Below are 72,089 nucleotides of genomic sequence, written 5' to 3'. Positions count from 1 at the left end.
CTTTGTCCCTTTCTTTTTCTTTTTTCTCTCTGTCCTCCTTCCAGCTATATAAAAATCTATCACGTACTGATTCCACAACTTCTGTTGTTCTTTGCTCTTTGAATCTATTTTTACTTATTTTCTCAAGGTGAAATTAAAAATATCCCTCATCTCAATGTATTTCTCTTGCTTTAAAATGCACTAGTGAAACACTGATTTATGTACAAGCAGATTTATGCACACAGTTGGTGCATTGTTTGGCAATAAATGTCCACATTATATAATGAAGCTGGTGTATAAAATGTTTCAGTGGTGTAAATTAAAGGCCCCATAGCAAGTACGATGTTATCTATTATAATATCCCACAAACATATTTTTATTACAAGTCCAATGGGAATCTGCTTATCATTGTCATCATCTCTTTTTTTTTAAGTTTTAGTATTTGCCTGATAAAGCAGAACAGATACCATTTATGTTGATATTTTAGAACAATAGTCTACAAAAGCCTTTGCTTGTAGTCTGCCATCAGTTAAACATTTTTGAGAGTGTACCTCTGATATATAATGGGTGGACAATAGGCATGAGTACACAAAACAATTGTGAGTAAACAAAACAGTTTATTCTCGTCTAGTTACTTATTAATTACAATATTTCCTACATGAACAACGGTAAACCTACTTTTGCCCACCCTGCATTTTGATTTATAAATTATAGATCTTTATATATGTAATATTTGATTGCTACTGTAATATAAGTTACATTATGAAAATGAATATAAGTGGATATTTAAGAGTCTACAGTGGAATAAGTAGAAATAGAAATTCTGATATTTTCTCTTGCACTCCAGTAAATTATTCTGCATACCCAGAGGTGCACACTTTGGAGGTGAGTGATTTCCATATCTGATTGATTATTAGAAGAGCATAGATAAATTTTTTAATTTTATATTACCTTCTCCCTCCCCATACTGACTGAACTGGAATTTCTAATTGAGATGGAATGGTACTGGTATATGCACTCTTTAAAAACACATTTCAGTCAGTCTGCTAGCTGCTCTGTGTGGGAATCACTGCTCCAGACATACTATTTTAGAGCCATCCACAGTTGAGATTGTGAACATGATATCCAGCTGGATGCAGCAAACTTTAGGATTCCCTAGAGTTTTTGATATTAATAAGGTGTTTTGGGTTAAATTGTGTTGCCTTCAACTGTTCAAGTCCTAACCCCCAGTATCTGTGAATGTTACTTATTTAGAAATAGGGATTTTGCAGATGTTCAAGTGAAGATGAGGTCACCACAGTGTACCCTAATCCAATATGACTGGTATCCTCATAAAAGGGGGACATTTGGACACAGAAACAGACATGCACCCAAGTAGAATAAGACGTGAAGGCTGGAGTTTTGTGGCCACAAGCCTAGGAACTAGCCAACATGAGTATGGGGGCCTGAAACAGCTCTTTGCCTCCTAGCACCTTTAGGAAGTGCACGCCCTGCAGTCACCTTGCTCTTGGACTTGTAGCTTCCAGAAGTCAGAGACCACACCTTTTTGTTGTCTCACCCAGTTTTTGGTACTTTGTTACAGTAGCCTAGGGCACCTAAATCATAAAGGAAAGAGCTATCTCCAGCCAAAACAACCGAAACAAGCCAACAAAAACAAATCACATTACCTCCTACTTTTTACTCTTTTTTTCTCTTGTTTCTTTTCAATCTGTCTCATGACAGAATGTCTACTTATAGCATAAATAGTACAAATTTAAAGTAATTGATTGTACTTTAAGAGAACAAAGTTTAACTTATATTTCAATATAAAAATAAACATAGTCTCAAAAACTTAAAAAGAAATAAAAATAAACAGAAGGTGAAGGACTATACCAACCCAACCACTGTATAGTCCCATATACCTTCCCCCAGTATGCAGTGTTTAAAAATTTATTGAAGAACTCATTAACCATAACATCTTATAAGGGTGGATATAGATAGATTGAAAATAATGCTTACCTATATTTCCATACTTTTAAAACATCTGCAGACCTTTGGTTAAACATATGTATTTACTTCTCCCTGAGAGTCATAGAAAAGAACATAAATCCACATGGGCCATGTGGATAAGATGGAAGATAATAGAGGTGTCAGTAAGACTGTGGAAGAGAGAAAGCAAAGGACAAATGGTAACTGACTTCACAGAGGGAGGAAAGGGAAGATCTAAATGCCTGGAATAGACATAGAATTAAATGGACATGGACAAAAGTGTAGTGATTGCAAGGGGTGGGGGGCTGGAGGTAGAAAAGGGAGTAAGGAGCATAAATGGTAATGAAAACAGTACAATAAAGTTAATTTTAAAAGTTAAAAAAGTGAAAAATACCCATGGCCCCAGTTCCAGGATTCTAAAGCAATGTTCTAACCAAATGAAAATTTGACTTAACTAAAAGAATTTATAATCAGGGCAACTGAATGTCTTAGAAAATGCTCCAGCCCTGGCTACATGCTCAGTTGGTTGGAATGTCATCCTGATGCACCCAGGTTGCAGGTTTGATCCCCAGTCAGGGCACGTACAATAATCCACCAATGAATGCATAAATAGTGGGACAACAAACTGATCTTCTTCTGTCTCTCCCTTCCTCTCTGTCTCTAAAATTAACCAATAAAAATAATGCCCCCAATTTTTTCTGATTGTAGCTCTGCCTGTTTTTAAATTTCCTATTTTTTATTATAATAAAACTTATTAACATGGAAAAATGATTTTATAATAATCTATTTTATCTTAGATGTTAAAGGGAGAAATGCACAGACTAAAATTTTATTTAATTAGAAATTATTTTATAAATATAAAATAATAAAAAATATTTTATAGCACAAAGCATGCCTCTAAATACTGAAACATACTTGCTATAATAGTATATGCAAAGTACAATATGAGCCTTTTATGTGAGTTAGGTAAAATTAATTCTGTCCTAAAAATAACATCACTCCTATTACCTTTATTTAGAATAATGCTCTTAGGTAGGTAATGAACCATTAAACAAAGAACATTCATATGTGCATCATTAAAATATCTTAATGCTAGTGTTTGGCAATACATAAGTTAAATATAGATAATGCTCAATTGTTTTTGTCAGACTTGGTTGAACATAAAGATATTTCTTAGGAAGAGGAATATTTTGGACATTATGACTTCAATTAGAATTATTAATTCACAGATTTGGGGTAAACTTTTCTGGAGGTGAAACACATCTGGTTTGCCTCAGATAATGTTACAGAGATGAGGTTTCAGTATTACCCACCATATGTGAGGATATAGCTATTACCATTATAATGGTTGCTTAATTAAGTTAAAAACATGTCTGAATTGAGATTTTAAAATAATGAATCTATGTGATACAGTATATCCAAAGCTAAGTTATTCTTTAGAGATAACTAGAACTTAATAAATTCTGAATTTAAAAAATGTTTTAGCATAATATATGTTCATTATTTTTCTAAGAGATTTGGGGTATCTAGGAATGTGTAACATAACATGTAAAACTATTAAATGGCAAATTAAACCAACTAACATTTGAACTTATTTTCAAATAATAAAATTAAAAATAAATCTTATATTTTCCTTGGTAGTCTTTTTTTTAAAGCTTTTATTTATCTATTTTCAGAAAGAGGGGGAGAAAGAAAGTGATGAAGAAAAACATCAATGTATGGTTGCCTCTCACGTGCCCCTTACTGGGAGCCTGGTCCAAAACCCAGGCATTTACTCTGACTGGAAATCGAACTAGGGACCCTTTGGTATGCAGGCCAGCACTCAATCCACTGAGCCACACCAGCCAGGGCTTCCCTGGTAGTCTTAATGGTCTTTTGGAGCAGGGCTATGTATAGCTGCTGAATTTTTTGATTATTGAGTATCCGAGCTACAGGTAGAAAGGAAATAGGAGAAAGTTATGAAGTATAGATGCCTTCTACTATGGGCTAAATGAATTCCTCAGATCACTAAAAACTATCGTAAATGTTACAAATGACATTGGAATCTGCCTAGAAAAAACATCTGTTACAAAAATCAAGAATCCATCATTTGATTGGAAATACTAGGTTCTCTTTCTTTTCTTTTTAAAATTTTATTTTACCAAGAGTGATCAAGTATGTCTGCTTGGATTAATTCTGCATTGCTAAGCTTCTCTGTTACACCTGTGATGCAGTGTACAAGATTTTTTAATGGGTAACTAACTCATTATTTTGTTAGGATTCCATCATTCTTGTAGCTTTCTATTATAAACCCATTGGTATAGATTCTATTTTATTTAAGAAAGCAAACTAATTTCATTCTCTTCTTCTATAAAGAATATACTAAAGAACTGAGTTCTGAATATCCTGAACTAAGTATAGTAAAACTATACTGAAAATATACTGAATATATTTTCATATTCTCAAGATATTTTAATTGGATTATTTGAAAGGCACAGTATAAGAAAAATAATTGGTCATATATTAGATTGAATCAAGTTTATACTTGAGTGTGGTTGGTACATATTTTATAATTTCAACAAATGAAATTTATTGAAGAAAGAATTAAATGGTTCAAGGGAACTTTTTGAACATCCTCAAAGTCAATTGCCCTGAAAGTTTTAACTGAGTGTGTCTGTCATTCATCATTCACACTAAGTAGATGGGTAGAACATTGTTATGTTGGTGTTTAACACTGAGTAGATTTTTCTGAGGGAAGACATCAAAAGCAAGTATTTAATAAGAAAAAAATCTAAGATGACAGATTAATACATAAACACATTCAAATATAGGTAGAGAATAGGTTTCTATATATTGAAGATTCATTTAAAATATTTAATTATGATAATCTAGAACTAGTCATTCTGCTATGGCTCAAATGGCAAACAAAATAAATGTGATCACTGACCCTTTTGGGTCATATTCTAGTCTGGGAAAACAGACAATAAAATAAAGAATCAAAAGAATTAATGAATTGCAAATTAATATCAATTGCTGTTAAGAAAAAATGGTACTAAAATGGATGGTAATAGGGAGGAATTTTTTATTCCTCCTTTCTTCAAATCTGACCCTGACTTTCAACAAGGACAAGTAAGCTATGTCTTTGGCAGTGACATTTCAAAAAAGATCAAGAGGTGAAATAGAACTCTTTGTGCGAAGAGAAGAGGGAAGTATTTTTGGCATAACGAACATTGCATTCAAAGACTCCAAGCCTAAAAAGAGCTTGGAGTGTTTCAGAAACAGAGAGAAAAAGCATATAGCTGAAGTGAAAAGAAAAATGTGACATTCTAGGAGGTTGCCGAAGACAAGATAGTGATTAGAACAGGTAGGTCCTACAGGCCACAGAGGAGACTTTGGGTTTTAATCTAAGTGCAGTGCAAAAGCTTTAAAAGGACATAATATTATGCAAGTTGAGTTTTAATGACATTCATTCTGCTCTTTTGGAAAATAAGTTCAAGGGAAATAGGCATGGAAGTACAAATTTTATTTTCAAGTCATTTGCTGAATCTTGGCTAGAGATGTTGAGAATGGAGATCAAGAGGGTAAAACTGAGATATGTTTTGTTTATTTATTTTTGTTTGTTTGTTTTTCACCCGGGTGATTTCTCTTTCTTTTTTAAATTTATTTTTTATGAATTTATTAGGGCGATATTGGTTAACAACATATAGGTTTCAGGTCTACAATTCTATTATACATCCTCTGTACATTGTATTGTGTATTCACCACCCCGAGTCAACTCTCCTTCCATCACCATTTATCGCCCCCATTTCTACCCTCTTCCACTTTTCCCCACCCTCCTTTCTCTTCTGATAATAACCATACCGTCATCTCTGTCTATGAGTTTTTTGTTCGATTGTTTTTTGTTCAATCTCTTCACCTTTTTTACCCAGCCCCCACTCCCCTTCCCTCTAACAGCTGTCAGTCTGTTCTCTGTATCTATGAGCCTGTTTCTATTGTGGGTTTTTTTGTTTGTTTATTTTGTTCATTAAATTCCACATACAAGTGAAATCATGTAGCACTTGTCTTTCTCTGGCTGGCTTATTATACCCTCCATGTAGAATCAGAATCATAAATAGAAATTGTTGATGTGTTTAGTGTGATGTACAGGGGATGATGTCACAGAATAGGATTTAAGCTTCAGATTTGTCAAATTGAAGTTTGACATGAGTTACTAAATTGGGAGAATATTTGGAGTTGGGTTTTAAGAAGGGAAGAATAAAGAATTCTATTTGAGGTATGTTGCACTTGAGATATGGGACATTTGAATAGAACATTAAGGTAATGATTCAAAATATGTCAGAGAATTCTGTTCTTAACATAGCCTGTCTTGAAGAGAAACTATTATACCAGAGTCTAATCTATTGTGATTTTATCAGAGCCTAACTGACCTAGAAGAAAAGAAATACTCAATTCTAGCTTCCTCTAGCTTTCCACATGGGGAAGAGAAATGTCCAGTGCTGGCCCTCTCTAGCCATTCTGTTTTATGTAAGGAGTTGGGAAAACTGAGAAGTACTTCTGAACTTCACCATCCAGTGCACAAGCTCACTAAAAGACTGGGACCTAATCAAAGGGGTACAGAATGGTATTCCTCTCCCCACAACTTACTAAGTGCCTATTTATTGCAGTTCCTTTTACCCAGTACATCATGTCTATCTTTAAACAATAAATTGCAAAGAATATTAAAAGGCAAAAAACATATTTTGAAGAGACGTAACAAGCATTAGAACCAAATGTAGATATGGAAGGAATATTAGAATTGTTACAGCAAAAAATTAAAACAAGTATGATTTATAGACTAAAGGCTTTAAAGAAAAAAGTAAGCAACAGAGGGATGGAAATTTGAATAAAGATTCAAAAAAAGTGCTAGAAACTAAAATCATTGTAACAGAAAAAAAGGCTGGCTGGATGGGGAAACCTGTAGACTGGATATAGCTGAGGAAAGACTCTCTGAGCTTGAGGACATGACAATAGAAACCACCAAAACTGAAAAGCAAAGAGAGTGCAAGAAGATAAGACCAGGATGTGGAAGAACTATGGGACCACTACAAAGGTGTAACATATGCATAATGGCAATACCAGAAGGAGAAGAACTGGAAGAAGCAACAACGAAAAAATGTATTTGAAAAAGGATTTGGGATCAGGGGATGGCAAATTAATAGTGACCGGAATAATGGGTTATTTTACTCCTATTTCTTGATAAGAAAAATTATCAGTAAAAGTCTATTCTTTCTTTTGACTTCTTATGGCTTGAGGAAAAAGAATGAAAGGAAATCTGTAAAATTTTTGTGTGAGAAAAGGTAGATTATTTATTTGCCACATTTTGCGATGGTAAGGAAATGGAGAGAGAAAAGAAAGGAGATTAGAATGAAAGAAATAGTGAAAGACTCTGCAATGTCCTCTCTCACCTTTTGCCATATTTCCTCAAATCATTCGCAAAATGCGAAATTCCCAGTTCTTTTGTGTTAGGGGATTATTTCTGTTATTACTCTCACAAGATTGAGCCTTGCAACTAGGTTAGCACTGAATAGATAACAATTTGTAGATGCAGATTTTGAGAGAAATGAAACCATAACAAATTTAGGTACAGGGAGCAATCCAAAATCATGATTTGGTTCCTGGAATCTTACAAGTCAACAAATTGTGGGTTAGAATTTTGTTTACCTAACACAATTCCAGTTTATGTAAGTGTTACAGCTGTTATTATATAGTATACCTGTCTTTAAATTTGAGTCAATATTTACAATAAGTGTTTTTATATATTTTTAAAGATTTTATTTTTAGATAGGGGATGAGAGAGAAGACGAGATGGAGAGAAACATCAGTGTGTGGTTGCCTCTCATGCATCCCACACCAAGGACCTGGCCTGCAGCTCAGGCATGTGCCCTGACTAGGAATCAAATTGGCAACCCTTTTGGTTCACAGGCTGGCACTCAATCCACTGCACCACACTAGCCAGGGCTCACATTTGTGTATTTTTAAATAAGGAAATGATAATCCACTTAGAACTAGAAAATCACTTAGGTTCCACAGACCATATTCATAATGGCAAAAATTTTAATCCTAAAATAAAAAAAATCAACAGTTTGTTAGAAGCTGATTATTATGGATATTTTGTAAGTGTGTCTGTATTAGTAGATTCTCAAACCATTTGTTAAACTTTGACTAGAGAAAAATCTTCAGTCTTTTTTTCCCCTAATTACTTTATTTTTTGTTTTGGCTTGGTAGGTTGGAATGAGGTGTGGGCAGAATATTTTTCTGCTGATTTTCATTAGCCCAGACTTGCAATTTTTACTTTGTGCTTTGCAAGTGTGTATATTAATTATATAGCTTGAAATAAAGCATTAATTCTTTTCAAACAACCCATTCATGGGATGACCTATATGTATTTATTGTATAATTGTATCATTGTTTTGGCTTCTTATAAACAATGCTGAAACTCCATTCTTATTCATTTAAGTATTTTCTCCACAAATATTTATTAAGTACCTTTTTATTGGAGACACTATACTTAGTGCCATATTGCCATGGCCATATATGCCTTATTCATCCCTAGATCATAGTACAAATTTAAGGTGAAATAATGAAAACACATGCAAAAAAAAGAGAAAGAGAAAGAAATGGAATAATGAATTTCTCATCCATTTTGCCACGAAGTTTACTGTTTAATGTATCTTCCAAATTATATTTGTGATTGTTAATTCATTTTTATTTACAATGAGGTGATCAATGACTTGCCTTTATCTAACTAAATTATCATTTTTAATATTAATGGCCATATTTATTTTTTCTGATCTACATAAAATGCTTTCATTATAGAAAGATACAAACATTAAGAAAAAACATAAATCAAATGCAGTAGTTCAGATGGTCTGCCTTTGAAGATCTAACATTTACCTAAATGGAATTTTAATAATACATCAGTTAGTTATACACTGAATATTAAATTATTGTGAGAGAGCTTTATTGTTACCATTTTCTTTTTTTCCTGTGATAGTGATGGTGTTGCTGACTCCTGATTCTCCAGGCAAGTTTGTTTACACTGCTGGATGCCTGCTCCTCTGCTGAGAACGGAGGGTTGACTCCTCAGTGAAAATGGTTGGTTGTGTGAAATTTTCAGTGAGTAGTTTGAGAGTGGAAATGACCTATATTTTTTGACTCCTTTCAGGATTTTACTACTAGGGTTTGGCATGATAATTCACGATAGTAAATGCTCAATTCATGTCTAGCTGGCAAATTAATACATCAACTAATTACCCCAGGGCTTTGGGCTGCAGCTCGTGTTGGCAGATTTCTACAGATCTTCATTAACGCAAATGGAAAGATAGGGACAGAGACAATTGGGGCCACCAAGGTCAACTTCCATTCAGTGCTTGGAAACATGAGAAATTATAATTTTAGTTCTGTCAATTGATTTCTCCAGAGTATATCACACACAAATTTTCCTTTACTAACCATTCCTTCTACTATAGTTTGGAGAAATTGCCTCTTCCCCCTCCATTTCCTAAATTTATTTCATGCAGTACTGTATTTTTTACATGGCCTATTATTTTTCTTTAAAAATGTTAAATAAATATAAAACTAAAAGTGAATTTTCTCCCCTGAAGTAATTTGTATGCTTACAAGTCTGATCTATACCGCTGGCATTCTTCAATATTTAATAATTTTGGGCTCAAAATATTGTTCTTTAGTTGAAAATGATTTAGTTTCTCAAATGTTTCTCTCTTTATTTTGAGGGAGAATGTTATAAATCAATGGCTTATATTTAAGTGAACAGTTAATTACTGAGAGTGCTTAAAAGTCAAGTTATAATTCTAAAATCACTTTTTAAAAATATTTTTTATTTTATTGATTATGCCATTACATTTGTTCTATTCCCCCCTCCATTCCCCTCCACCCTGCACACCCCTCCCCGACCATTCCCCCCTTTTAGTTCATGAACATGTGTCTCAAGTTCTTTAGATTCTATATTCCCCCTACTATTCTTACCCTCCCCCCTATCTATTTTCTATCTACTGTCTATGCTACTTATTTTCTGTACCTTCTCCCCCCTTCTCCATCTCCCACTCCCCTGTTACTCACCCTCCACATGATCTTCATTTCTATGGTTCACTTCTGATCTAGCTATCCTCTTAATTTGCTTTTGTTTTAGGTGTGGTTGTTAATAACTGTGAGTTTGCTGTCCTTTCAGTGTTCATATTTTTTATCTTCTTTTTCTTAGGTAAGTCCCTTTAACATTTCACATAATAAGGGCTTGGTGATGCTGAACTCCTTGAATTTGCTCTTATCTGAGAAGCAATTTATCTGTCCTTCCATTCTAAATGAAAACTTTGCTGGATAGAGCAATCTTGGTTGTAGGTCTTTGGATTTCATGACTTGGAATACCTCTTTCCAGCCCCTTCTTGCCTGCAAGGTCTCTTTTGAGAAATCTGCTGACAGTCTGATGGGGACTCCTTTGTAGGTGACTGTCCCCTTATCTCTTGCTGCTTCTAGGATTCTCTGCTTCATTTAAATCTTGGCTAATGTAATGATGATGTGCCTTGGTGTGTTGTTTCTTGGGTCCAACTTCTTTGGGACTCTCTGAGCTTCCTGGATTTCCTGGAAGTCTATTTCCTTTGCTGGAATGGGGAAGTTCTCTCTTATTATTTGTTCAAATAAGCTTTCCACTCGTGACCGTTCCTTTCCCCCTTCTGGTACCCCTATAATTCTGATGTTGGAGTGTTTAAAGATGTCCTGGAGGTTCCTAAGTCTCTCCTCAGTTTTTTGAATTCTTATTTCTTCATATTTTTCCATTTGGCCATTTTTTCCTTCCTTCTGGTCTACTCCCTTGATTTGGGTCCCAGTTTCCTTTCCATTACTATTGGTTTCCTGTGCATTACCATTCATTTCAATTAGTTTAGCCTTCATATGTTTCTCTAATTTGTGACTAAAATCAACCAGTTCTTTGAGCATCCTGATCACCAGTGTTTTGAACTGTGCATCTGAAAGTTTGGCTATTTCTTGGTCACTTAGATTTATTGACTCTGGAGCTCTGAGTTGTTCTTGAGCCATGGTTTTATCTGTTTGTGCCTGTTACATATGAGGAGAGCTGCCTTAGGCATTCACCAGGGTGGGGCCACCCAGGTCACTGGTTTGTGATGCTGTATGTGGGAGCGGGGTCAGAGAGGGAGCAATGGTGGCCCTCTCAGCTTGCCCAGTCTGCCACACTGCTCACCACCCCCCAACCTGTTTATCTGAGTGCAAATGTGCAACCTACCGCAGACAGCCAGCCGTGCCTCTTTCCTGTGTCCGCCCGTAGCTAGCCCACAATTGGGATCTGAGCCCTTGGCTGCCTGTGCACCACCCAGGTTGGGGGATCTTTTTTGCCCTACCCGCTTTGCTGCTGGCTTCGTCCCTCTCACCAGTTTAGCTGAGCTTTTCGTAGTTTTTGGACTCTGTATTGTCGATTTTCTGTGTGGTTTGGTTTGGTTGACTTTATTGTTGTTAAAACTTTGTTGTTTTTAGATTTGGTTGCGCGAGGAAGAAAAGTGTTTCCACCCACGCCTCCATCTTGGCGGAAGTCCCCCAACTCACTTTTCTTAAATCAGCTTCAAAATTTCTGGATGAGAAGTGAAAGCATTTTGTACTTTTTCGGTCATTTTCTCCCTATACTTATTTCAAATAAATGTCTTGAACTTGTTGTATTCTAGACTGTATGTAAGACTATGAGTTCCACAGAATCAAGAACTGTGTTTTATTACTCACATCTTCCCAAACATTTTGCTCAGTGTTGTTACATGACATAATATGAGAAAACATAGAATGCGCACCTAAACAAGACTTTGGATTTGAAGTGGCTGAGAAAAGATGTCCTTGAACAAGTCACACTAGCACTGAATCTTAATAAGATAGCTCAAAGGAAGAGAGTGTGGGAAGATACTTTAAGTACTTTGAACAAATTGTTTGAAAGCATTAAGGTAAAGGAGAGAATGGAGTATTGTGTGAATTGCATAGCATTCAGCATGATTATAGTGTTAAGTAGATGGATGGGGCTTGAAATATTCACTGAGTAAAGATTGAAGACAGCTTGTATGGCATGCTCAGGGAACTTGAGTGTTATCCTGAAAGCAATGTACAATCACTGTTTGTTTTTTTAAACATTTATTTATTTATTCAGAGAGAGAAGAAAGGAGGAAGAATGAGAGAGAGAGAAACATTGATGTGAGAGAGAAAAGTTGATTGGTTGTTTCTCTTAGGTGGCCCCAACTGGAAATCTAACTAGTGACCTTTCATTTCGTGAGACAGTGCTCAACTAACCGAGTCATACCAGTCAGGGCCAATCACTGTTTGGTTTTAAGTAGATTGGTGATAAACTTTCTTTCTTTATCCTTTCTTCCTTCCTTCCTTCCTTCCCTCCTTCCTTCCTTCCCTCCTTCCTTCCTTCCCTCCTTCCTTCCTTCCCTCCTTCCTACCCAGCCTTCCTTCTTCCCTCTCTCCTACCTTCCCTCCCTCTTATTCTCTCCTACCTTCCTTCCCCCCTCCCTCCCTTTCTTCCTTCCCTTCTCTGTTCCTTCTTTTCTTTCTTTCTTTCTTTCTTTCTTTCTTTCTTTCTTTCTTTCTTTCTTTCTTTCTTTCTTTCTTTCTCTCTCTCTCTCTCTCTCTCTCTCTCTCTTTCTTTCTTTCTTTCTTTCTTTCTTTCTTTCTTTTATGGTCAGTGTCACACTAGGATGTTTGTACTTGGGGTTATATTAGATTGAAGGAGATAAGGCTTTATGAAAGATCAATTGCTGTAATTTTCCCAATAATGATTAGACCCTAAACTAAGGTATAGGTCATAATAATGCAGAAAAGAGGCCAATTTTGGGAGATCTTAAAATGTTAGAATTACAAGGTTTTGATGAAAAGACTCTGAAGATAAGGGGAAGAGTAAAATTTAAAATGCTACTTGAACTTTTGTTTCTCAATGTGAATGTGAACATTGTTTATTGATATTAAGAATATTAAAGCTAGATATCTAGAGATAAGTTTGGTTTCATACATGTAAATTTTAGTTACTTGTAGAACATTCAGATATAGAGGCCCAATAGATATTTAATGGAAACTTGTATTTGAGTACAAATAGTTCATTTGGGAGTTACTCCCATGAGATAGAGAAATAGAGAAGTGAGAAAAGAAGGCAAGTAAGTTGATACAGAGGGTGTTATTAGCAAGTTACCTGTATGGCACAGCTGAGGTTTTGTCCCACTGGGGTCCAACTAGTTCATGTACCAGAGTAGTTCCACCTGAAAGGCGAGGCTGCTGGGTGAGTTATCCACTAACTCTGGTTTTTCAGTGGTTGAGGCAGCTTCCTGGGAGCTAGCTCACCACCTTGGTGACCTAACCTGCTTATGGGAGATCTCATATGCTCCTCCCATGTGGGAATGTCCTCAGGCAGAGTGTCACGGATCCTGGCAGTAAGAGGCTATGCCAGAGTGTTACAAATATTGGAAGCACCAACAGATTTTCTTTAATATAGGTGAGATATTATCTGAATAGATGCTCCAAAAATCATCAGCTTTAAAAAATAAAATCAATATTGTATAATGAAGTCATTCACAGGGTCTAGGGTAGAAACCTGTAGAGCACTAAAGTTTGAGGAACAACACAGAGAGAGAGAAATCTGTGAAAGAGAATGTCTGCTGTCTTTGTGTGATTAATATATCCAACAGACATGCCTCGAATATGCTTAAGAAAAAGCCCAAAGCTAATGGAGTCACAATTTACCCACTATTTATATTTCTTTGATATAATTGCTTCATTATATTTGTGGCTACATCTAATTCATCAATGTATCTTTAATATCTTGGATGGCACTTGACACAGAATATGTACCAAATATTTTTTCCTTTCATTGTTTTTTAATTTTTGTACTTTTTTATTGTTGTTCAAGTACAGTTGTCTTCATTTCCCCCCCCACTCTCCCCACCCCAGCCATCCCCATCTCCCACCTCTGATCCCACCGCCCCTTGTGTCCTTTATAGTTGTTCCTGAAAACCCTTCCCCCTTTACCCTTGTTATCCCCTCCCACCTCTCCTTTGGTTACTGTCAGTTTTTTTTTTTCTTTTAAACAGGTTAGTTAAAATCACTGAATTTACATACATACACACATTTTAAAATTAGGTTAGAAAATAGAGTTTAAGAATGTTGACATTATCAAAACATTTTATATGAAAATATTTTAACTGCACACTTTTGTCTTTAAAAACTTGTTTTTTCTCTTTTATTTTTCTTTTATATCACTACATTTAGAGTAGTATCAGGTTCACAACAAACTTGATGTCAAGTGCAGGGAGTTAGTTCCCTGCGCCCTGCCCCCACACCTGCACGGCCTGTCCTACTATGGACGTCCTGCCCTGCAGGGGAGCCGTTGAACCTGTGCTGACATATCGTTCTCATACAATTCCGTCGTTTACGTTAGGGTTCACATTCTGTAGGTTTGAGCACATGTGTAACGGCATGTATCTATATCATTATGGTATCATAGAGAATAGTTACATTGCCCTAAAAATCCTCTGTGCTCTGTTTGGCCCTCCAGCCCCTTGAGTTAATTTTCGCAAGACAGAAACTGATGAACAGAGGCTTATGAAGATGCATTTACCAGTTCCTTTTCCAGAGACTTATTTCACGGTCTTGAGGAGTGGTTCCAAGTTGAGAACACAAAAACAAAGACATAAGAGAAAAACATATGTTCAACCTGTAATGAAGTATTGGTTTCCTCAGTGCATTTTTATGTATTTGATTCAAGTTATTTCTCCAAACCCCAACATGTTTCTTTCCCTTAGATGTACATACTCTGCCATATTTTGCCTGATTTTTATTTCAGCATTCTACTGCAAGTTGTGATTTGTATTTATCTGTGCTATCCTCAGTACAGGTGGTGAGCAGGGAAACCCCTGTAATAATTTCTGTTATTATTATTATCATTTAAAATGACTCAGAAAAGACAATGGATACTGGTTCCAGACATAATCAAATGAAGTATTTCTTTCAAAGAGCTTCCCAGCCTTGTAGCCTGGTAGTTACAGTCGTATGTTTGGGAATCTGTGCTGTCCCAGGGTGAATTCGCTGTGAAATACCAGTAAATGTTTCATCAGCAGAATGTTTATAACAGGATTATCTTTTTGAAAGGGATTATATCTTCATTTTTACTGAGGGTGAAGCCAAATGTGACATTGATAGACTGGAACAAACATTAGTTTTGATTGTTTGTGACCATTTTGGATACAATGGACATTTTTGTGTCCTAATTTTCTCTGTTTCTATTCCAAGTGAGTGTTTTTTCCATAAATACAGTCTTAACACTTTTTCCTCATATACTTTTTCTAAGGAGAGTTAACCTGCAACTACTATGCTTTAAAAAGTCATTGAGTTGATTTTCTTTTACCTAATAAATTTGCTCTATATTCTCACTTCCTTTTAATTTTTTTCCTTTGCTTGAGAATAAAGATGACCACATTAGGCAAATACTGCTCTTGGCTTCTAATTTTTGTAGATTGCATCAGTTTTATTCTTAATTTTCATGGAATCCTTTAAAATGGTATATTATTAAGTCGACACTTGATTACAAAAAACTAACACCTTGGAAAAATCCTTCTGAGAACTTATTAGCATCAGCAAATGCTTCTGCTTCCCTGTCTTTCAGAGATTTGAAGTTCATCTTTCACTTTGCTCTTTGAAACTTAAAGAACTTTAAAAAAAGAAAAACATTATTTTAAAAATAGTGAATCAATTAAGAAAATCTACTTTAACTTCTGTGAGATTTAATTTCCTCATTGTTAAATCAGGATAACAATAGCTAACATGCAAAGTGATTATAAAATGAAAATATGTGTGAAGTACACAACACGGTATCTGGCACACACAGGTTTTATTAACCCTGGGTTACCTTCTCCTTCTCCTTCACCTCCTTCTTCTTCCACACTTAATCTAGATCAATGCTTCTCAAACTTTAAATCAAAATCATTTAAAGGGCTCATTGAAACACAGATTGCTGCCCCCACAGTTAATAATGCACTAGGTCTCTAGTGGACTTGAGACTGTTTAAGAAGTTGCCAGGTCATGCTGAGTTCAGAGACAACATTTTGAGAACCACTGACCTAGAAAAGTAATGAAAATGGTGTGAAGCACAACTCTGTGGCTATCAATATTTTTTTCCTATAGTCATCTCTCAGTAATAAATACCAGCTTCTATTTTAAATATGATTACCTATATACTTTCTTTTAAATGTTCATCTATCTATTTGTGTATAATTCTCTCAGTGTCTCCATTTACTTAGATAATTGTGTGAATGTTGCTCTTTTGAAATTATTTAATATTTTGATAAATATTAGAACTCATGTCATGTGAATTAAAAATTAAAAAAATGCTTTTTCTCAGTTGAGTATGTAAGTGATAGAGTTCATTTACTTGTTTTGTCTTTTAAACTGATGATGCAAAAAGAGTGCTTGAAATTTGAGAAGTCTGTTCTCTATATTTCATTAGAGATGTAAAGAAACTTGTTCACCAAAGCAGGTACAAGTATCCCTTGCTTTTCAAATATTTTCCTAACACCACTTTGCTTTCGTAAAAGACCTGCATTGGTATCTGTTTTCATGAATTGAAAGAAATCCAAAGAGGGTTTTGCTGTTATGAAAAAGGGCAGAAAATGAGAATAACGTTTGGACATTTCCTTTGCAGTGAGCCACCCAGCAGGGGGAGTGGCTCTTCCGGCCCCTTCCCCAGGAACCACACCGTGTCTCAGCCGTAGCTTTGAACTGTCAAGGAGCAAAGGTGGTTTAGTTTCTGCATCTGTTAGTAAGATGTGTCCTAAGGATTACAAAAGCCTAAAAAAGCTCATAGGAGTTATGCTTTGTGTGAAACTGGATGTACTTAAGCATATTCGGTAGGTTATTTGGGGGGCCTGGGGACACTAAACTTTTTCCATGTAAGTTAACAGGAGTCGCTTCTTTATTTTATGCCGTTTCAGCTTATGAAAGGTTTCACAAGACATCTGTACTTTCAGAGAGTGGGGCAATGTGTATTGTTATAGTTGTATGTAATTTAGAGAATATTTATTTAAATTGAATGATACTCCTATTTTCATTTTATCTGCCAGATTTATTTATCTTGTTCAGTTACCTATCATGTCACTGGTAATAAGAACCTGGAAAACACAATTGCCATCATGACTAGCAGAAAGGAAAGATCATATCTAATCAGAAATACCTGGAATCAGAAGTTAACAAAAGACTTCACTTGATATTCAGAGGACAATGCCAAGTGTTGAAAATCTAAATGTAGTGAATGACACATATACACTAGCTGCAAGTAAGAATTCTGGAGGAAAGGATAAATATCTACAATGTTATGTGTTGACATGTTTCTCAAGTATATTCTGAGTCAACTTTGATGTATCGTTAATGTAATCTCAAGCTACATATGAAAATACTATTAATGGCCACAAGATAATGTATGAGAAACTTCTTACAATGTGTTTAGACTCCTGTAAACATCAGGAATCTAAATAGAAGTCTTCCCTCTATTTATACTCACATTCTAGGTAACCTCATACAATTTTATTGCTTTAAGTACCATCCACAGGTTAAATTCATATATCTACCTTGGACAAGATCTAAGTCCTGAACTTCTGGGAACTGAACCCACAAGCCAGGCATATGCTCTGACTGGGAATTGAACCATCTACCTTTCGCTTTTCATCACAATGCCCAACCAACAGAGCCACATGGGTCGGGCCCTGTACTTCAGATACTTATAGATAACTGTGTACTTGATGTCTCCAACTGATATTGAGTAAGAATCTCAATCATAATATGTTACAATCTTCTTCTGGACACATCCCCAGAAACTTAACAGTAGCTACTTCGTTTTAACCACTCAAGTTATAAACAGTGAACCCACTTTTGCCTCCTATACCCTCTTCACAAACAATATTGTCAGCTCTGTTTTGAAGAGGTAATAAGAATCTCTGTCTCACTCATCCATTGCTATACCCTAGTCCAATCCACATCAACTCTCACCTAGAGTATTATTATATTAACCTCTCTAGTTACCTGTCTATACAGGAATGGGCAGAAGTAGGTTTACAGTTATGAGTTCATGAAACATAGATTTCACTTGTATTATTATTTATTTATTACTTTATTATTTAATTTATTACTTATCTTATTATAATTATTTTGTATCCTTACTTATTATTTATCTTTTAGGTAATGATTGCTGATAATCATTAGCCATCACTACCTTTCTTTGGCCACTCCTATATATATATAATTTCACTCCATGGTATATCCTCTCAAGAGGTGTAGTATGAATGTTTTAAAACATAGGCAGATCATGTACTTTCCTTCCAAAAAACATACAGTGAATTTCTATATTTTTTCAAAGTAAAAGTTCACATTTTTATGATGGCCTAAACATAATTTGGCCTGGCACTAATTACATGAGTTCATGTCTCACTGGCTCAGACCCAGCTACCTTGGTACTTTTAAAAAGTTAAACATGTATCTATCATGTGTCCTGGTCATACTGATTCTAGATAATTACTTAAGAAAAATGAAGACAATATATCCATTCAAATACATGTACATGAATATTCACAGAAACTTCACTTGTAATAGATGAAAATCGGGAAGCAACCCTGATATTTATCAACAAATGGAAGCTTAAAGAGTTGTGGTCTTTTCATACAATGGAATATAACTCACCAATACAAAAGATAAATGATTGATACACGCAACTATGGATGATTATCAAAATAATTATTCAGAATAAGAAAACCAGATAAAAGAGTACATGCTATGCATTATTTCATTTATATAATTAAAAAATTTTATTTATTTATCTTTAGAAGGGAAGGGAAGAAGGAGAGAAATATCAGTATAAGGTTGCTTCTGGTGCATCCCCTGCTGGGAACGGGCCTGCAACCCAGGCATGTGCCCTGACAGGGAATCGAACTGCGATCTTTTGGTTCGCAGGCCCGTGCTCAATCCACTGAACTACACCAGCCAGGGCTATAAAATTTTATAAAATGCAAATTAATCTGTACTGGCATAAAGTACGTTCATAACTGGCCAGAAATGGGAATCAGTTTAAAAATGGCAGGACGCAGAGACTTCTGGCCAACACAGAGGTGTAGGTAGATATATTTTGCCTCCACACAAAACCAAAAGAAGGACAACAAATTATTTTAAAAAAACAGAACAGCCACAAAACTGAACTGTAACAAAGTCAAAAAACCAAGGAATTAAAGAAGAAACATTCACCTAGATTGGTAGCAGGGGCAGAAAGGACACAGGCAAGGTGGCAGCTGGAGGATCTGGTGGGTGAGGCAGCAGCGGTGGACCAGGTGGTCCCACATTTGTGTGTGGATGAACTGGGAGGATCAACTGGGGAGTGAAATAGACCTCACAACCCAGGCTTCCAGCATGGGAAAAGAAAGTTTCAAAACCTCTGGCTATAAAAATCTGTGGGGGTTTTGGCAATAGGAGAAACTCCCAGCCTCACAAGAGAGTTTGTTGGAGTGACCCACACGGTTCTACAATGTATACAAACCCACCTACCTGGGAATCACAACAGAAAAGCGCAGTTTGCTTGTGGTTAGTGGAGGAAGTAACTGAAAGCCACATGAGAGCTGAACAAGTGACATTGCTTCCTCTCTGACCCCTTCCCCCCATATAGCACTACAACACAAGGACATGAGTTGCCCACCACCCCGGTGAATACCTAAGGCTCCGCCCCTTACGATGTAACAGGTGTGCCAAGATGAAGAAACATGGCCCAAATAAAAGAACAAATCCAAACTCCAAAAATAGAGCTAAGTGATGAAGAGATAGCCAAATTTTCAGATGCTGAGTTTGAAACACTGGTAATCAGGATGCGTACAGAACTGGTCGAGTTGAGTATACAATAGAGGAAAAAGTGAAGGCTATGGAGAGTGAAATAAAGAAAAATATACAGGGAACCAACAGTGAAGGGAAGGAGACTGGGGCTCAAATCAATGATTGGAGCAGAAGAAAGAAATAAACATTCAAATAGAACAAAATGAAGAAAGAATTCAGAAAAATGAGAGGCCTAGGAACCTTTGGGACAACTTTAAGCATTCTAACATCTGAATCATAGGGGTGCCAGAAGGAGAAAAGGTAGAGCAAGAAATTGAAAACTTATTTGAAAACATAATGAAGGAGGACTTCCCTAATCTGGCAAAGGAAATAGACTTCCAGGAAGCCCAGGAAGCTCAGAGGGTCCCAAAAAATTTGGATTGAAGGAAGCACATATCAAGGTACATCATCATTAAATTACCCAAGATTAAAGATAAGGAGAGACTTCTAAAAGCAGCAAGAGAAGAGAAAACGAGTGAGTTATATGCAAAGGAGTTCTCATACGACTGTAACAGCTGATTTCTCAAAAGGAACCTTGCAGGCAAGAAGGGGCTGGAAAGAAGTATTCAAAGTCATGAAAGGCAAGGACTTATATCCAAGATTACTCTTTCCAGCAAAGCTATCATTTAGATTGGGAGGGCAGATAAAGTACTTCCTAGATAAGGTCAAGTTAAAGGAGTTCATCATCACCAAGCCCTTACTATATGAAATGTTAAAGGGACTTATCTAAGAAAAAGAAGATAAAAATATGAACAGTGAATGGACAGTAAACTCACAACTATCAACAACTGAACCTAAAAAATAAAAACAAACTAAGCAAACAACTAGAACAGGAAAAGAATCACAGAAATAGAGATCACATGAAAGGTTATCAGTGGGGAGGAGAATGGAGGAGAAAGTACAGGGAATAAGAAGCATAAGTGGTAGGTACAAAATAGACAAGGGGAGGTTAATAATAGTATAGGAAATGGAGAAGCCAAAGAACTTATATGTATGACCCAGACATGAGCTAAGTAAGGATGGGGGGATGCTGGTGGAAAGGGGGATGCAGGGCCGAGGGGAATAAAGGGGAGAAAAAAATGGGATGATTGTAATATCATAATCAATAAAATATACTTTAAGAAAAGAATGGCAGGAGTGTGAATAAAAAAGGGCTGCAGACACATTTTAGGTTGGTGAATATATTATTTTCTTTGATTATGGTGATGAATTCATTGGTATATACATGTCAGATCTGATAAAACTGTAGACTTCAAATATGTATACATTAATATTATTGCATGTTAATTATTATATACTGTTAAAAATTATGTTTGAGCCCTGGCCGTTGTGGCTCAGTTGGAGCATTGTCCTGTAGACTGGAAAGTTGCAGGTTTGATTCCTGATCAGGGCACATATCCAGGTTGTGGGTTTGATCCCTGGTTGATGTGTGTATGGGAAAGCAGCCAATTTATGTTTCTCTCTCAAATCCGTGTTTTTCTATCTCTCTTTCTCCTTACCTCTCTCTCTCTAAACGCAATGAAAAAGTGTCCTCGGGTGAGGATTAAAACATTAAAAATAAAGTTTAACAATAATGTTTGAATTTAAAAGATTTTATTTTGTCGTGATGGTCAAACATTAAAAAAACTATTTAAAATTGTGTGTGCTGTAACCAATGACACTCTTAACTTCAATGTTTATAACATTTTGTGTTTAATAAGAACATTTTTCTTTCAAGAGCAAGTATATCATAAGCAAAAGGATCTTGTAAATTTTTCCTTTAAGTGTGTTTCTTTTCCACTAAGATTGAATTTTAACAGAAACAATGTGTTTGCATCAGTAAATGGACCATGCTGATTAAAGAGTCACAGAACATGCGCATGTCCCAAAACCACCAGTTTAAGAGGCAGGACACCAGCTTCTAGTCCAACAACACAGCTGAGTTACCCCAGAACCCAAGGAAGGCCATTGAACTCTGTATCTCAGTGTCCCTCAAGGCTTAATTGGGACAGCTCTGTTATGTGTAAGGACAAATGTGATGAGCGATGAGACGTTGGCTGGCTCTAAGTACAGTGAATTCACAAAGGAGCTTATTGGATGCTGGGTATTTCATACTGCAACCCTTTCTTTAAGTCCTAGTATCTGCACATTTGACTAAATTAAGTAGCCTTAAGAGACTAACCCAGTTTTGGATACTGCTGTCTTTGAGATAAAATGCATACATTTGTATTTGAATATAGTTAGTTTGCCCTGTATAACTTTTTAATGAAAACATTATTGCATAAATAACTAATCTAAGACATTCTTCATGCCATGATAGGCTATAATATTATTTAAAAAAGAAGTAAATTCAATATTGGTTTCAGATTATTGTGATTCCTTTTATGATTTAGAATAATGGCTATGTGATCAAATAATGTAAGCACAGTCTCTTCACATGCACACGGTACCTCTAAACAGTCAGTAATTTACTAAGCATTGGATGTGATATTTTATTTCCAACAAGCATGAGCCAGTGTGTTTCAACATCTCTCTTTTTTTTTAAGCATGCTTTTTCCATTTCCATCCCTCGAACCTCCTTAACTTCCCCTGTCTCTCCTTTGGCCGCCCTGTCACACGCCTACCTCTGCCTTTGGATGTTTCCTTTTCCTGAACAACTTTGGCCCCTTCTTTATCTCTTGGCCCTAACAAAATGTATCTTGGTGGTTTCCAAGACCAGGTCTTCTAACCATGTGGTGAATTGCTTTCTGTCCTTTTCAGTGTACCAGGTTCCATTGATAGTACATTTTTTTTCTTTTGCTTCTTTTGAATCAGAATTCAGAGGATGCTCATTACTGATAACAGGCATATTTCCCTTCACTTTATAGAGTCCAAGATATGTAGTGTGATTCAAAAATCTTTTCTACTACGTGGACACTCTTCTCCTTAAATTCCATCTGGCGTGTATTCTACAGGGTCATAAAAGGAGGTTTTATTATCACCTGAAAAGCAGTAACAGACACTATGTATGCAGATTATCCCTACAGGTTAAAAGTCTCACAAAAAAGACTGTTCTTAAAGAAGTTGTAATGTTAATAAAACCTGAAAATGGAATAATCAGTGACACAAATAAGATCATTTGAATGTAGGGCAGTAGTGGGATGAAGAGAGACCAGTACAAAGTAGGAAACAGCACTCTTTAAGAAGAATGGTCCAAGACATCTTTTCTAAAGGGCTGAAGCCTAAATAAAATGCAGTCAGCCATGTGCAGGTGAATAGAGTGCTCTAATCAGAAGGGGGAGGAGGTACAAGGCGGGCCCATGTTCCCCAAGGAATGGCCATGTTTGATAAGAGAAAGAAGACAGGCCTGTCTGAGCACAGTGAATGGGGGGGGGGGAGTTGTGAGGCAGTAATAGTGAAGAGATAACTATGGACATTTTGATTTTAAGGGAAGAAAAAGGGTCACTGAAAGGTATGTAACCCATTCTGATTAGAATATAAATTGAACAGAGGGTTGTCAGAGAATTTAAGTTGTTTTTGTCTTAATAAGAAATAGGGAACAAGGAAGAGTCAGTTGTATCAGAAGCCAACACAAATTTCCAGTGCAGAAAGTTAACTAGTATAAACAAAAGTGATACCATGAAGTGTTTCTAAAACATTTTATGAATAGTTCTGTCAGATGGGCTATAAATAAGCCCAAGAATTTGACAGTGCCATCATAAGTTTTTGAAAAGCTTCTTAATACACATATATTTAGTCTGAATTTCTTTTGTATGGATTTTTTTTTCTCCAGTGGTTACTGTTTGTTATTCATTCACTTTAGAATTTGGTCATGACAGGCCATGTCTAAAATATTTAGATGAACATTACTCTGTTGACACCTTCATGTCCAAAGGCATTATTTCAATTCTGCTTACCATAGCTGCTAATTTTGAAGTTTTTTTCATATGACCTTAAATATGCTCGGGAATACATGTCTTTTCATAAGTATTTGTACATATCTATTATTTCTTCATCATATTTTTAGAGTGAAATTGAATTAAATAAATGAAAAAATATCAAGGTGTTCACTATATGCTGCCAAATTGCCTTTTAAATATTTTGCGGTATACAGTATCACAGTAAAAATTGATAAATTGGACTTCACCAAAATGGACCATATCTGCTCTTTGAAGCACTTGTTACCCAGTTACATGCCTGACTTTGAAGGTAACAGAGGGACTCTCGAGCTTGTGCAGTGAGGCTGTCGGGCCAATCAACTCAAGTTCTTCCATTTTTATCTACGGTTGAATCCCCGTTTTCAATTCTGGTCTGTTGAGGACAGAACTAAAACCCAGTCGGCTTGGTATAGAAGGTGCTCTATGTTTATAGTTTTCGGTGGTGAGAAAGTGTGATTTGCTCGACAGAGTGTGTGTGTGTGTGTGTGTGTATAGTAATGTGCTGTATTATAGGGGTGTGTGTGTGTGTGTGTGTGTGTGTATAGTAATGTGCTGTATATAGGGGTGTGTGTCATAGGCAAGGTTTGAAGATAATGGCATACAGAAGTGTTTTTTCTTAAAAAATGACTTTGGCATACTAAATGAGTTTTCAAATTTAAAAAATTCTAAAGCTGGAGCTGGGGCTCATCTTTATGAGTGTCAAAAATGTGGAAATTGAAGCATGTCCCCTCAGCACCTTCATTTTGAGGATAATTTTCCATGCTGGTTGCTATTCTGCGCCCTGCATGAGTGACTCAGCGTGCACCTAAGGACCATTTTAATGCGTGGCATCTGGATGGACACCTGGAAGCTGCGAAGCTTTGAACTAAGAAGTCATTAATGCTAAGAAAAAAATTAACATTAATGTTGATTATCCTCTTTAACTTGTTTCACCCACAACTGCTCCATCATGCTGCAACCAGATTACTGCCGGTTCCATATGTTTCGGTGTCACTTAGGCCTGACTAATTAAAATGTTCTGTTATAGGTGCCACATAAATTTGAAAATTCTATGATGTCTTTTTCGCCAATTGAAGAGACTTTTAATGTTTTATGAAAATTAATGTAAATTTCTTTTAGCCTGCCACGTACCAAACACATGCTATGCTCTAACATTTTACGTTCTATTTGATTTTGATTCAGAAAAACCCATCTATACTTATCAGCTGTGTTGGAAGCTTTGCCAAACTGAAACACGCTTTCTGATCCTCACTGAGTTTCCTTCATGCTTTTCTTTAAATTTTCTTTTGCTAGCCAATACAAGGATATTTTTAGCTAGGGAATCTTAAGGAAAAGATTAATCCTCATCAGTAAGGAAGAAAATGCAACCTAAAGCACCAATCACACACCAATTCTCTTCTTCCAAATTGTCACTGATATAAAAAGATAATAATCAGTGTTGGCATTCTCAGACACGACTAATGTGAGTCACATTGGCAAAATATTTAAAAGGCAATTTGGCAGCATACAGTGAACACCTTGATATTTCATTTCTTTTATTCAATTTCATTAAAAAAGCATTACGAAGAAATAACATATGTACAAATATTCATGTACAAAGTTTCATCATAGTGTTATTTAAAATACCAAAACTTAGAAATATACATACCTCGGAAACTGATTAATCAATTCTTCTATATGATAGAGAAATGCAGTGTTTACAAACAATATTTTTGAAGACTAATTGATGCCAAAGGTTAGTTGCTTTTTTTAACCTTTTTTATGGTCATCCAATTACAGTTGACCCCATTTCCCCCCCTTATTCTCCCCTGCCCTACTCTACCCCCACCTCCTACATTCAGTCCTCCCCATGCCGTTGTCTTTGTGCATGGGTCCTTTATACGTGTTCCTTGGCTTGACGCTTCCTCTTATTGCCCCCATTATTACCCCTCCCCTGTCCCCTCTGGTCACTGTCAGTTTCTTGATATGATACTATAATGTTAAGGGAGAAACATTTCCCCAACAAAGTGTGTGTTTATAGAAATACTTAATTGAGGGACAGTGCATTACCCTACTTTATTCCTAGTGCTATTGTATTTGTTTATTGATTTATTTTAATCTATTTATACATTTAAATAATGATCATTTTTTATAATCAGGAAAATAGTTATTATGAAAAAACTTCCATCATGTTCTTTTTGAATATCTTTAAAATTCACCTTTTACTGAGTGAATATAGCACATGTATGTGGTTTTATATTTTTAAATTTATTTCTCCAGCAAAATTCTAAACTTCTGGAGGTTGAGCCTATGTCATTTATTTTATTTTTATTCAGTATAGTGTCTTTCAGAATGCATCAGGTGAGCTCTGTGGAATTTTGTTAAAATACACACATGCCCAGACCCCATTTCTAGAGATTCTCATTTATTCTCTCTGCTGTGCCACCTGTGATTCTGATGTACGTAGGATCTCATAGGCAGGGGTTTGGTCATTTAATTTAATTGATATGCTAATGAAAGACATTTTCCTATTCCTTACTATCTTATTAGTGACAAATATTTATTTGAACTTGGTTTAAGTTGATGCAGATGGGTTCATTTGGATATTGGTTCAAATTGTGGTGATGTCACAGTACAGAGATTAATTTAAAAACAGTTTTCTCCATTCCTTTTGCATGGTGACCAGGTGTAAATAGATGCACAATAAAAATAACTTTTCTTCATCTTGAGTGTAGATTTTTAAGTCACGAATATTTATGAGAGCACTGAGTTTGGAAATAAAAGGACCAATGAATGACATCAAGTTAGGTCACATGTAATATGTTTGCTAAGAACATATGCATTGCTTTCATTATCTGAAATGAAAGCAAAGTCACTTGTTATGGATTTTTAAACTTCATCCACTTCTTTTTGCATCACCAAAGGAAACTATTTTCAACCAATTCCTTCCTACTTTTTTCAGAAAACAGCAGGGACAAAGATCAACACAATAACACAAACATTGATTAATTCAGTCATGCAAAAATTGTTTGAAACCATACTCCTCTCACACACACATGCACATTCACACACATGTGTTCACATGCAGACATGTACAGTAGTAATAAATATCTTTCACCTAAGATGATTACTCTAACTAGCTTATGTTAGTAACAGGTGATCACCTATATTCCTAAATAATCAGGCACTACTTTGATCAAGCATGAAAGGCAATGCTCACTAGACATATCATTTTAAGTGGCTGAAAGAGATTAAAGAAGTTATTCCACCTCCACCCCCAATTTGAATGGATAGAAATATGTTCTTGTTATTCTGGTGATCTCCACATTTAGCTGTGGAAATGAGATAACTATTTATAATTAATGCAAGGAAGTAAAAATCAGAATGCTTGACTTCCAAGGTAATTAAAATTTTAAATCTTATTGCTAGTTTTACCTTAAACTTACTGCATTTGAATTAACTATCAGTTTTTAAAAGTGAAGGCCCTGGTTGAGGTAGCTAAGTGAATTGAGTGCAGGCCTTAGAACAAAATCATTGCTGGTTTGATTCCTAGTCAGGGCACATGCTGGGTTGCAGGCTGTGTCCCCAGTAGGGGGTGCATTAGAGGCAACCACATGTTGATGTTTCACTCCCCCTCTTTCTCCCTCCCTTCCCCTCTCACTAAAAATATATAAATATTTTTTTAAGTGAGAGCTTTAAAGTAAGAAGAAGGCTCTTGGACTGAGGTGGCTCTAAAGCCTTGGCTGACTACAAAAACAAACCAAAACCTAAGCCAGAGTCAGCAAACTGGAATCCAAGAAAGTGAAACTTAAAACCAAGTAATTATGGCCAGTTAGGCTCTCTCAGTTAAGGCAACCACTTAAACTACAGCCAATAAGATAAATTTCTTTCTTTGCTTCCACATTTTCTCTGTAAATTTCTCTCCTCTAGTTTTTGATGGTAGAGAACCTTTTGCCTCAGTTTATCTTTTAACAGCACTTCATACCAGAAGTTTATAAACATTATAATCTATGCTGACTTTGTGAATACAAGCTCATTGGTCAACAAATGAAAATATTTGTGGAGTTTTCTTTAAATGCTTCCAGAGATAGTTCTTTCATAAATTCCTCCAATGTTTAAAATAGTAGTGTATTCAAGATATATTTTAATATATTTAAAAAGCCTCCTGATTGGGCTTAAACTCTGCTAACCTCAACTTTTTTTGTTCCTATGTAGTAGAAACCTATCTACTCAGCATTTTTACCAGAAAGACATTTGGGAATTTAAATATGAAAGAAAACATGAAATATTCCTAAAGAGGGTTGTTCTCAGTAAGCTGAATGAGAATAACTCGGCCAGGTGAGCAGTCTTTAGAAACACCCTTCATTCACACTAATGCATTACGTAGCTGAATTCGAACCTCTGGGCGGAGAAGAAAAAACATGCAAGGCCATAGGAAGTCTGCTGTGTGTCAGGGAGCACCAAGGCGTGGTGGGGAAATTTGGGAACGCTTATTTAATTAACCCTGTTTGGTGAAATTCAGAACAAAAATGAAGGGATCCTTGCTCAGAGGAATCTATTTCCATGTTAGTAACTTTCTATTTGTCATTTTCCTAGGCTTCCAAAATTGTACAAAACACTTTAATATCTTGATGGCATATTAGTTAGCTTCACATAGTTTTAATTTTTTAATATATTTTATTTTATTGATTATGCCATTACATTTATTTCTCCTGCACCATTCCCCCCCTTTAGTTCATGAACACGTGTCTCAAGTTCTTTAGATTCTATCTTTCCCCTATTATTCTTACCCTCCCCCTATCTATTTTCTATCTATCGTCTATGCTACTTATTTTCTGTACCTTCTCCTCCCTTATCCTTCTCCTACTCCCCTGTTGCTAACCCTCCATGAGATCTTCATTTCTATGGTTCACTTCTGATCTAGCTGTCCTTTTAGCTTGCTTTTGTTTTAGGTGTGGTTGTTAATAACTGTGAGTTTGCTGTCCTTTCAGTGTTCATATTTTTTATCTTCTTTTTCTTAGGTAAGTCCCTTTAACGTTTCATATAATAAGGGCTTGCTGATGATGAACTCCTTGAATTTGCTCTTATCTAAGAAGCACTTTATCTGTCCTTCCATTCTAAATGAAAGCTTTGCTGGATAGAGCAATCTTGGTTGTAGGTCTTTGGATTTCATGACTTGGAACACTTCTTTCCAGCCCTTTCTTGCCTGTAAGGTCTCTTTTGAGAAATCCGCTGACAGTCTGATGGGAATTCCATTGTAGGTGACTGTCCCCTCATCTCTTGCTGCTTCTAGGATTCTCTGCTTCATTTTAATCTTGGCTAATGTAATTATGATGTGCCTTGGTGTGTTCCTTCTTGGGTCCAACTTCTTTGGGACTCTCTGAGCTTCCTGGATTTCCTGGAAGTCTATTGCCTTTGCCAGAATGGGGAAGTTCTCCTTTATTATTTGTTCAAATAAGGTTTCCACTCATGACTGTTCCTCTTCCCCTTCTGGTACTCCTATAATTCTGATGTTGGAGTGTTTAAAGATGTCCTGGAGGTTGCTAAGCCTCTCCTCATTTTTTTGAATTCTTGTTTCTTCATATTTTTCTGTTTGGTCATTTTTCAATTCCTTCTGGTTTGCTCCCTTGATTTGAGTCCCAGTTTCTTTTCTATTACTATTGGTTTCCTGTGTATTTCCATTCATTTCAATTAGTTTAGCCTTCCTATGTTTCTCTAATTTGTGACTAAAATCAACCAGTTCTGTGAGCATCCTGATCACCAGTGTTTTGAACTGTACATCTGAAAGTTTGCTATTTCTTCATCCCTTAGATTTATTGGCTCTGGGGCTCTGAGTTGTTCTTGAGCCCTGTTTTGATCTGTTTATACCTGTTACATATGAGAAGAGGTGCCTTAGGGCAGGGCCACCCAGGTCACTGGTTTGTGATGCTGTATGTGGGGGCGGGGTCAGAGAGGGGGTCCTCTCCGCTCTCCCAGTCTGCCTTACCACTCGCCCTGGCCTGTTTATCTGAGCGCAAATGTAGGACTGCAGCCAGCCAGCCGTGCGGCGCCTTCCCTGGGTCCGCCTGTAGCTACCCGGCACATGGTATCTGTGCCCTCAGCTGCCTGCACGTCGCCTGGGTCTGGGGATCTTTTTTGCCTGACTGGCTCTGCTGCTGGCTTCGCCCCTCTCACTGGTTTAGCTGAGCAGTACGTTGTTTTCGGACTCTGTATTCTTCGATTTTCTGTGGGTTGGTTGCGTTTATTGTTGTTAAAACTTTGTTGTTTTTGGATTTGGTTGTGCGAGGAAGCAACGTGTTTCCACCTACGCCTCCATCTTGCAGAAGTCTGATAGTATTAATCTTTAATGAAAATATCCACTTTGAGTATTTTGTACTTGGAAGATATCAGGTGGGCCTCACTTTGCACAGCAGTGCAGAACCATAAAAAATGATTGTGCAAGCTGAAACTGTGGCAGTCATCCTAATAAGAAATGGGAAACATTATGATTATTGTATATCCTTTAATTATTTTGATAAAATATCAATTTTATGAATCGATTATACAGGAAAACAAAATATTCAAAATAACATTATTTGAAAGTCAGAAAAATAGAAAATTAAAGTGTTCTATTTAACTTTTTTTCAAGAATAGGTTGGAGAGTGCTTGCCTTTTTGTTGTCTATACAACATGGTACACTGAGCATTTTTTTCTATGGCTTGGTAAATTTTTATGCTCTTTTCTAAGTTTGGATTAGCTTCTAATATAATATCCTTTGCATTTTTAATGTCATGAAATGTCTCTGAGGTTCCTTAAAAGTATTTTTTTTTATCAGTGTTGCTTCCTCTGGGGCATTTTTATCCTTTTCCTCATTTATGCCATTAAGTTCACCTTTACTAAGTTCTCTGGTTGTATATATAGAGTCCCCCTGTTAGCAGCCGGTGTGAACATTTTCATGGCTACCTATTTCATTTACAATTCCATTTATGTACAATTCAATTCCTGCAGAGTCATTTGCACAGTGAGCTAAAAGTTTGTACCATATTGCACACATTTTCTTCCCTCCATGATGGTTGAATGTTTTCAGTTGCATGATTTAGGTCATATTTCTTCCTGAAGTCAGCTGAAGAAATGGTATTGTGTCTAGCTGTAGCATCAATAGCTTGTCTGAAAGTCCATCAAGGAAAATAACCTTTAAAAGTTGAAATACATCCTTGGTCCAGTGGCTGGATGGATGAAGTTGTATTTGGTGGTAAAAAAGAAAAAGCAAGTTTTACATTTCTATTCAAGTACCCAAGAAAATTATAGTGATCTGGAGTATTGTTCACCAGTGTAGTGCTTTAGAGGTTAGATTATTTTGCCAGTAGTATCTGTGTATCACTGGGAGATAAGGAGGCAAAACAATGACGTTTTGTTGTCTGTGAGTGAGTAACAGTACTACAATCATCAATCACTGACAGATTTGGAAAGAAATGGTATGATTTGTCACTGATCATGATGTATACCTGTTATTTATGTTGTGATTTGTGGTTTGAAGAGATAGTAGCAGACTTTTTTTATACAATCACTCACAGTTAATATAAACTGGTAACTGACTGAAATCTCAATGATATTGTGGGGAGCTGGTGTTACTTAATTAAACCAGAGTAACTGAAATATTGCACAGAATGAGAATGGTCTTTGTTAAGTTCAACAAATTTGTCTGAGGCTTTGATACTTACCTCTTTGGGAAAACATATTTAGCTGCTCAGTTATTTTTCAAATGTTGGTAGCAAGCTTTAAAATGTAGAGAATAATTTAAGTTGGTGAACTTTAAAACATAACTCATTCTGTTTACTTCTTTACACTAATAAGGAAAATGGTAGGTGGAGTCTGGCCTTCCTCTTTATGTGCACCCCAGGAAGGTGACAGGAAGGGAGGATTTCCACACGTCCCTGCACATACGCAGTCCAGCAGCCACTGAAGACTGCATCTGTAGTGCATTGGTATGTACAGTAAAACAGAAGGCTGCTCACTGGATTAGACATAGATCTCCACTGTATCAGCTGTCCATTGCGGACCCTCAATGAGGGAAATATATCCACAGTTACATACACAGCACCCTTAAGGAACTGAGGAAATTTGAGGGAGGAGGTAACAGACCTAAAGGAAAATCCTTGATCTGGCAAATCACAAACAACAGCAAAAAGTTTTTCTCAGGTTCTAGTAATTTAAAAACAGTAATTTTTAAAACAGGTTTTTTTGAGATATAATTTATACAATATGAAATTTTCCTATTGTAAGCATACAGTTCAATGACTGTTAGAAGCAGGGAACACTTGATGAACTTGAACGCCATCCTTGTGCTGGGCCGTGCTGTCCTCAGCAAGGTTTTCAATGCCCATTCTGCTACGTGCTGCCAAGTCAAGCACTCTTGGCACTTTTATTTTGTGGCAGAAATTTACCATCTAATATATTTTCTCCAGAAAATAGGGAGAAGGATATACCTCAGACTTCAGTTTTATAATGCATTTAGTGTATATATTTAATATTTGTTTTGAAAGCAGGTAAGGTAATAGATAAATAAATATCCGGACTCAACTAAATTTTAATGTCTTCATATTAGTTTTAGGGTGAATTGTTATCTCTATTTTAAGGTGAAAGAAGGAGCTTTTGCAAGGTAAAACTTGCAGATCTCACCTGAGGAATGAGACTAGGATATAATCTTACATCTTCTGACTCATTGCATTGGTATTTCTAGTGATAATTAATCAGCTATAGTGATAATAAGTAATATTTACTGCAGGCTCACACGAGCCATTCTAAGTTCTCTACATGTGGTGTTCCATGCAGTACTTAGAAGAACTCTGTGAGGTAAATGTTGTTATTTTCAGTGGTGCATAGACGGTGCAGCTAGTTTAGGCATCCTGCTTGCAGTCATAAAAATGATAGGTGGCAATGTGAGACCCTAGTTCCCCAGTTCACTGCTATATTTGTTTCACATTATCTCCCTTAATATCTACTGTTCTCCAAAGGAAAAAAAAAGACCAGAATCCCTGCTAGAATTATCTTTCTGGAGTAGGAGGAAGCAAAAAGAGAGAATGGGAAAGAAAAATTTCCATTGCTTTTTGAACAAGTTTTTCTGTGTCTGGCAAACTACATTCTAATAATGAATCTTTTTCCATGTTAACATGTCTATTTCTAAACTTTTACATTTTCAAATTCAAGGTCTCCATTTAATAATGGAGCCCATTTTAAAAATTTGATACAATTTTCTAGTAGGCCAAAGGGAAGTGGAACTTACCAAGGCCAAGGTGCTGATGTTACACTTCAGGATTCTCTCTGCCTGAAACTTTGTCCCCAGATATGACATGCTCACAGCCTCCCATCAGTCAGTCTCTTTTCAAGAGTCATCTTCCTAAATTGTCCTATTTAAATAGAAATCCTTCCTTCATTTCCTACTCCGATTCCATTTTATTTTTCTCCTTTATATTAATCACCCCCTAACCTAAGTTCAGATTGATACTTTCAATTTGAATTCAAGACTACAGAGCTTTTACTTAATCTCCTTTTCATGGCATCTGTTCTTTATCACTAACAATAGTAGTTCTCAAGGGTATGGAGAATAATAGAAAATCTCATAATCACCCATTTTCCATCATATAATGTGTTTACTTCTTATAATGTTATTTCTCATTTATTTATGCATTTTTGAAAATCTTATTTCTAATTATTTTCAGAGTTAAGAAACATCATTTCTGAGCTTTCCTAGGTATGATTTTTATTGTTTCTTTCATGTCTTGTAGCATTTTCTTAATGTGTCCTAGCTAGTTTTGAGCAGATAGGTTCCCATTTTGTGGACATGTTTTTCAGCTATGTTACTCAGCTTTCCCCCTCATTTTTATTGTGGTAACTTTCTATGGGATATGATCTTGATATTTTTAGGTGGTTCATGTTTATGTGAACCTAATTTTCCTGAGGCTGGGTTAGAAAAGCTTCTATAATTTCGCAGAGTTCCCCCTTTTGTTGTTTTTATGTTTAAAAATGTGGCAATGTGCTGTCTGGGATTTGATCCGGTCTTTATTTTTCCCCTCTGTCTCTGTGGTTTCTATCTTGCTCAGTTTTGACTCCCCACCCAACAGTTCTGAAAGGGGTCAGTTCTGGGAGTTAACAGCTGTTCTCTCTTCCAGGTGGTTCAGTCCTTCTCAGGGACAGGGGTCATACTCACAAACTCCTGGCGGTTTTTTTAGCTGCTGCTCCCCCATTGGTCCCTGCTTTTCAGTGCATACCTGTTGGAGCTTTTGGTGTTCTCTTGTTCTCAGGCTCCTAATACATCGCTCTGTTGATTTCCTCCTCTCCCTCCTACAGAGATGCAGGTTTCATGTAGTTTCAAGACTGTTGGTGTTTGGTCTCGACCCCAGGTATTTAGTGCTGGCTCTGGTTTACTGGTTTTGCTATCTAAATGCTCTGTTTTTACATGGGGATTTGGCAACATTATAAACTACACAGCTACTACTGCCATCTTCCCTGAATCCTTTTTCCTATGTAGATTTTCAACAAGTACCTTTAATTACATGGCAACTATTGACTACCTTCAGGAAATGCTTTTTACTAGTCAGTGAGTTGTATGATATATTAATATGTACATATTCATATGTATATGAATATATATTCACATGTGTACATATTTATATATATACACACATATACACTTTAAAGCTAAAAATGATCAATTATTGAACTTGAAACTGTTAATGGCCTTTTGTTCTTTTTTTAGTGGTAGAGCTTTCAGAGTCATATTTCTCTCTGGTAGAAGTAATTTAGTTGGCAAAAAAAAACTCCATCTACTCAGGTTCCCATTCAAACAATCAAATTGCAAGTGTTTTAAAGGCCAGTTTTTCTAAGATGATGAAAATATTTTAAAAAAGAATAAAAAGAAAATCATTGCGCTTGGAGACAGTGCTTTTCCTTGGCAGTAGGGTGGTTGTTGCAGGCTCTCGAAGACTGTTGTCCTGTTTATGGCATTAGTGGTGGCCATTTCTAGACCACGAAGGCTTGCACAGGTAACTCTCAGGGTGCTGTGAAATGATTCCAATTGGAAAGTGCAGAAGTACCAATGTATACTTTCTTGAAAAGCCATGTATGCTAATAAAAACGAGCCATTATGGTGGCCTTTCATGCCACCCCCTGAAGATAAAAAGCTATCTCCACATGATTTGCTAAAGCCCTCTTACCTTGCTTTTATGGAACAAGGAATCATAATTTAAAACAGGGTAGGTTTTTTGTCAAGTTGCTATGGTGAGAAGATAGGAAAAAAAGAACTCTAAATTTCATAAAATTGGAGTCTCTTTTCTATCAGTCCTCTCCTGATTAAACTACTTTTTTTTTTTAAGAAGAAGAGAACATAAGTGAATTCATACACCTTTAAGAGAATGTCTCCTCTTCTCCATGGCTAGGTTTTCACGTGCTGTGAACAGACTTCTGATGTTAACCTGGCTTTCTCTTTTACAATAATAATCTTCATTCATTTTATTATAAAAGTTTACATTGATTTTGTCTACTTTATTTGTTAGCATAATCATTATAATGACCAAAGAAATGCTCCCTTATGCCACCAAGTACTTGGGAATCCCAAATTTTCTCTGATCTTATTTCATTTTTTTAAAAAAATAAATTTGAATTCCTTTGAAGGGAGAAAAATAGACATTAAATTTCAGTTATTTATTTATTTCTCTTCGAGGTGTCTGTGTAGATGTGGATTCAAGAAATAAGGAAAGCCTTGCTCATTGTTTTTTTTCTCCCAAATTCCATGAGGACACATGGGGGTTAGGGCAGAAGGTTCATTGTAATGCAGGTTACAGTAAGTACCTGCATTACAGTAATGGAGACACAAGTAATGGAGTAAGAGATATGGTATATCTGGATTTATCTCAAGCTTATATTATTAACAAAAATAGACTCATGGGAATAGTCTCACACATTTAATATGATATGCAGATGATTAGACAACATAATCCTGGATGCATGTTTTTTAGATATTCAAATTGAACATTTCTTAAAATTGAGGATATTGATGATGAAGCCATTTACTTTATAGATTTAACCATGACTTTACCAAAGGGTAAACTAACATAATGTATTTGTTTGTTTATTCTTGCAACAAGCTTTTATTGTTGATAATGTGTGTTTAAGGTTGCTGCAATGTTCTTCAAATTTTGTTTTTTGATGTACTTATTTTTACTAAGACTTCTGTCTTTAATTTATTTTTTATTGAAAAAATTTGTTGTGACTATCTTGAGCTAATAGTTGTGGTACCTGGCTGTAGATCTGTGTTCTGCAGTGAAATGTCAGTGTCATCTATCACCAGGTATTTTATCTGTTTTCATCTCACATGGAAAAAGCGGGGAGGGAAACTGCTCCTACTAGCTCTGTATCTGGAAATGTGATTAAAGCAGATAACAGGTTAGCCACAGCTTTAGAAAGCAACCCACGTTGCTCAAATGAACAATGCTCAGGACTGACAATTGTATGGGAGTCAATATCTTTTTAACTTGAGACAATGAAGTTGAGAAAGGTCACTAGTTTGCTTTATGAGAAACATCCTGACTGTTTTGGGGTATGTACAAAATCTTGCATCAAAATGGGAGTCAGGTGATAAAAGCACACAATAACCGTGAAACTTTGCTAGGGGATCAGAAAGATAAGCATGAGAACTTACTCTTACTCTCCTATCTGAACCTTGGAGCTGGGTTCTATCCTTTACTTTACTCTACCCTTCTCTTTACTTTGGTAAAAGTACTACCCTTTACTAAAGAACATGGTACTTGAGTTAAGGAAAGCCTCTTTCCAGAGCCTCTTTCACATTCTGGTCTCTTCTTTCCTCTAAGTCAGAGGAGACATCTGAAATGAAAAGTAAGAGGCACACACATGCTGGGTGTATCTTATGACTAGACAGGGGAAAAATAATGACTTCCTTTTCCTGCCAGTGATATATTACAAGGGATCTGAAGCAAAGTAATATCACAAGGAAGGTGATGCTTCCCGGTTTGACCAGAGGTGAGTTAGGGGTTCTGTCTGAAGTATGATTTTCTAGACAAAAACGATATAAACATAGAAAGTTAATGATATAATTGAAAGAATCCTTTGATAAATATTTGCCTTGCTTATATGTTTCAATGAGGTAGTAAAGTGTGAGCAATATTTTTTACTGGCATTGTAAAAATGTGAGTGTTGTAATTAAGATGATATATAAAATACTGATAAAGTTTAGTGTTTTCTAATACACATACAGCACAGTTTCATCCAGTGTTCTTGTTGTTGTTATCTAATCTCACAACATATTTTTTTAGGACTGTCATCTTTCTTAGAATTTACAAAGGAAATAAAAAGCAGGCTGTTATGTGACTTTGGTTCCTGAGAAACTAATGAGCAAAAGTCATTACTCATTGCGGAATAATTAATTGGGTTTCTACTCTGTGCCAGACAGTGAGCTGGGATCTGGGCTCACTTAGATACGAAGCAGTTCTTTTTCTGATGGTACTCACAGTGTAGGAGTGACAGGTAAACAAATCATTGCCATATAAGTTGATAAATGCTATAATAAAGGTATAAGCAGATGTCACAAACATAGAAGAGAGAATATGTAAGTGTCTCCAGCAGAAAGCAATGGTTATAGGACTAGCTGGTATATGACTTGTAATGAGACTTCCCAAAACTAAAAAAGGGAGACAGGAAAAAAAACAACTTGAAGGTATTAGCATAGGCAAATATACACAAAGTTTTAATGAATACAAGGCCATCTTGAGAAATAACCTTCCTATGATGCCAAAGAGTTAAAATTTCATACTGAAAAATAGGAAGATGTCCTAGGATACCCTCAAAACAGTTAAATTTTAATAAATACTGATTACTCATTTACTGTCTGCCAGGCCACCATGTGCTTTTGTGTGTGTGTGCCATGGAGTATATTATTGTCGGGGCCAACATATTAAATAGATTGGGCAATTAAATGAGTAAGCATAGAAGATTGTTGGTAATAGAAAACTAAAAGTCATTTAAGAAAAAGAATGTTAATTTCTACAGAATAAGAAGTCAGCAGATTGACAGTCCCAGGGTTAATGTAGGGGCTTACACTGTCATCAAGGACCAAGGACCTTTCCATCTTTCATTTTTGTCTTATGCCTTTATTATTAAAAATAGCACCCACATCATAATTATTATCTGCTTTTATAACCAGTCTGTATATAGCCAAGAGCAGGAGAAGGGATGAAGGTTTTACTTTTTCATCTCTCCTATTATTTGTGAATTTAGTCTTTCTGAGAAGACCCCTAGAAGAGTTTCTCTCTGTCTCATTGGAGAGAACTGACCATATAGACATCAATTTTTTTAAGGCAGTTTGGGAAAGAGAATAATATTTATTCTTATCTTCAACCATTGGTTGTAGGCATTGGGATTTGCCAGTGAAGGAAAAGGGATAGCAAGAAAATTGGCTGTTTAATTAGCAACCAATAGTGATGAACTGCTTTTGGGTAAAATTACTACTTGAGAGTTGAGAAGAAAGGGAAAGCATCATTAAAGTAATGTGGTGGATTTGTCAAATGGGAGGTTTTGTTGACCTTTACTCTAAAAATTTCAGTGAAGTTCACTATTAGGAGCCAAATTTCAGCATTCTAAGAAGTGAATGAGTGGTGAGAAAGTAGATGTAGAAATTGCTGTCTTAAAAAAGTTCTGGTAAAGAAAATAGAAGGAAATAGCTTGTGATGGAGAGAGGTTAAAGAAATTACTGTTATTTGGGGATGGGAGAAAATTGATCACTATTTATAGGCTGTGGATGGGAGAAACACATAGATAAGAAAAAAGATAGAAGAAGTAGGTGTGATAATCAAGAGTTCCAGAGTACCTTGCAATGGATGGATATAGGAAGAGAAATTATTCTTGAATTCAGGAGAAAGAAGGATGCTAGATTCTGGAGTTAGGGGTAATTAGCCTATGACCTATTTGTTCTGTTCTACAACTAGAACAGCTATTAGATCATAATGAGTTTGGGAATTTAAGGAATTAAGTAGTTGCTGCATGAAGTCTTGTTTCTACTAAAAATTTGCCGATGATGTCAGGTATTCAAACTCTATCTGTATGCCCATAAGAGGAAAGAGTGTGATTGGTGATAACAGTGGGAAAATTTGGAATAACCAAACCATGAAATTAGAAATAATTTGTTAGGGATCAGCAAAAGGACTGTTGGAATGTATTCAATACTAGGATGTCGTTAAAAGCATACCTTTAAATAATGCAAACTTGGATGATTACATTTTCTTCCCTGGGGCTCAAAAACAAGTAAGTAGAGGTAGGTAAAGCTATTACTTTGACCCATAGTTAAACATTATCAAGGAATAGAGGGAGTAAATTTAACAGAGCAACCTAAAATATTATTGAAAAGAGATCTGGAAATTGAGTGTAAAATGAGAAGAATGAATATTTGAGGATGCTACTAGAATGGAACAATAAAAGATGTCTAGGCTTTCATATTATGTTGGTCTTACAAAACCCCTTCCTCTGGTACTTAATAGCCATATTTATCTAGCTGTATGTTCACTTCCTAGTGATGGTTAATTGGCCCAGAGGTCAACACTTGAGGGCTTTCATTGGTCTAGGAGTCAATACCAGATTGCTGAGAAGTACCTTTTTTTCTTTCGTAAATTAGAATTCAGAAACTGTCATTAAATCTGGATTTAGCTGGAACTGAAGTAATACAAATATAGAAGCTTTACAGTAGGATTCTGCTACTACTTTATAGCAAAGAGGAGGAAGTTGGTATCCTATAAAGAAAGAAATACACAGAGAGAACAAAGTTGACCCACAAAGAAATTACCGCTTAAGGCCCTTATACCTTTGCAATTTCCAATTCTAATACCTTTAAAAGCTCAGATCTATTTGGTCCATTTATTTGATTCCACGAGATATGCCAGGATCTTATATTAAATTTTCTTTTTATGTTGAATGACTTTAAATTGTACTACTTAAATTCTAAAGGGTCTTCTGAAGGACTAGATCAAAGGACTGTAAGTCTTCACTAGTTGAAGAACAGATTTACCGCTAATGGGTGTTCTGGAGAGGTAAATAAGAAAGTATATGAAAAAGTCATTATCGGGATGGGTTGGAGTTAAATGTTTTTCCTCTTCTGAGAGTTTCAGTTAAGTAGGTATGGATGATGACAGTCCATGTAGGGCAGGGGAGAATTGCTGGAGAGAAATGCAGGTCAAGTTATTTAGATAAAAAAAGGCCAGTAGTTAGTTATCTGCTTGGGCTGCTGGAGGCATGATGCATTTAGATTTTAAAATTAGCTAGGAGTTGTAATGAAAGCAAGGGTGTGGATTAATTGACAGAAACTTTACTAAGTGGTCAAATGTGATCTAAAGTTAATAGATGATATACAGGATTGTGGAGAGGGTGAGCTAAGATGGCCTGCACCTCCAAACACAAAGGTTTCTGGGAGGAGTGAAAAGTCACATAAAGAAAAAAGCCTTCCTTGCACATCATCCCTGAGATTCGTGGCCGTAGAGAGTAAACAATTTCTGATGAATAATTAACTTTGCATTTGGAGTATTTAGACATCATTATTTACTGATGACAAATGCCAAGGAAGTCTTATGGGACACTAAATAAGCAAGAAATCCTCAAAGAAGAGAAATCATAAAGAAAAATAGCTGTTAATACTAAGATGATGTCTAGGTACAGGGTTACATATAAAGAGTCTCTCATTATAGAGCCATCTGTATGTCAGTGAATACATTTTTCTGTGTGCTCTGAACTGAGAGTTTTACTGTTGGTTCTCATTGTAGATCAAGTGGCAGGCCTCAATGAGTTATCACTCATCACATAAACTACTCTAAGAATTACAGAAAGACATTTGGGGGACAGATATTAAATATACCTATATTTGTTTATTTAATTCTAGCAGTTGCCTAGTAGTGGTGTCCTTTGCATAAAGTGGTCAAAATGAACAAGAAGGAGAAAAATAAGGCAGACTTTTAAAAATAGCATGTCAGGCTATACATTTAGACGTAGATCTTTAAATATTTTCAAAATGTTTTCATAACACTTCTGATTCATTCTGCTTCATTTGCACTCCTCTGTCAATCCATATAATTGACTTTGCTTTAGACAACCTCAGCATCAAGTGCTCTTTGCAGCTAATAAAATTCATTTAAAGTTAATGGTTTTGTTTTTGTCTTTTTGAAATTCTTTATTTTAATTTTAATTTTTAAATATTTTTAATTGCTGTTCAGGTACAGTTGTCTCCATTTTCCCCTACCATTTCCACCTACCTTACCCATCCCCACCTCCCACCCTCTTTGGCTGCTCTTTGGCTTTGTCTAGGTGTCCTTTATACATCTTCTTTGATGCCCCTGCACCTCCATTATCTCCTCCCCTACTCCCTCTGGTTACTGTCAGTTTGTTCTTTACTTTAGTGTCTCTGTTTCTATTTTACTCTTGTTAGTTCTACTGATTAGATTCCACTTATAGGTGAGATCATATGATATTTGTCCCTCATGCCATGGCTTTTTCCACTTAGCATAATGCTCTCCAGATCATTCGTTGCCTTACTAATGGAACTGTAGACTACTGCAAAGTGGGGACATTTTACATTCATATTTTTGCTGTTTCTAGAACAATATTTGAATGTATATTAGGTGTACAGATAATTGCTTAAAGAATATTGCTTAAGGGATTGACTGATAAAGTAACTGAGTACAAGGTAAAGATCTCTAAGCAGAATCTATGAAGACAGGATGAAAGAAAGGTTATTGTGTTTCTATCTCAATTCTGCTTCCATGAAGATTCATTAGTACTTTCTCTGAGAAAGGAGAGATTTTAACTAGATCTGATGTTGCTGACACATCTGTGTTCTGATAATCAAGCAGTAAATAGCACAAATGCAGGTTACAGTAAGTACCTTTTTTAGGGGGTGTGGGGAAAAACAGATGGAGCGTCTTTATTTATCTTGTCTCAAGTAGATTTAACGTGACACTAGTGTGACTATATCGTACTCTGTGACTAAAACTTATGGTTATGCTAACCACGTAGAAACTATGACTTCAAAATGAACCAGTATAAAAGATAGGAAAGTCCATTTTAATCCTAAATCTGCAACATTCTTGGCAGAGTGTTAATAATGAATAATATTATATATTACATTTAATTTCATGACATCCTTGTAATAATAATTTTGTGAATATTATTATTAATATCTTTATTTTAAGGAAAAGAAAGGGAAGTTGCAGATGTTATTTGACTTTTCCAAGGATACAAAACTAATAAATGATAAAGACAGAAGTTATGTTTTTAATCTCTTAATTTCAAAGGTAGATTATTTTGTTGCTCTGCTCTGTTGGAGAAGATTTTGTATTCTTCCCCCAAATTTCACTAAGTTCATAGCCAGTAAGGGTAGTGTAGCAATAGTAGCAGTAGCAGCAGAAGCAGAAGTAGTAGTAGGTATTTATTAAATGCTTGCTGAGTGCCAAGAACTGTTTTGAATGCTTGACATGCATTAGCTGAGTAGTGACATGATGGGAAAAGAGACATAGTCCAGGATCATTACTTAATTTATTCAAATATGAGCTTTTGTTCATCTAAAATACCTCTTTTACCTTTCACAAGTAGATTAGTAATAGGACATGTAGTCATATGCATAATCTCCAGGTATGACTGTCTTCTACCTTCTTAAACATCTTCCCACTCTTTGTATATGTGTATGAGAAAAAGCAATGGCATGTTTTTTTTTTTTCCCCTGGAATATATTGGCTAGTTGAAAGTGGTTTTCCAGAGTCTGTTTTTAATAGTCAAGGGTACAGATATTTTGTGCCCATTATGCATCAGTGGCTCAAATCAGGTATATCCCTTACATTTCCACAGCTACTGTATGAATGTTCCTCTGCTTCAGACTGCTATGTGCTTATTGGTGTCCAATGGTAACTGATTCCTTTTGAGTCGATGCATCTCTAAAGAATTATCAAGGATGTTATTTATCAAGTTAACAATGAACACTACTTTAGGCTGTAACAATAACCATAAAAAGACAATCACATACAAATTTAAGAGCCTTGTTAATTGTGCAAAAGAGAAAAACTTAAAATTACATGAAGAGTTACACATATCTATAGAGATCTTTCTCCTTTGCAGTTTTTGAAAGTGCAAGATTTTTCTGCTTCCCACCCTGAAATTACTTCAAAACCAACATATGCCAAATAAAATGGCCTTTTCCCAGTTTCCCTTCAATATCATCTATACCTATTTTATATATAAAATGTCTCTCCAAGAAGCCTACTTGTCCAGTATACAAAGGCAGCTAAAGTGGGGAAAGATATTGGGGTGTCTGGAAATATTAGAGGTGAGCTATGGGTTTGAAGGACAAATTAACTCACCTGAAATGCTTAAATAAATCATTAAAAAAGGCACTAGGAAAAGGTGATATACTTTGTGGGACATACCATAAATGCCATGGAGAACATCTCCCAATGTTATGTTTTATTTGAATATTATGCTATTTTATCTATTGCCTTTGTTCATGAAAAACTTGTCAGTTTCCTGAATCTCAAAAAATTATTTGACACACTAATTTTTATGTTTAAAGATGACAATTTTGACCTTATATATGTTTCAGAAAAAATATAGAAGTGTGTATCAGTAAACAGTAGTCATATGGGAAACATTTTGTGTAATAATTTAAAATTGTATTTTAATTGACCATAATATGTATGTATGCATTTATTTTTCTGTGTAATTTAATTTTATATTTTGACACTCAATATTATATTATTTTCAGGTGTGCAGCATAATGGTTAGACATTTATATAACTTATGAAGTGATTTCCTTGATAAGTGACACCATACATAGTTATTACTGACTATATTCCCTATGTTGTAGTTCATATCCCCATGATGATTCTGTAACTGCCAATTCGTACTTAATCCCTTTACCTTTTTCACTCACCCTCCTCACTTCTCCCATCTGGCAACCACTGAACGTAATATTTGAAGTGCAGATATGACTGTAGTTTGAACTTATTTTATATGAACGCCTTTTATTATTAGAGTACTTATTTTATATGCTATTAATGTTTATTGTTCCACCATCTAATTTTGTACATTTTTTTTACTATTTTCATTATCTATAGTATTTGAAGTTTCACAAGAATATATTTCATCTTTCTTGGTTTGATTATTTCGAGCAAAATGTACAATGAAAAAAATTCAATATAAGCATTTAAACGACATGTGTCCACTGAGGGTGATTTAATTTTTAAAAAAATGATTAAAGATGGGAGCCCTGATCTCAGGCTTAAATAGATATGGATCCTGAGATTAATTCTAAAAAATGAAGAATATATAAATTTAGCTCACCTTAAAAATCAAAAGGTATATATATTTCATATACTCTTGTCTTAATAGGAGTACTAGCACACTGTGTATCATACCAGAGCTTCTCAACACTTTACAATTCAGGGGTGTCAAACTCATTTTCACTGGGACCACATCAGACTCAGGGTTGCCTTCGAAGGGCCTAATGGAATTTTAGGACTGTGTAAATGTAACTCCTCCTTAACTAGGGGCAAGGAGCTTGGAAGCTGCTGGGCAGAAACAAGGCCCCGGGCTGGATGAAACCAGGGGGAGGGCCATATTTGGCCTCAGGCCTTGTGTTTGCCTCCTGTGCTTTACGTGATCTGACTTAGTAGAAATTTACTGACAAAGGAAACCTACTTATCTGTGAAAAACTTTCTGGTATATTCTTTTGTTGATTTTAAGGAATTGGTTGTATCTGGTTATCATTATACCTCAATTTGCAGATAAAGTTATAGAATTGTGGTATTTCTTTTATCATTGTATTTGTAAGTATTTAGTAGATACAAAAAACATTCTACTCCTGGTAGCATCAGCCATTTTTGTGTATTTTCATACAGTCATTTTCCTCTACATTTGTAGTTGTGACAACATTGCTTATGTAATATTTCATTTGGTTATTTTTACTTTATGTTAAGATATATTATAGAATTTCACACCTGAAACTGATATAATTTTATTAACCAATGACACTCTAATAAATTCAATAAAAATTAAATAAAAAATTTTATAATAATAAAATACTCATAATAATCATGAGCCCTGCATAATAGTCTATCTAATGGATGTATAATAATTTACTTTTCTATGGGTAGTAATGAATATCTTTATATAAAAACTAATTTGTTATTATATTCTCAGTCTAGATTTCCAGAAATAGTTCATTGGATTAAATAAAATGACATGTTTTGATTTGTGTTATATAATTCCCAAAATGCCTATAATATACAGTACTACCTTACCATTCTTTAAGCAAAGTAGGAGTGGGCACACACACCATACTTTCACCAGCTTCATGTATTAATATTTTAAGTCAACGCTTCTTTTACTGATAAACATGATATATTATGATCATTTAGATTTATATTTCTTTTATATCTATAAGTGGACACTCTTTCTTCTGTTCATTATAAGTCATTTTCATGTTTTTGAATTTTCTATTCTCATATCTCATCCATAAATGAGGTGGAGTATAGTGATGTGGTAAGAACATTGGTTTAGTAAACTTCAATGTAATTTAATACTCCATTGGCTTTGTGGCCTTTAACAAATCACTTAGCTTTTTTGATTCTCATATTCTTATATTCAGGATGAAAATAATAATATATAATAATATACACTTTATAAAAATTTATTAAAAGTCCACCACATAATGTGGTGGATTATGCAACTAGCAAATGCTCAGTACATGTTGACTCTTGTTTTTTCCTGATAAAATTACTTTCTTTCATAAGTAGTTACTTATTTCTTTCACAAGTACTTTCATAAGTAAGAAACTTATTTTCATAAATACTAAAAGAGCTATAAAATTAACAGGTGGATCGACCATGTCTACTGAGTAATTCATTATTAATTTTTATGCTTATATACCTGTGTTCTATGTTTTTTTTGGTCCTTGGTCATATTCAAAGTTTTAAAAATCTGAACAATTAGTCTGAGAATAAAGAATAAACATAAACACATTATATTACTTTTCTAGGATTAGCAAGCATAATTCTAGTGTTTTAGTAGAACCTAATGAAAAGAGAAGCAATAGCTAAGTTTACAAGGCATGCAATGAAAGATGTATTAGACATGACACAGTTTACTAATTTGCCAAGCATTGATGGACATTAGTGGGTTGATGGATTTTTAAGCATATACATACACCAAGACCATGAAGGATGATATCTTGTGAAAAATTCAGGCATCGGTTTTATTGAACTTACAAACTACCTTCTTGTAGGCAGCTAGTTAACTGTAATCAAACTGAAGCTTAAAAATACTCAGGGTTAAAATGACAGGCACTAATTAATTTTCCAATTAGTTAAGAATTGATTTGGGGTGTCATTCTTAAACTGTTCTGCCATTTAAAGAGCCAATCATTTATGTTGACAGAATTTGCTTTGCATTTAACATTTCTGTTAGGTATGCAGTGTCACCTACAGCTATCAGTCATCATAGTTCTGACCTAGCCTTCCCTACGTGAAGTGGTAGATGGTTGGTCAGCCTTCAAACATACAGGGCCAGCACAAATAATGCCCCGTTTTTATTACAAAGTCTATTACATTCAAGCACACTACATGACATTTTAGATGCAATGTTCAAGTTAAAACTGTAAATGATTACACCCATATTATTATCCTACCAACCCCTCTCAAGCAGACATTACTTCTGCAGGATCCTGTATCTTATTCTTTTGAGAGGTAGAAAGTTTATATTAATAATTTTGATCAAGCTCTAATTACCAATAACATAGAAATGTAGCTTTTAAATGCTTATTAAGATGAAGGAATCCCCCCTTTGAGTATGCAGTTTTCAGAATGAACCTCAAATCTCAGATCTAAACATAAATGTTCTCATCTAAAAAAAGGGATATTAATATATTTTTCTACTTTGAATGATTATTTCCTACTTCAAAATGTATAATGTGTAATAATCTTGCCCTTAGCTTTGCACCTGGCACATACTAAGCTCTCAATTTTCTATAAGTTCTGAACAAATAATTATATTGTCGAGCTCTGGCTGGTTTAGCTCAGTGGATTGAACATGGGCTTTTGAAGCAAAGGGTTGCTGGTTCGATTCCCAGTCAGGGCACATGCCTGGGTTGCAGGCTAGGTCCCCAGTAGGGGACACATGAGAGGCAACCACACATTGATGTTTCTCTCCCACTCTTTCTCCTTCCCTTCCCCTCTCTCTAAAAATAAATAAATAAAATATTTTAAAAAATAATTCTATTCTTGAATCATTTCTTTCAATTCAAAGTAGAAAAGAACTAAAATAAAACAAATGATCTCTTCTCATTTGTTGTATAGACCTGTATTATGAGGTATCAACCATCTAAAATGTTCTGTTTAATTTAAAGGCTGCACATCAATTTTGAATATTTCTTTATTCAATATTATTTTATTTATTAACGGTTTGTTACCCAAATACCATTCAAATACACTTTAAGTAATAGATCACTTTTATAAAACATTCCTTTAATTTGGGGGGTGAGAGGATGAAGGATGTCTATTCTGAATGCATTTTGCGAAAGATACAAAATTTCAGAAAAAATGACTACATTTTTCAAAATATTTCATATATTAAAGCCATTTTCTTAGGCCAGAGGAAGTACTGCTGCACTAAAAATTATTAGTTTAATTTTGAAGCAAAGACTGTATAAAAGCTTTGTGTCAGATAGTTAACCTACTGAATGTGACTTAATTTTTTAAATAATGTGTTATGATGACAGAACTTACTCTTGCTCCCTTCCACGCAGAGAGGTCGTCTTCTAGTGGCTACGGCATCACAGACTATGGGGCCAGATTGTCTCAGGGAAAGTCCTAGATCTGCCACTTGGTTTCTGTGGCGGTTGATTAAGCCGCTTGAAGTCCCTCTGTTTATTTCCTCATCTGTAAGATGGAAATAATAAAAAAGTTCTGTGAAGACTGATGATTCAGCATGAGCATTATTATTACATGCATTTCTGCAGAAGGTTTAAAGAACCTTACTTGAATGTTGAGATAGACATCATCTGCAATGTCTGTCTGGCTCAGGAATGCCCTACTTCTTACTGGGATTTCCTGGAAGGTAATTTATGTAAGGTGGCTCACGACCTTCTGGCCTCTATATTCATGCCAAATTGAAGTGGGCATATCACCCAAGGTGATCCCAGTGGATTCTTTCTTAAAAATTTCAAATTTAAGTAAAAATCTCAAATGTAAATCTCGGTAGATTGAAAGTGTGTGACTGAGTGTGAAGAAAGAAAAAAGAGAACACCATAAACTAATACATTTCTTATAGGCTAAATAAAACACTGTCATACAAGTTTTAGGTCTATGAGTTGGGCCTATACTATCTTCCACATGTAGGTAAAATGAAGCAAATGCATAAAATAAAGCATAATAAGAGACAGAAAGAAAATCTGGCAAATTTAAATCCCTGGTTTTACCATGCCTGAGATTCTTATTATATATTTTCTTTTTTTATTGGTGCTGATAAGATTTTTTTCTGATAACAAGTAACAAAATTCTAACATGAATACAATTACATGAAGAATAGTAAATAAAAATCAGAGAAATAATACCTAAAATGGCTGATCAAGACTAAAGTGAAATTAAGGACATAGGTAGGCAAATCATGAAGTTTTCATATAATTATTAAATTTGAACCACAGATTCACTCTCAACTTCTTGATGGCCAAAGAAAAACAGGAAATCTAACCAATCTAACAAAATATATTACATATATACACAAGACACAAAAAGGAAACTGCTATATTATTAGGTTAATAACATTTCTTGATTTATAAAAGTTTCCTTTTTTAAATAAGGAATACTGGAATGTCTTCAAAAATTCTTTAAAATAAATAAAATACTAGGTTTTGTTCCAGTGATTCAGCTCTTCAATGTAAGTTGACGAGATAACAAGCTCAGTTAACTAATTGAAAGAAACCGAAAGGTTAGTATAATCAACAAGTTAGTACGTTAGCAGCTTGGCTATAGAACGAAATCTAGGATAAAAAGAGCAATGAATGGCTTGCATATGCTTAAAATTATCTCCCACCAATAGAAATTCTCTTCAACTGGAATCTTGATAGAAGTAAAACATGAGACAATTCAAAACTGTGTGGTATGGTATGTCTGAAATGTAAGTATTTTGGTTGGGAATATTGTATATCATATTGGTAATTAATGAGACTAGTCAAGATATTTACTGGCAAGATAATTATTTACATTGGCATGAAAATAAAAGTACAAGAAAGGATGGCATGCCTTAACACAATTTCTATATGAACATCAACATTATCCACTTAAGTGCCAAAGTCAGAAACCTGAACACTGGTGTTATTCTTTTATTTTTTTTACATTTTAAAAATATATTTTATTGATTATACCATTACGGTTGTCCTATTTTCCCCCCCTTCATTCCCCTCCACCCTGCACACCTCCTCCCCCACCATTCCCCCCTTTAGTTTATGACCATGTGTCTCAAGTTCTTTAGATTCTATATTTCCCCTACTATTCTTGCCCTCCCCCCTATCTATTTTCTACCTACTGTCTATGCTACCTATTTTCTGTACCTTCTCCCCCCTTAGTAAGTTTTATTAATGTATAATTTACCTACATAAAATGTAGCCATGGTAAATGTAAAGTTTACTATTGTAACTGACCCCCCATTACCTAAGTGTCAGCCCTCACCAATTCTTTTAAAAAATATAATATATCATAAAATTATTTATTATTTTATATCAACACATATTTATAACATGTTTTTTAATTAAATTTATTAGAGTGACATTGGTTGATAAGGTCATATAAGTTTCAAGTGTAGATTTCTATGATATATAATCTGTCTATTGCATTGTATGCCCCTTACCCAAAGTCAAATCATCTTCTATCACCATATATTTGGCCCCCCTCACTCCTCACCTCTCACCGCTTCCCTCTTATAACCACCATACTGTTCTTATCTGGCTCTTTGGGTGGCCTTCCAGGTTACTTTTCTATTTCTATTTTTGTGTTTACCAATCTTACTTCCATACTGCCAATAAGTCATTTTTGTAAAAACAAGTTATATTCTAGTTATCCACTCCAACATCACAAGTCACCTAAATTCAGGGCTTAAAGTTAGTATCATAATTTGCTTTGCTCCTAAATCTGCAATTTGGGCAGGGGTTGGAGGGAAAGGCCTCTGCTTCGACCAATATCAGAGGAGTACACTTAGAAAGTTGAGAATAACTTCCCAGCCGGTTCATTCATGTGGACAGCAAGTTGGTTCTGCCTAGAAGCTTAGCTGAGGGCCTGAAATTTTAGTTCCTGTCTACATGCACATTCTGGGCTGCTTGGAGTTCCTTCAAGGTGGTGGTTCATTTTTAAGAACATCTGCCCCTGAGACAGGAAATGGAGATTACCTGGAGAGGTGAATTCCTGGAAACTGTCAAAGCCTCACTTCTGTTCTGTTCTATTGGTCAAGCAGGTATTGAGCCTTTACTCAATGGGACTAGTGTGAGAGAATTTTGGCCCATGCTTTAAACCTGCCATACTCAATGTATCACTTCTCTGTTTAAATTTCACAGGGTATCTATTATTATATTCAAGTATTTTGACAAAAGAAACACAATTCTTCATATTTTTTATACAGTTTTCTCTGTCCCTCGTTTTTTTCTACTTTCATGTGTTGCGCTCATGCTGTTTTTTCATTCTTTTCTATGTTTTAGTTACAGGAATTTATGTTCTACTGTCCCTTAACATTCTATTATATGCCATTACTGCCTCTCTAACTTGCACTCACTGTTCAGAGCTCAGCTCAGATGTCCGTTTTTCTGGAAACAGTTACTCAGTCACTGCCTCTGCATGTCACACCCCAGCCCTACAGAGTCTGAAATAGACATCTCTTCTAAGGATCCTTGCACATGTAAGTCAATAACACTTTTTTATTATATTCCACTTATTTGCCTATATCACTAGATTGTGTGCTTCAAAAAGACAGGTATGGTGTCTTGTTGTCATTGTATTCTCAGAGTTTATTGAGTGGAATAAATAGAAAAAAATGACCAAACTTGTTCATTATCCAGTGTAGGAGTGATTTGTTTACACATATACAAGACTGTTGCAGTTTATGTAAGGCATGGACTCCTGGAGACCTTCCATAATTTAAAGAAATGAATTATTTAAGACATATTCTCAAACATAAATTAATATAAACTTGAGTTGGTGTAGTCTCAGGGCACATAATTATATAGCTATGATAGCAAGTTGTTATTGACTTTTTAAATGTTCTCATTATTATCTCTAATATTTTTAAGTACTTTCTTCTAAGTGAGCAGCAGTGTGTTTTGGCCTTGTGTTTTATTGCATTTATCCTCTATTCCAAAGTTATTGGTTGTGGAGTAGGTTTTTTTTTGCACTAACATTAGTATTAGCACGAGTATTTTGTAAATGCTTGAATGCCATGATTATGGAATATAAAATATTTTTCATGATCCTGTACATAACTGTTTAAAAAGAGTACAAAAGTCACTAAATATATGAACTTGCACAAGTTCATACACACACACACACAGATCCTCATTGTGTTCAGGTTCTGTGTTTAGAATTCACCTGCTTACTAAAAGTTATCTGTAGCCCTAAAATACATATTGGCATGGCCTTGACCTATCTATCATCTGTGGACATGTGCATGCAAACAGTAGCAACACATCCGAGTCACCTAATGGCACATATTCCACCCAAGGTCAAATAAGTTGACACTGTATCTTTTGCTTTCAGCTCTCATACTAAAAACACACTTCTTTTATGGTCTATTTAGTGCCACATATTCTGCATTTTGTGCTTTTTGTTGGCGATTTTACTGTTTGAAATGGTGCCCAACCATAGTGGTGAAGTGCTGTTTATTGTTCCTAAGCATAAGAGTGCTATGATGTGTTCTGTGGAGAAAATGCATGTGTCAGATGAGTTTTGTTTGGGAATGAGTTATGGTGCTATTGGCCATAAGTTCAAAGTTAATGAATCAACAATATATATTAAATGAAGTGTTATTACACAGAAGTCACATAAAACAAGGTTATGTATTGCTTGATTAATGATGTGTTGTGAGCCTCTGCTCACAGGAAACTAACCCTGTATTTCCTCTTTGGGCGTGATTCTAGTATTGGCTAATTCAGTGTTTGGGGTAACTTTACAGAATATAAAAACAAATGACTGTAATCCACTGTGTAACCAAAAGATGATTCTCAGGGTACTGATAAAAGATGAGATTACTTTTGTTTAATTTATAAACTTCATTGCCAAATTGCTATAGTTAAAACATGATTTACATGTCACTTGGCCTACAAAATTAAAAATGATGGATATTTGAAATAATCTTCCATCCAGCTCACAATGCTTCTCCTTTTGTGTGTAAAGCAAGACTATTAATATTACAAATCATAATATTTCATTACTAATGATTCAAAAATATAAAACTACAACTAAAAATTTAAAATATATTCATTTTATTAATTAAATAAATATCTTTTATTAATTGAAACTATTTGTCATATTTACAAAAAATATTATATTTCCTATACATGGTACTTGAAGAAGTTTTTGTATTTTCTTTGCTATAAAAAGACATTTGCTAAGTGGAGATGATTAGTTGATACGAAATGTAAAATATTTAAAATTTAATATTTATTGAAGTAGAATACTATCTACAATAATGAAAGCTGAAGATAGAATCAGATAAGGTATTGAATCAAATTAATATGAGTAAAAATACAAATACATTACATTTTTTTGCATGCTGATTACATTACTAAAATGCTTTCAAGGGTAATTTGGGGGGTACAGGTGGAAATATGTGACTCCAAATTGAAATGGGATATGCGTTGGTCTGCTTGACTGATATGTGCCCTATGAATAGTATGTGACAGATATGGAGATATACAGATATACACAAACATGTTGCAATCACTATATTATATTGATTTGTGTAAAACATGGTAAAAATTCTGATTGTGATTTCCCTTATATTTTTATCATTAATTGCTCTATGGGAAAATAATTAGCATACTCCTACTCTGAGAATTAGGCTGGAAATCATACAGTAGGTTTGGTGGGAACTGAAGCTTACTGCTACTACATTGCTACAAAAAGATAACTTTCTGTCTATTTAATAATGATATTACAGTGAATTGGGTATATCAGTACAAATACTTGATGATTCACTGGAATTTTCTAAAACCTATTTCACATATATTTCAGGCAGACATGATTACTTACAGGAAAGCAGTGATGATTGAATAAGTTTGGACTGGGAAAACAAAAATGCATTCAGATACTAATAATACAAAAATATAATCATCTAAATTATTATAAATATCCTACTTTGGATATTTGGATATTTGGAACCCTTTGAAAGTCTTAAAAATAATTTTGAAGAAGTTTGATGATTATTCAATTCCTTGAATAACAGAAGCTTATCAAAACAATAAATTAATTATTTCCTAATATAATCCATGGCATGTAGTCCACTCTTGTAAGTACCAGTTTATCCTGGGATGCCTCTGTAACATATAATACTGAAGTTCCTTTTACAGTAAACCCTAATGAATAAACTCTTTATATTTCATTTTAAGCCATAAAATGTATTCTATGAGATTACATTAGAGTTGCCTAATGACATACTTAAATGTACTCTTAAGTAGCACCATGGAAATTTAACCAGGCCTGATATATACATGAAAGAAATGAAAAGATTCTCTGACTTATGGGAAAGAGCTAACTTCTCTTCAAAGTATGGGGGAAGAACAGCAAAGTAATTGGACATACTGGATAATTTTTCTACTTGATGTAGCAGAATTTTATTTTCAATAAACATAAGCACATTAATTGGAAAAACATGTTATGGGTATCGGGAAAAGCCAGACAAGATCTGTGGTTTCTAGGCATTTCAGATATTGTAAAGCAAAAATTTGTGCCCCTTTGTCACCCTTCATCCCTCAAGACTGCAAACAAAAGAATAATAAACCTGTAATTTTTCCAGATAAAAGAAAGTATTTACTAACCAGCTAAGCACAATGGGTATAATAAAATCATGGAATTAGTCTGGCTTTCATCTGATAAAATACTTCAGAAAGGCCAGTGATGCTTTTAATGAGTGGCCTTGAGCAATTCATTTAACATGTTTCAGCCTCCATTTTACTCTTTTCTAATCTAAAAGATTAACTTGCATCTATTTCCCAGCATTGTTGAGGCTTAATTTCATTTGATTCAAAAGCCTTTGGGCTTTTTCCGTGATACACTGTGTTTGGTTTCAGAAAGTTCTGAACTGTCAAAATTAGTCATACAAAAGTGATGTCAGAGAATATCTCCTTTGCTAACAGCTTCGATTCTTATATTTTGTTTAAATTTCATGGTGTGATAGGTACTCTAAATATCTATATATCTATATATCTATATATATCTATACATATCTATATATCTATATCTATATATTCATCTATCTATATATATATTATATGTCACATACCTCTTTTGATATACGCTGTCCTAGGAAGTTTTTCATGACTAATGTGGTTTTCTTCACCAGCTTGAATTGCAGTTCAACCCACAATGAGTAAAACATCAGAGATTCAATTCCCCTGTCAAAGCCCTTGGGCATTACCTGTGAAGAACAAGTTCTTATGTATACTGACCATGTGCAAGAGAATATGTAATGTGCTGTGTCATTTTCAAACACAGTTTTTAATTCAACCTCAATATAATGACATGTATAATCAGTACCCTCATACAACAGTGTGGAAAAGCAATGTGATAGAGACATTATGATTATAGGAAACTGATAGACTGTGGAAAAGATAAGCAACTCTTTTTAATCAACAATGATCTATGCAAAAAATGGATTACATATTCACTCACACTGATGCTCAAAATATCTTTTTGACCACGACAAGTACATGATAAATCCATTTCTCCTGAGTTGTTTTGTGTTATAGATTGAATGTTTGTGTCCCCTCCAAATTCAGGTGTCGAAGCTCTAACCCTTAATGCAAGGCATCGGGAGGAGTTGCCCTGAGGGTAGATAATTAAAATTAGATAAAGTCCTGAGGAGGAGGCACTTATGCCGAAATTAGAGGTCACCTGAGCACACCGGGAGATGGTTACTGTCTACAAGCCAAGAGGAGACCTCAGAATGTAAGCTGCCCTACCAGCGCTTCACAATAGACATGTCACAGGTCAGGATTAAAGTAACTCTTGTTCTGTCTTTCCCTCTTTATCATTGCTGTGCTATCATTGTTTATTTCAAATATAATTATAGGAATAAGTAGATCCCAAGGGCTGGAGACACAGCCTATATCTGAATTGAGCTTAATGATTTGAAGTTATTAAGTGGTTATTCTCTAAATAAATGCTCATAGCTAAGTCCATGTGTGTTAGAGGCTAGCTGTATAACTGGGAGCTTGAAAAGTTCACTTGATATAGAAGAAATGTTTATTAAAAGATAAATGACTTTTTAAAAACCTTAATTTGACGTCTTTATTATTAAAGCTCAACAGTAATCACAACAGTTGCTTAGAACTTAAATCAACAAAAGGTTTTTGTAGAGGAGCATTTTATTCTTGACATTCAGAACTGAAAAATGTAGTGCTTTTAAAAATATTAATTTCAGTAGGTGTTATTCTGTTTTTAAATTTTCTATATGTGATATACCCCTACACTTGGTTCTCAGCTTTTTTATATTATAATTAGATAATATTAATAAGTAGATGGTCTACTATCAGATGCCCTTACTAGAGGTTATCTGTCACTATTATACTATCATTATTAAAATAACATGAAAAAACACTCTTGTACAAAACATTTTTTGCCTCTGCGACTTTTCTTTCTAGTAGATTCCCAAAGTCAGCATGTTGGTACATGAAGGTTCCTGTCGTGATGGTTCCCATCAAGAGACGCACCAGAGCTTCCTGAAGAAGTGTATACTCACACATAGGGATGTTATTCTGGAGGAATTTTGTTAACATTGCACGTAAAAACTGCCATTTCATTTGATTTGCTCCTTTTTAAATCACTGGTGGAATTTAAAAACTATTTATTGGCTTCTCATATAATTTATTTTGAAGTTTTATTTTTAATGTCTTTTTCCCACTCCTCTATTTGGGCATTTATCTTCTATTCATTTTTCATAGTCTGTAGTGTCTGTATTAGGACTACTAACAACTAGCTTGTCTTGAGGGCCAATTATGTAGTATTTTAAGAGGATTTTGTTTTTTGAGTCTGAACTAAAGTGGATATAAAATGTCCTGTTTCAGTCTATGGTAAAACTTTGTATTTGTAATTATTACATATATGTCACTTGTATAGAAAATGGCTCCAGATAACAATTGAGTTAGCTAAAGGTTTGTCTCCAGAGACCTACCAATAACAACATAATTCACAGTAGTGCTATAATACAATGAAGATGAAGGCTTTGTAAGTGATGGTATGAACTGACATAAAGAAGGACCTTGACCTAGTTGACATCTAGTAGATAAAGTCTAGAGTAATAAAGGTTAAGTAAGTGGAAAAACTTCAATAATGAGTCAGATAGAGAATAGGCCAGTAAATGCCCCTGACCTCTAGGCAATTTACAGTACTTTGCCATGTCTCACTTTTTGGCATTCAGTTGTCCTACTTGTTTTTATGTCTGTGGCTTCCATTAGTACTATCTATTGTGTATTCCTGAATTGGAATTTCCTCAACAGCTATGGTATAATAATTGATCAATACTTTTGAAATATCGAAAGAGTAATCTAATTCCAGGCCCACTGCTCTTCCTTGTTGCTTTCTATGATTGCCAAGGCAGTTAGTGTTCTTTTGCTGATCTATAGTTCAAAGGTGCTGGGAACAGCAAAGGAGAGTGACAACAACATCAGTTTGGCTATGAGTGCTGCCTAATGGTGTGTTGAAACTTTGCAATGAAGAATAAGTTGCTGACATGGTGCCTCCTGAAGAGACACACATGTGCTGACTCCCTTGTTTTAAATTGGTCAGTTGTGTCCTATAAAATTTGGCATGAGAAATACTTTTCTTTTTCAGATTACTCTAGGCATAAAATACCTAGCCAAGCAAAATCCAGATTGTTCATGTGTGAGAGAATGCATCTCTTCCCTTTAGGGGAATGATGTTTTCTTTTTTTTTCCTTTTTGCAACTGTGTTTAATGTTCTGTTTGGTAAACATGTTCAAAGGCAATCCTTTGGTCAACCAGACCAATGAGGTTACTGCTTTGTATATAAGAAAATAAACAGCAGGATAGGATAACATGAGGCATATGAAATATGAAGAGGTAAGACACAAGTAGTCTTTTGACCCATGAAGTCCAAAAGAAAGATTTTCATTGGAAAAAAATAGAAATAACCAGAGGCCAATATTAAAAATAAATAAACAAATACCTGAAGAAAGGTAGAGAAGGGAAGTGGAAAGGAAGGAAAGAATAAAGGAAGAAAGGAAGGAAGTCAGAAAGCCATTCTGGAAACAGGAAATCCTTAGATTTGTAAAGACTGAGGGAATCATTCTGCTCTAAGTGGTTTAGCTATTCTGAAATTCATTATAAATATATCATAGTGAGTATAATTTATATATATTAACTTATATATATTAATACAGTGTCAAAGCCTCTTGTAGTTTATAAAATGGATAAGAGTTTTCAGGAACTACTATAAAGGACACATGGACAAAACCAAGGGGGAGGGTGGAAGCAAGGGAGGGAGGTGGGTGGGATTGGCTGGGGTGGGGAAAAAATACAGACAACTGTAATTGAACAATAATAAAATAATTTTAAAAAAAGTAAAGTAGACTCCAAATGAAAGCAGATATGTATTTGTAATACACATTTTAATTTAAATCAATAGGTTAAGAAAATGAAAAGAACCATTTATTGCTTAACCAAGTAGAATATAGTGCATTAATAGTATAATATAATCTATTTTTGAAAGATGAAAAACAGAAGCTTAGATAAATCTATGATATACAGTTACGCTGCTAAGAGTTAGAAGACGTGAAACTTTAACCCATGTCTGAATTTTTAGCTAATGATCTTAATCATTTTTAACTACCTTGCATCTTTTTGTACCAGGATTTTAATTTAGTTGTCATTCAGTCTCTTGGTAGAAAAGCCAAAATATTAACTAGAGTACATGAAAACATAAAAATTACCAAAACATAAGGCAGACTATAGACAATTACCACAAGAAAGGCTGAAAGGAGAGAGTGTTCACTTTGGCCATGGCTTTATTAGCAACGTGAACTTTGGATAACCTTGAAAGGTGGGCACAATTACAGTAAGTAAAGATGGGAAGAAAGGCATTTTAGGCAGAGGGACAAAGAGTAGAAACAGATGTGCAAAAGGGGGCACTTACTGGGGAATGGTGACGGGTCTAGTTGTACTAGGAAGTGAGTTATAAGGAAAACTGCAGTGAGCGGTAACCTTAGGCAGATTCAATAGTTAGAGTATGGGGAACTTTGATATTGGGGAGAAAGGCAAAAATTTACTCTGTAAGCATTTGAATTTTTCTGACAATTGGAATGCCATACTCAGAAGGCTCCTTTTGAAAAATGAATTTTGCCATACAATGCAATATAGATGAAAACTGGGAGATGCCAGAGGGTGAAGTTACCAAGTAGACATTTTTACAAGGACACCAATTAGGGATACTTAGAGTAGTATAAACAGTCTTATGAGAAAGAGAAAGTAATTGGAACTGAAAGCCTACTATGAACCAGCACTTTTCTGGGTACCTGGATGATTAAATATATTATATCATTTACATGTTATTATACCTGTGTTATGGTAGTGACTTAGAAATGAAGACAAATATAGGAGAGGGATGTTGCAGAGAAAGAATGAATATAACTGACTGTGAGATGTTATAAAAAAATTCCAGTAAAAGATAATTTTGAAGCTTCATGTCCAGAGTTCTAAATGGTTCTATGTCAAGATGGTTTCTGATGCAGATAATGAAAAACACTTGGAAATCTTGAATCTAAGATGTCAGTTTATTTCTCTTAGGTGCAGTGGCTGATTATGAGTCTAGTCAGGGAGGTTTGGCACAGGTAGGGCATTCAGTCAATGGTGAAACAATAGCACTAAATGCTTTATCTCATATTTCCCATTACCATCCTATAAATAGATAATGTTATTTTAAGAATTTATTCACTTATTAGTCAAATTAAATAATAACAACCATTTAGGTATTTTAGCAGAAAAGGGATCTGATAGATAATACCCTTACAGAACTTTGCTATGGCTGGAAGTAAAGTCCAGAGAAAACCACTGCTGGATGTGAGGAAATGAGGAGCTATTCAAATGACAGGAAGATGTTGGTGATCTCTATTGCTTGTAATACGAAAGCAGATAATTTTTCAGGAGTTCTTCCTAAGGTCCTAACATCTTCCTAAATACCTTATACCCCGCCCCACATATAGTTGTTGCCATCAGAACAGAATAGTGGCTTCTCAATCTCCTAATTCTTGTACAAATTTAATGGATTATAATTTGAACCTGACCTCCAAAGGCAAGTGGGTCTGGGAAATCTATTCTCTAAGCTTCAAATCTCTGAGGGAAGAATTTAGTGTTCACTCTTGATTGGATATACCTAACACAATTTGAATTTGGTAAATAAGATAATTTGTCTAAGGGTTCTAGTTGTAAAGTAATGGAGACAAGATTTCAAACCAAGTTTATTTACCCTCAAAATACCCACAATTTTAACTAGTAGATGGTACAACCAATGAATCAGGGGCAATGCTATGGAGGGTCATGGTCAGGTTGGTAAACAATAACCTTGGCTGTGACATGAGAAAGCCAATGAAAGGCTTTCGTAATTGGACTATCTAAGGGACCCAAAAAAGTCCTCCACCATAGTGTCACCTTCAACCATCTTTTAGACCTAAAACGTTCATAAGCACCCTTCCAAGTTAAAGCAGTCTATCCATATTTTTCCTCCTCCCCCCTGATTTGACTGTGATGGAGACTAAAATGCCACCAAGTGATTAAGGGAGGAAGTTAGTGTGGTAAGAGCTGGAACTCACCACAGCTCGTTCCTTACTGCAGGTTACAGTCCTCTACAGGACCAGGTGCATGGGCTGAAGGGGTCTTACCTCTGAGTGAAAATTGAATCATGCATGAATACCAAATATTAGAATTAATGGGTTAAAGCTGATTAAAAATTTCTATTATCCAAGAGTGGAAATTAAACTAATGACATTGACCCTAGTTTTTATTTTAGGCCAAAGGAAGATCACCCCACTCAATAAAATTTAAAGAGGGAATAAGAGGTAAAAATGTACTTGCATTTAATCACCATTGTACATGTTGTATGATCAAAACACTAATGACATAAATATTTAGAAAACTTAAACCAGCACAGAATGCAGACACTAACTGAAAATAAAGGAAAATTAAAAAATGGGGAAAAATCTCACTGCATTTTACAGATTATTACGTATACTAAGATTAACCTGTTTTAGTCATTTTGATAGAATTAGCGAGGATATCTGGGGTCTGAGAGACAGGGACAAAATATATAATGTGATCCAAGGCCTATGTTGTTTTTATATAACAGACACAGAATATTTTTATTTATTTGCAATTCTTTAAAAATAATGTACGTTTTACTATATAAAATAAAATTTTGTTTATCTAGAAAAACAACTTTTTATCTTCATGTATGTTTCACTTGCTTTGGTGCTCAAACTACTAAGAATGTCATTAAGTAAGTATCATGTTTGCTACATCTTGCCTTTTCTTGCTTAGGCAAAATCTTCTTCTTTGCTCTTATATTTTCACAGTATTGTTCTATCACTAATAAAATTTCATTGACATACTTTAGATTTCAGAAACATAGTAATAGTGTTTACTATTCATTTTAGCTGTAAAACATGCTAATAAATGCATTTTAATGTACTTTTTTCCTCCTAGCATGTTCTGACAAGTTTTCAATGAAGACGTATTGAACATGAAAACAGGAAATCAGAGGTGGAACACCTGAACATTTTTTTAAAGTTTTGTAGTTCTGGCATAAATCTATGTGAGTATTACAATTTGGATTTAAAGCAGGTACATATGTGTATATATCATATGTATGTTATATATATAGCAACCACATATGTACATATATCTATATTGAGTTGGTACATACATACACACACAGAATACGTCCATCAATTATTTTTTTAATCCACTGCCTAAATTTAAGGATTTAGATGAGGTTAAATCCAACGTTCTCTTTTTCAGTTACAAGATAAAAGATATTACTTTTAAAAATCAATTGTATGTAGTGATTATTGTCAATACACAGATGATATTTTGACTGTCTTGAAGAAATGCATATGAATTTGAAGTAGTCTCAATAACTACTATAATTATTAACAGGGTTGATATTTAGCTGGCACAGTTATCATATTTAAATAATCCCATACTGATTGCTAAAACTCCACTCTCAGACTCTCACTACTGCCGGTGCCACCATCTCGTCCCCACCAGCTCTGGACTGAGGGGTAATCCAAGAATGGGAGGGGCCACTGACACTGTGGAGCCTGTAAAACTCTTTTCTAACATGTTTGGATTGGCTGATGCCTGAGCTATTCCAGTTGTTAACTTTAAATCAATTCTGATTGCTACAATTACAAATAAAGGAGAAGGCTTAGAATACAATATGTGTAATACATTAAACAAAACTTTTTATAATTCATTCTAATAGTCTGCAAAGATTATTAGCTGCTTTAAGACTTATTCCTTGTTTTAACCCTGCAATACTCCCTGATGCTGCCTAATTGTTTTTGTTTGGAATGGCCACAGATATCTTTTGTAGGCCAAATAGCATATTATACATCTGTCAAAACCATACTTTATTGACCCATAACTGTGTTTACCAAGCCTCTAAAACCCTTTTGGATGGTTCTGGCTGCTTGCTTTATGTTCATTTTTTTCTTTAACATGTTTATATTTTTCCAGTTTTCTCATTTGTATTACATGCATATATATATATATATATATACACACACACACACACATATATGTGTATATACACACACATGCATATATACACACACACATATATATTCTCATTTGTACAAATGAGAGTATACTAGAAAGGACATTCAGTTCTGATTCTTAAATCCTCATGTTCCTAGAATATCTGGCCTTATCGACTTTCTTATACATATACCTTATCTGTTCCAAACTTATTAAGAGAACCTTGTCTGCTTTATCAGATCCAGTTCTTGGTAGATAGTGGTAATGATAGAACCGCACAGTATTTAATCCTAGGTGGAGCCTCGTTCCTGCTTAACCATTCATTTGAAATGTATCTTATTGCCACTTCCTTCCATGCTTACTTTCCAAAGAACTTTCTATAACTGAATTTCTCAGTTAAACTTGGTTTCTCACAGGGATTCAAGCTTTGCCCTTGAATCAATTCTCCTTAGATTAGGTAGGGTCTTGTGAGCTGGAACTGAATGGAGTATTTTACTCCTTAGATATTTGTTTATGCTCCTTACATAAAAGATGAAAATAACCTTCACATAAGCTGAAATAACCTTTTTTTCCTTCATCAAAGGCATGTCTCCTTCCTCCTCATCCCCTATAGCAAGTGTTATGCAAAGCTCGTTTTTTTCCTCAATATGAGGTTTTTGCATTTTCATTTAACAGAATTTCAAGTTTCTTCTCTCTGAGAAGAGCTCCAAGTACATACTCTTCTTAACATGAACTGCCTTCCAACAATCCAGATTTACATTTACTGTTGCTAATGGGACATCTCCACCAGGATGCACTAAAATGTAAATAAAAAACAAAACCCTTTCCTAATAAACCAAGCACTCATCTGGAGTTCGTCCTGCTATCGACCTGCTCCTTGGTATTAATGGCACCATCACCTACAGAAATCCAGGGCTCACCTATTAAGGTTATTAACTTTTACTTCTGTGTCTAACACTCTTCTCTTATAATATCTAACAAATAATAACCCAGTGGTTATTCATTTGGAAGAAATTTTAATAGCTGCAGTTTTATCACCACTCACACACACACGTGCCCACACACACCCACCCACACACACAAACCTACCATCTCAGACTTTCATTTTTTTCTGATAACATTATGGCTCTTCCCTGACTGTTCTGACCTGGGCTATTTGCACCAGTGATCTCATTTTCCACCTGACCTAGTAAGTGCTATAATGAACGATTGTACATAGTTTAATGAATAAAGCAGAGTTTAAATTATCTCACTTTTATAAATGAACCTTTGTGTTTTTTACTAATATATTTTTCCAACTTTTCTTTCACCTTTTTGCTTTCCCTCATTCGTACTTTTGTGTGGACTCCTCATTTTATCTCATTATGCATTTCCCATCATGCTGTCCCTCCCTCTCACTATAGAAGTCTTCACTCTTCTTTGAAGGGGAGCCCCAAAACATTCTCACTTATGCAATTTAAAAAAAAATTAAGATCCAATTCCTTACTCCATTCAGAATTAATCACTACCTTCTTTGAATTTCTTTGTCATTTAATACAACTCTAACATGAATTGTCATATTCTACATTATTATGGTTATTTATGCAGGTATTTTTCTCTCTCCTATATATGCTATTAATCTTTGGTTGAAAAGATGATGTCCAAATGATTTTGATGTGTCTCATACCATTCAAAAGACCATCTTTTATACTTGGAATAAACTGACCAATATTTTCCAGTGATACAGACAACTTTCACACAGACACATAAATTCCATAAAACAAAATACTCAGCCAATTTAATTAAAATGGACAATTTAGCTAAGTAGTCATACACATGAATATTTTGGAACCACATCAAAGAAGCAAATGGTTAATTGGTGGAATGGTTTCACTCTGCACACTGATTTGACCCTGTGAGGACAGAGAGAGGCTCAGGAAAATGAGACCGTGAACTGCTACATGCAGAGTTGTTGCTCTGATGTTTACACAGGCAATGGTAGCTTCAAGAAAACAGGCATTTTTATTGGATTACATCTTATACTGTTTGAAAATAATCCAAAGAGCACATTTTTGAGTGTCTTGGAAACAAGACTTTAATTTTCTTGCCAACACTCTGCTCTCCCATTTGTTAACGACATCTATTATTAACTGTCACTTTAATAGATATGAAATGTCAGGAACACAGTTCTAATGGCAGCATGAAATTGTCTAATTCTAAATGATTTTCATCAAAATATATTTATTTGTCTGAGCTGACAGTGGGACTTTATGTTGTAGGAATCTGAGGGATGCTTTTTTTTTTTAGTTTTATAAAGTGTGTTTTATTTTGGTCTTGCCTCTAGCTGTGAACCAGCTCGTCATTTTCTTGTGAGCATTTTTCATTGCAAAAATGAGGGTCCCAATTTTAACTGTTTGTGAGGGTTGAATAATTTCATGCATGTGAAGATTTTTCAAATGGTTATTGGCCAACAATAAGTATTTATTAGAAAATAATATAATTATATTAATAATTGCACTCTCTAGGTCTTTTTGACTTCTTATTCATATGCGTAATTACTCTCTTTAGACTTTGCTTGAAATCAGAAATGTGCATAAGTTTTCTTATTTTGAGTCATGATGCTATCAAAGATAAATTTTGCAATAATTGCTATACTGTGTAGTTTTGCCATTTACATATCTGAACTAATTAATTTTTATAAATAGAGAACAAAACTTGTCTAAAAGTGTTTTAATCAATATTTGACTATTTTCTTTAACTTTAGTAAATTAATTAATGACACTGTACATTGCTTTCTAATTACTCTAAAATATTAGAATTCTAATACAAGGGGGTTGGTTATATTTTTAATAACTTGGATGAAGATTTAGTGTGTTTACATTTTTGGATTAAACTCTGGAGAGGAAAAAAACAATCAACCAATCAAATACAAGTGAAGTGACACAAAATTATTTACTATATCTTAAGACACATGACTATTTGTAACACTGGGTTAGGAGTTCGGAGACCTGTGTTCTAGCCAAACACCTTTAAGTAACTTTATGTTTTGGGGAAGCCATTTAATATCCTTATACCTTATTTTTCTCATGTGAAAAAGTATAAATAGAACTATATGGTACTGAGGCAACTTTTCAAAAATGTTCAACTATTCACATTTTAACTATTCTTCTTTCTGGAAAGGTCATGCAGCTGAAGCTTTGATGCTACGGTAGCACCTATTTCATGAGGATCTTGTCTTGTGACACCTGGAACTGGTTGTTGAATTGCCATGAGGAGGTTCTTTGGGGATGAGTGCCCCACACTGCAGGTGTACATGATTTGTTCCTGTTCTGTATCTTTCTGAGTCTACTGGTATCGGATATTACCTATACTAGTCTTGTGAGCATGAACGTTTAAGAAAGTCTACAAGGACCCCCAGTAGGCAGTTCATACAGTGTAGCTGTGGGATAGACCTTCAGACCATTGCTTTGATAAAGAAAGGCACCGTGAGATTGAAGAGAATGGTAAGGGAAATGCTCACGGGATGTTCTATGTACATAAAAGGGCCAATCCCTCTGTGGCTCGCTGGGAATGCTTTGTGGCTTATCACAAAGTAGAACTCTTTGTGAGTGAATAAAGATTGGAGAGAAGCTAAAGAAAGTGCCAAGAAAAAATCCTACTCAAATCCCTTAACCACCATGAAAAAGAATTTAACCTCAATGAACAGTGTCCATATACATGTATATGGACTTTTCTTTACATTATAGAACTATGAGGTTTTTATGTGGGCTTATCCACTCCATAATATTTTCCAAGACCTACCTACACTCTTTCCATCTTTTCAGTATGCCATGCTTAGCACATTGGTAGTCTGTTGTTAGGGTTGGCACTTTTGAGTTGTAGTATAGCATCTTCAGATACAGCTGTCCTGCTCCCATTTAAGGGGGAAAGATGGAAAGCTTGGTCTAAGGAAGCATGTATCTCCCAGAAGTTCTTGATAGACTTTTGTTTGCATATCAGTGCTCAAGCTGGTTGAGAATGGGCACTTCTACTTACAAAGTTGGGAGGCAATGTGGATATTTAGCTATTCTAATTTCTAGTGTGGAAATAGACAAGGAAAAACAGTGAGGAATCTGTAAGCCATGTCACATGAGAAATAGTTGGAATAAATGTTTAGCATATAACTAGAAAAGGGAGGATTTAGCAAAAACATAAAATTGTGTCTACCTTTAAATTTATGTGTTATGCATTGAAGATCATCCACATTTTCTGCAGAAATTAGTTATATGTCTGGAAGAACCTTATAAGAAAAGCTATTCCACTTGACTGGAATCACTTCTGAGGAAAAAGCTCTGATGTTTGAAGTTCAGGCAGAAAAATTTTAACAAGTTACAGTAGATATTATGGAGGGAATTCTTATAATAGTTCAAGGAGAAGAAAATTTTACTTCTAAAATTCTTTCCAACATATTTATCATAAGATTCTAATCTCCATTACATCTCTTCACTCTATTTAAATATCACTTTCAGAGACTGTGGTCTCAGAAAAAAGTTCCTATTCTAACATGGTAGCAAGTTTATGTAGGTATAATCTTAAATTTACCATTGACAAAAGCTTTACATCTGACTGTCCAAGGAAAGGTCAATTATTTATGTGAATGTAATCAATTAAACATTAAGTTTGCTTTATGTAAAACCACCACATTTTGCAAAAGTGCCAAGTTACAAATAGGCAAGGTGACATATTAGAAATATCCATTGTTTTAGAAGACTCTCCATTATAATAATCTGACCATCGAATGTACTCCAGAGTTAACACTGTTGCTCCCATAACTCATGGAAAACAGTTTGTAATAACAATCATCTTCTCAAATTGGTCATTACCAAAGTTAATGACCTGTTTATTAGAACATCAACCTTGGCTTTGCCTCAGTCTCTTAATTAACACATCTGTCATTTACTACTGGTGGCTAAGAGTTTCTGTGTAGAGGACAGCTCCAATACTGATGGCACCATTAAAACGACATCTCTGTGTATTTGGATGGATCATCAAATTTGCATTGGCCTATCATAAGCAGGATCCTGTGAGGCTTTAAACAGTTTTGGTGGCTCCAAATGGTAAAATCTAAGTAGCAAATCGAACAGCATTAGCCTTCTTTGTGGAGCATTTGCACTGGAAATTATTTATTATTACAGTTGGGAAGGACAATCCCACAGAACAATTTGCTGTGTCGCCATGTGCAAAGAGCCAGTTTTACCCACACTGGTAGACGAACCTGCCCAGAGTGCAGGCCCATCCACGCATTTTCTCCTGCCATGTCCATGCATTCAATCTTTCCATAACTATTGTCACGTTACATCTATGTAGACACCGTTAGCAAGCTAATAACATACTGATGTTTTCAACTGAATATTTGTAATAAGTAGGGGCATTAAAATGTTGGCCTTTTTAAAAGAGAGGATATGGTATTATCATTTCCTGAAATGGGGTGATTGATACTCAGTTTCTTAAATCTTCATTTGAAAATTAGACTGGCACAGCCTGATGCATTGACACACAGAACGAAACAAAAAAAAATTTTTAAATGCAGTTTTCTATGTTATTAATTTTTATTCCTTAATATATACTGAATATTTTTTAAATGTTTACTATAATTCTGATTAAGGGGACATGTTAACTTTGATGTAACATCTCTCCTCTCAAATAATTATGTAGCAAACATAGGTTGCCTGCAAAGTTATATTTTACCATCTCTTTTTAGGAATAAATGCATTTTATTATTCTTCAGGATTCACTTTTAATTATCATTGAAAGCCTGAAGCAATAAAGTGGTTTTATGTCCTGAGTTCATATGTACCCTTGAATCCATGATTCCTTGGGGTTTGTGAAGGGAATTCATCTATTGAAAAAAAAAAAAGATACTGAGCTTCCATTGAGAGGTAAGAGAAACAGAAATAAGGCCGGTGAGCCACAGTCACCATTTAGTTCTTCCCCTTTTTACTCTGATTTGAACTCTGTATTAGAAAGATCTGAAAAGATTACTAGTTGTCCCTTGGTACAGATTTCTTATGGGAAAGAATGTATATTGTAATATATTTAAAAGAATCACAGGATATAAATGTTGCCAATTTGTAGGGCAGATGGAGGTAGAGGTATAGACACTACATTTAAAACAATAAATTATATCCTCCGGGTTATACTTCACTGAATTATAGAGCCATGCCCAGCTCTACATTGTTTGTTCCCTGCCCATCTCTCCAACCTCACCTTCCTTCCCCTCTTTGTCCCAGTCAATGTACTTTGTGCTTCTTGACAATTCTATGTATGTTTCCACATCCAAACAGCCTTCTCCAACTGCTTGGACTGCTACTCTGTTTCTGTTTATTCAGCTCTTCACTCAAATGCCACCTCTTCAGGGATTTTTCTCCTAGGACTAATTACTATGTGATGTCATGTTATTACTCCCTTCCTTTGTGTTTCTGTTCTCTTTCATTCCACTACCATTTAAGTTCTTTGAAGCAAGGCCTTTGATGCGCATGTCCTCCACGGCGCCCGCAGTGGCTGGAATAAAGCCTGGGACGGAGACGAAAATGCACAGAAATCCCAAAATATTTGCTAGCAATTAACTTTTGTAAGTCTTTGCAGGGTAACAGTAGCTTTTAAAGGAGGTATAATTATATATTGTGAAGGCACAAATCCCAACTGCATAGTTTGAAAAGTTGGCAGAAAAACTTGTATGTGTATAATCTCCGTGCAGCCAGCACCAGATCAGGATACGGAACGAGGGACGTTACTGTGTAACCTTAAATGAGAAGTTTCCTTTTCACGCACAGGTTTCTTTAAATGTGCCTGTAGATCAGGTATTTTGCTTCCAAAGTGAAATCAGAGTTCTGAGTGGTAAAAGATGATGTACTACTGCCCAGTTTGCTGAAATGAAGTTATGATATAGAAATATTCCTAATCTTTGGGATACCTCTTGCAAATCCAAACAAAGAAAATTAGATTAAAAATGATAATAAGTTTACTCTGACCAGTGTAGCTCAGTCAGTTGGGCATCAGCTCACAAAGCAAAAGGTCACTGGTTCACATCCCAGGCCGGGTCCATGCTTGGGTTGCAGGTGCTGTCCTGGTTGGGGGGCAAGCAGGAGGCGACCAGGCTGTGTTTCTTTCATGCATTGATGTCTCTCTTTCTCCTTCCCTTCTCTTTTCCCTAAGAATAAATAAACAAAATGTTTTTTTAATGACAGTAATTAAAAAAATAAGAAAACAAAGAAAAAATTCTCATCCATGCAAGTTATTTACTTTGATTGTTTTGGGGTGTGGTCAGATTAAGATTCTGAAGTTACTAAAAGAAATAGGGACTAATGTGAGTTGCTTGGATAAGTTTTAGGAGGTTCATTAGTCTCAAAGTTTTAACTATAACTGTAATTTGAAACTTCTAACCATTGTCAAACTGTTAAGAATAGAATACTGTTTTTAAGTTCCTTTGTTTTTAAGCAAAAGGTAATCATCCCGGGTTGTCCAAGAAGACCCTGGTTTGCACATAACAGTTCCAGTGTAACTGTTAGCGGTACTGCCTTTTACTCTAAAAAAGTATCCTTGCCAGAAAGATTGTATGGTCACCCAAATTTTGTATCCCTTTTTTGAGAAAGATAAGTACCAATAGTACTGATTTTCAGTACAGTTCAGCTCTGTAGCTCTCTGTCTCTTTTTAACTCAAATGATAGATTTGACTTAAAAAGCAGTTGTACTTTCAAGATACAAGAGACAGCTCAGCAGACATTGATTGCTGCCTTGACCTCATTATGTTGATAAGGGCATTTGCGAATATCGTGTAAGTTAAGGTAATAAACACCCCAGGTGGAAGGTTAATGACACATTGAACAGCAGTGGGGTGCTGGACGGTTTTCCACAGGAAAACCAGTTCAAGCTGGTAAACCTTCTGTCCTGTCCCTGTAAAACAAAACCGTGTCCTGTTTCTACAAACTGAGTATAATTCAGGAACAGGCTATCAGCATGCAGAGAATTCAGCAATTGGCTGACTACATTGTTTTGCCAAAGGATAACAAACTTAAAATGTTTTCAAGTCATTTTTAACAGCAATTTCCTGTCAACTTTCGGGCCTCCTGCTATGCCTCTACCAACCTGGGCCTTACTGCTGGCTGACATGAAAGACAGCATTACGACAAATTCATGAACCGATGAGTCATTTTCTACATTTGTTCAGCTAATGAGCAAAACAAGTCATTATTTTTTAAGCACAATTATCTCATGCCCTTATTTAATACAAGAAACACACAAAAATGCTGGTAAGCTGCTTTCCCCAAAAATAACATTATGCTAAGACTAACAGCATCTATAGGGTAAAGATGCCTCGTATACTCAAAACTGGAAAGAACTGATTCAAAGTTTCTCAGTGATGCTCATCAAGTCCTTACATTTTGACATCAGAATGTACTACCATCAGTATACATTATAATTCCAATAGTTTAAATAAATTATCGGTACCTTTCACATACATGGGCTTTCAATTAATTAGTCAAAAAATTAAATAATCACTACGGCAATGAAGTCTGAAGATTTCTGGCAGGGACATCATAATAGAAGAAGGAGCTACATTGTTGTAGAAAAGGGAAGACATCCCTGGAAAGGGTAGCTCAATGTGATGCATTCAAGAGTAAGAATGGAAGGAATGGAAGTGGCTGGCCATTTGGAGGAATTTAGGGGACAGAGTGTGCTCAGTGAGTTTAGAGGAGGTGTGAGTTGAGGGATGGTAATGGCCAGATGGGCTTTAACTCTCAACCATGCTTAAATCTCCACAGCTAAAGAAAACATGACAAATGCAATGCTTTATTGCATTCTTGACTGGTTGTAAGCTTTTTTTTCAATGAATGTAAGTTGGATATAAGAGTTATGAGGAAGTCTGAGTGGTTTCAATGTCAAAAAATAATTTCTGGCCCCAGTATGCTCTGTTAAATTGCTACTTGAATCTTGAATGCACTATTGAGACAAAGAAAGGGAAATTCTAAGAATTATTATAAATAGTGTAAAATGCAGTAAAAACAGAAAGGCTACCTTGCATGAGTAATTCAAATCTCAGGTGTTGGTTATGATAACCCTCAACTGCAGTGAAGGAATGATTTGAAACTATCAGGTCCTGAGCTTAAATCAAGTTAATCTTTAGATGGAACAATTTGAGCACATAAACAATGATCCTTGAAGAATGTGTATTCTAATTCACTATTCTAATTACTCCATAAAGTTATTAATGCTTACTAAGAATTTAAAGTATTTTTTAAATATGAATATGTTTGTGTTGGTAATAGCAAGTTGAACAATTTGGTGAACACATAATTTGATCTCATTTAAACTCAGGATATTGGATTAAAATTTATCTCCACCAACATCATTTTTGGTAGGTAGAATAATATCTACCCTGTTCCCCCAAAATGTCTACAACCTAATCCCCAGAATCTGTGAATATGTTAACATACTTTACAGTTAACATATTATGTGATTAATGAAGAACCTTAAAATTTGGAATGAAATTTATGATGTGATTAATGAGGAAACTAAAATGGAGAGATTACCCTGGATTAATAGGTTAGGCCCAATCTAATTTGATGGATTCTTAAAATCAGAGAACATTTCCCAGTGGTGGTGAAAAAGAGAAGGATCTATGACTAAAGAAGGCTTGCCACAGAAATGCACATTTGCTGGCTTCGAAGATGGGTTAAAAAGGACAGAGCCAAGGAATGGGTGGCCCTGAGATTTTGGAAAAGACAAGGAAATAGGTTTTTCTTGAGAGCATCCAGGAGAGATTGGGACCCAGACAATACCTTGGAGTTAACCCAGTGAGACCAGTTAGACTTAACTGATCTCGGAACTAATCTACAGAACTGGAAGACAATAAATTCATGCTGTTTTGAGACCTGAATCTGTGGTGATATATTATGGCAGTGATAGAAAACTAACACATCATTTCTTATAGCAAATAATTTGTGGTAGGAAGAATTCTAAGAATGACCCCTCTAGCCAAAGGATTTCCCTCCCACATACCTGGGGCCCTACATATGATCAGTTACCATGACCTTGACTATGTTAGGTTATAGATGTGATTAAGGTTACTAATCACTTAACTTGAAGGAATAGAGAGATTGCGTTAGATTACCTAGTTAGACCTAGTATAATTACACAAAGTTCTTAAAAGCGGAGAGCTTTTTTTGTGCTCAGTGACAGAAGAGTGGGCCATGTGAGGAAGAATGTGGTTGATCTCTAGAACTTGAAGTCAGTCCCCAGCTGACAGCCAGCTGACCTGGAGCTTCAGGAAACTGAATTCTGGCACAACTGTGGGAACTTGA

Source organism: Artibeus jamaicensis, unplaced genomic scaffold, assembly GCF_021234435.1.
Source record: "Artibeus jamaicensis isolate MK-2021 breed Jamaican fruit bat unplaced genomic scaffold, CSHL_Jam_final contig_908, whole genome shotgun sequence".
NCBI classification, from domain to species: domain Eukaryota; kingdom Metazoa; phylum Chordata; class Mammalia; order Chiroptera; family Phyllostomidae; genus Artibeus; species Artibeus jamaicensis.
Note: the sequence above shows the minus strand (reverse complement) of the source record.